The sequence below is a fragment of the Primulina huaijiensis genome, chromosome 8 (genome assembly GCF_012295235.1).
Source record: "Primulina huaijiensis isolate GDHJ02 chromosome 8, ASM1229523v2, whole genome shotgun sequence".
NCBI classification, from domain to species: Eukaryota; Viridiplantae; Streptophyta; class Magnoliopsida; order Lamiales; family Gesneriaceae; genus Primulina; species Primulina huaijiensis.
Window position 1 is genome coordinate 4,549,616 of NC_133313.1, and position 72,089 is coordinate 4,621,704.

Sequence of the window (72,089 nt, forward strand, 5' to 3'; positions counted from 1 at the left end):
AAAAATTTCCAACCTGGTGGTACACATGGTGGGAATATTTTGGTTCCACCTATGAGATCCTCAAGCACCCTGTCCAAAATTCCTTTAATATTTTTAGAACCCAATATGCCCCAACAACAGAAGAAAAACGATTACATCCTCTTGCCCTTTTTTGCATGAAATTTTATCTTCCTTGGGTCTTTTCCTGGACTGTTGAATTTTCAGACGAAATTTTTTTACAAATTAAGAGAAGATTTAAGGTCAAATGGTGGGATAAATTTAAAATATCTCCCAGCCTTACAGCCACCAATGTCCAAGCTTGGATTACCAATGATAAAATACAAGAGTTCCAACTCAAAAACCGCTTTACAGGATTCCACCACGACAACAGACAGAATTTCTGGCACAAAAATCACAAATGACGGCAATGCTTGCAGCTGCCAAAACTCATGAAGAAATGCAAGCTATACTAATGAAATTCTCACCAGGACCTTCAAGAAAGTCAGAATCTTCTGATGATTTGCTTAACCTGGAAGAAGATGACCTCCTTGGACCAGACGACCAAGGACCAATATTTGGAAATAGTGGTGTATAAATGTTTGTATTAGATTAATATTTGATTTTATGGCATTGTATTTGTATTTGTATTGATATGTACATTTTCATATGTTAAAAAAGAAAAAATCTGAAAATATCCCCAAAAAAAGTATATAAAAAGGGTATAATACCTCAGTATAAAGGTAACGAAACATTTTACCACTCTTTATCCATTCTTCTCTCTCTTCTCTCTCTTCTTTCTCTCTCTCTCTCTGTAATCACTCATTCTCATATCTAAATCCCAGAAACCTTTAACCATTACCCAAAAATCCGAAACCCTTTTTAATTGTATCTTCCATTTATGTAAAGTTATTTGATTCCAAAAGTTAGTAATGAAATCTTGTTTTAAATTCTAAAATTCTTATATATATATACATATATATATATATTTATATTTATATTTATATTTATATTTATGTATGTTTAATATCTATGGCTGGTTAAACCGCCTACTTCTTTAAGATTTGTGGAGTTCTTTGCAAAAGTATGCTTTGTATATAGATCCCTTAAAGGTTTATATGCATCAGAAACTGGAGGAACCTCGACCTTAAAGAATTTTTCATTTCTGCTATTTACTTTCTGCAATTTGTGGATCTCCTCAATAGAAGAACCATCTTAATTTATTTCTTGCATATTTAAATTCTTATATTTGTGGTTTTCCTTCTCTAGGGAACCATCGTTATTTTAAGTTATTTTACTTTCGAAATAATTTTTCTGGTGTTAATATCCAATATCCAACATTCTGCTGCTATGTGTGTGTGTGTTTATATATCTATTTATCTCTGTGTTTATATATATCTATCTTTCTATATGTGTGTGTATATCTATCTATCTATCTGTGTGTGTGTTTATATATCTATNTGATACACACAATAACTTACAAATTATAACAAAATAAATTATAAATTTTTTCAATATAAATATTTTATAATCTCAATATTAACTTAATTCCAAAAATAATTATTTATAAAAAAAAACCAATTGTAAGTACGCACAACGTATCCATTCGGAATCAGTGTAATATTGGAAAACAATGGATTGGATTAACGGCCCATTAACATCATCTGAAAATATTATTGGGCCTTTAAGACATCACTCGGAGCCATCCATTTTAGCCCAATAGTTTATCTCTTTCCACGACGTATTGTTTGTTAGTTTACTCCACCGTAGTGAACAACAAGGCTTTGTTTGGTTGTGTTTTTCGGGGTTTAGTTGCCTGTTTTGAAAAATGAGCGTTTTTTTAAAATAAAATGTATATATCGTTACGTTATTAGAAGAACATAAAATATTACATTCGTCAGATATTTGTCAGCTTAAAATATATATTATTTGGAATGAACAAAAAGTCAAAAAAATTCGGTGAAATCACAAGAAGGTGTTAAGCTCAAAAACAAAATTCAGAAACAATTTGAATGTCTAATTAGATCTCTGCTATCAATTGGCATGTTTGAGTGGCTTGTAATGTCATTTGTGCTGAAAAATGCGGGAGCCCAGTAACAGAAAGCCATGAATTTTATTTTCCATGATATGATATGACATCATGTTAAGGTGTACATAGATGATGTGTTGGCGAAATCTAAGCAGGCTGTTGAGCGCATTAAACATTTGAGAAAAATTTATCAGAAGATGAGGCAATATGTAACGTCCCGAAAATTTGAAGTTCTACGTGAACCACATGTATGCAAGTTATCAATTTTTTTATGTATTTTAATTAAATTGTTTTAATTGCATGAAATAATTATGGTGTGTATGTTTACAAGTTTAAAAATAGGGTTTTATATTAGAATGCATAAAACTGTGTTTTAAAGTTTATTCGAGACGCGATCGAGGAACGGAGACCGATGGCGGAAAAAGGAAAATATTTTTATTAAGTAATTATTTTTAATTGTTTAATATATGGTATATTTTAATGGATATTTTTGAAAATGAAGTATTTTGAGATGTTTTCATGCGCTGAGTCATATTTTAAACTGGTGCACTTCGTATATTTTCGTTTTTATGGCATAAACATGATAAAACTAGAGTTTTCATCTTTTAAAACACTTGCTTATGATGCAGAAAGGGGCTGCCATAGTAGGGTTACTTGAAGGGATGTTTTTCCAACATGTTAAGGGTCCATAGATGCAAAGACACAGGCTGCACGCGTAGGGTAGAAGGATGGAACGAAAATTTGTGTTTTAAAGGCTAGGGTTTTCGGTTTTGTCTTCCTAGGAGTGCACGACTCTTAACTTCTGCACAGACATGTTCAAGGGTCCTAAGAGAGGCTAGTCGAGGTCCTAGGGTGGTTGCATGAGGGCTGGTTCGAGGGCTAATGGCCGAGACGTGAGGCTTGTGCGCGTATGCATGTAGCGAATGGGTTTGGGGGCCTGCGGCTTCTAGGCTTGTTATGTTCTGTCCAGCAGCTTGTTATGGGTTTAGTTTAGGTCCTAGGATGGCTGGTTAGGGGCTGGTCACGATGGTTAGGGTCTAGGATCGAAGGGAACCATGGTCTATGGGACTAGGGTTTTCGAACTATGTGGGAAAAATTCAGTGGTGTCCTAGGCTGGTCAAGATTCTTAAATGGCTTGAATTGGGTCATATAAGATATGGTTAGGTGTTAATGAGCTATGGTTCAAGTTTGGTTAAGTTTCGAATTGATTCTGGTTAAAACCGAGACGTACGTTTAAGTTGTAAAACGAATTGAGAAATTAGTCAAGGAGCGTAAGTTTACGTCTAAGAAATATTTATGGGTGTATTTTAAGGTTTTATGTTAAGTTTGGATGAATTTGGGTTGTCTTTTTAAGGTCTAAGGATAAATTAGGAAAGTTAGGGTTTAAGGAGCAAAATGGACATTTTACACCTGAAAAATGTTAGACGTCTTGGCAGTGTCCTGAATATTGTAATGAATGTTAAAATGTTTATAGCCATGTTCTGGAGGTTGGGTTAGAGTCCTAGGAAAGGCCATGATGGGTTTGGTTGGGGCTAGGAGGGGCTGGGTGAGCGCTGTAGTTGAAACACCACAAACATGCACATGTGGTGCTGTTTTGGTGCGTGGGGATTCCTAGGGCTGAGGGATCGGTTTAAGGGCTGGGCCAAGGGCTAGGGTCATGACTTAGAGTTCTGGTGAGGGTCTAGTGTAAACCAAGAGTCGAGCCAAGGGCTCTCACAGCCGCTGGAACGCGAGAACCCTTGTTGCACGCAAGGAAGACGTTTGGGGCGCTGCTGGTGCGTGGAGTTTAGAGCATGGTGCGTCTGGTCTGTGTCCAAAATGGCTTGATCATGGTCTTATTTAGTGTCTAAGGGAGGGTCTAGGCCTGGTTCGGGGTCGTTTCGAGCCGTTGTCCGTTCGGAGTCGTAAATTGCTCGAACGTGTCAAAAAAGAGGCGAATTGACCCTAGGTTAAAAATTTAATCCATGTTTCGGTTTTGGCTTGGGCTTTGGAACTTCCAACAACTTATATTGAGTCTTGGGATGATAGTAAAGGTATGGTCTCGGGTTGATTCGAGTCGGAAGGGTAGTTTGGTAATTTGTTTTACCAAAAACACGAAAACGGTGGTAAACGAATCATCCAGTAAGTAGGGCTGGCAAAAATCAGAAAATTCCCGACCCTTCCCGACTTCCGACCCGGGCCCGACCCGAAATTTTCCCGACCCGAGTGGTCGGGATTTTTCCCGACCCGCTCAGAATCGGGAGAGGGATCGGGAATATAGGATATACCCGACGGCATTCCCGACCCGACCCGACCCGAATATATTAATAAATTTAAATATTTAATTTTATTTGAAAAGAGACTAAAATACTAATTTTATTTATTAAATTAAAATATATTTTTTATATTTAATCTAACAACTTTAAAAATCTAATATATAGACATATAGGTCCAAAACCCACCCCACAACCCTAAATCCTAATCTACGGTTCTCCTCTCTCGCTGCTACAGTTCCTTCCAATTACTTCCTAGTTCCTTCACTTTCAGCCTCGATTTTCCTTGGTATCTGGTTGGTTTTGTTGAGATTTCAAACAACCCAGGTTTTATTTGAAGCGTGTATTAACTATTCGATATATGGTTATATTTAATTGCTCGATTTTGTATATGTGGTCATTTAGTGTTTTTATTTAGATGTAATTTTCTCTTATATTCGATTCTATTTTGGCTAAACTTGTTGGATATTGTTTAGTGTTGAAATTTCATATTTATGATAGCAGATTAATTGTACTTGTTTTATATGAAGTGAGTGTTGAGTTACTAGGGCTCTCTGAGGGATATCAGATATGTGCAGATTGAAAGTTGATTAAATGAAGATTTCTATAACTTAATAAACTAGTATAAAAACTATGCTCTATGTTAACCTTGTTAGCATTCGATATATTAAAATCAATTCAATCTCCAAGGATTATTCTGTACTTGCAAAATGTGCCTTTGACTCTTTAAATGAATTTTTGGAAAAAAAATCTTATTTCTTTGTTAATTAAGAATATTATGAGATATATTATTCAGTTTTCCTGTTCTTCGCTATTCTCAAGCAGGAATAACACTAAAGAACAAACTATGATGCAAAAAAGTCTATTGTAAATGTTATTTTCTAAAGATATTGGTAAATTTTTTTTTTTGAGAGATGATTTCAGTAACACTTCTCGATTCTGGAAGAGTATAAGTTTTGTGTTCTTACTCGTGGGTGGAAGAATAATGGATTAATGGTAAGAATCTAATTTTTTTTTTTGCTTGGATACATTTTTATATTTAGATTGGCATTATATGTTATGAAGTCATCTTGACTTTAAAAATCTGATGCTGATGACTCAAAGTGTGTATGTTGTTTGCTCATATGTTATTTAATTGAATTCTGATTTTGTCATTTTCTTTCATCAACTTTTAGATGAATGATTGTTCGGAACACACTCTTGCTGAAGACATGTGGGACTAAAAGTTTCATCCTCGTGAAAGTTTGGATGAATGATTTTGTTAGGAGACGAAAGTTGCATATGGATACATTTCTTTCTTGCTTGGATACATTTATTTCTTGCTTTAGTATTTGAATGTCAGTTTGGACAGATGTTTGATGTTTCTCAATCTGTGATTGCTTTCTCAGAATGGAAATAGTAGTTTGATAGATGGTAGATAATTTTCAGATTGAACATTCCTGTTACATTTTAATTTGAACATACAATTTCGGCACTTGGTTGCAAAAATGTTCTGGTTTTCGTTGCACGTTTTCATGAGTGAATCCATTGGACCCATAACATTTTTAAAGGGTTAGAAGTGTAATCCAAGAATTGGGAAAGGAAGCCACATCTCTACTCAATCTCTTATGCTAGTTTCACATCATAAGGCATGTGGTTTCATTGTTTCTGGTTCCGAATTTTTTAAAAAATATTTATCGGGATTTTGTCTCCCTTCCCGATCCGATCCAGAACATTCGGGATCCCGAACATTCGGGTCCCGATATTTGTCAGGTACGGGATCGGGAATCTTTTTTTATTCCCAATTCTTATCGGGACGAGGATCGGGTTTGGGGGTTACGGGACGGGTCCCTACCCGATCCCAGCCCTACCAGTAAGCGAGTTGAGTCGTTTTTGAAACGTGTGTCCTAAGATTGAATTTCCAGCAAGCCACTGGATATTTTTGGTGTTTTCAAAGTTTTGAAATTGAGCCGTTTTTGTGAAGTCAAGGTCCGGGGTCGTCCGGGTACGTATAGCGTGGAATCGTGTGCGGTCGATACGAGGAAAGTCGAGGACGGTTTGCAACTTCCTAAAACAATTTCATATCATGTAAAAATGTGAATTTTTAAAGTATATGCATGATATATGCTATTTTTATAAGTTTTAACGTATTTGCACATATATGCTATTTTTAGCAATCTCAACGTATACGAATGGTATGAGCCATTTTTGGAAATTTTAAAAAATATGGAAAGTTATGAATGTTTTATGAAATATTAAAGTAAAGGAAAATATTTTTGAGGAACGTGAATTGATCGTGACGTAAAAGTAGTTAGGGATCTGTTGAAAACAGGAACGGTGAACTTGCAATGACAAAGGGAGTGAACACTCGAAAACAGGGGTGAGAATCTCAATGATAATGGATCCGTTGAAAAAGTGAATGGTGAAGTTATTTTTATGATAGTCGATGGGATCGTCGAAGAAGTGGACGTTGAACCCGGCGACCTAGTACTATGATTTATAGATTGATGACTGGAATCAATGTTGTCGCTTTCGATGATCAGACTTCACTTAAAATATTATTTTAAATGGAAAAGTTCATACTCAAGCATGGTTTCAAAAGTGGCATATTTTTAAAGGTTTCATGTTTGCATGAAAAAGACTATTTTTAGTAAAAGTAATTTTGATGCATGTAATTGTATATTTACGTACTTTCTATATTAGGTTTGAGCATGTTGATCATTAGACTCACTAGGTTGAATGGTTGCAGGTAATAATGATGTTGAGTCGTGAGGTGCGGACTATCGAGTCATCCAGGAAGTGCAGTGCATACCCGATGACCTAGAAATTCCGCATATGTTAAAGACTTTTGATGATTTTATGAATTATCGCTTTTATTTATAAACTGTTAAGATGCTAGAATTTATTGAGTTGAATTTTAGACTTTTATTGCTTTATTTACCTATTCTGTATGAATGATTTTTGATATTATGAAATCCATTTATTTGATTATTTATGCTAGTTTATTTCTGATGAAATAATTATGCATGATTTAGAAAAAAAATAGTGTAAATTAAATGAATTTAGACATAAGTTCGTTTCAACATGATCTTGACTCAATCTGATATGGCTATCATCATCATGAGACGCTCAACAATGAAGGCATCAAATGATCTGGCTATGGCAGTAAGTGATTTTGCTACGATATAATTCACCAGCCAGTACCCAATCTTCATTTCCTTATTCTTTCCAAACGATTTAAGAGGGGAATCAAATAGTGAAAACTTAACATTTGTAAGGTCCAAAATACTATAACATAATCCAACTGCATGCAAATCTAGGAAAAATGAAAAATACCTATTTAAATTATTTTAATTGGATTAATTAAATGTGGTAGGCATGTTTACATATTTAAAATATGGCTTTCTACTAGAATGCATAAAAATGTGTTTTAAAGGTTATTCGAGACGCGGTCGAGGAACGGAGACCTGAGACTATAAAGGGAAAATATTTTTATTAAATAATTAAAAATATTAAATAGTTATTTTTAATTATTTAATATATGGTATATTTAATATTTTTATTTTCGAAAATGATGTGTTTTGAGGTATTTTTACACGTCGAGTCGTATTTTAAACCGATAACAGATTTTTGAAGAAAATAAAGACTTTTTGAGAACTCAGCTAATATTTCGAAAATTTTCCTAAACAAAATATTTTAACTACTATCTAATGTGCCTATTATACTAAAGTTTTTGGGCCTAAACTTGTACCAAATATTTTATTAAAAACAAGGCTCCTAAACCCTAAGCTTCAACACCTCATAACTCACGCCCACTTCACCTAGGACTCCTAGGGTTTTTCTCTCAAACTCACCCAACAGACCACGCGTTTGGGAAGTTTCACGCTAATTTTGAGGGTTACAAACACAGCAAGTTCCCGTCCCTCTCCGCCAACGTTCTTCGTATCTCAAATTGTTTTTCGTGTGTGAAATACGCAAAGGAATGCCTTAATCTTCCTTAACTCATTTTTCATACTATATTATGTGTGTTTATACATGATTTCATGAAAAACATAATCTCCTATTATATATTTTTTGTTTTTATGGCTTATACATGATAAAACATGAGTTTTCATACTTTTAAATTCATGTTAATGATTCACAAAAGGGCTTTCATGGTACGGACATCAAAAGGGATGAATTTCAGTGTGTTTAAGAGTCCTTAGGGGCCATGGTTCAGGGCTGGTTGAAGCAAGGCTAGGGTTGCACGATTTTTGGGTTGAGGAGAACTAGGGTTTTGTTTTTTAGGTCCTTGAATGGTGCGGCTACTAGCTGCTGTTGGTTCATGTCTAGGGGTCCTAAGGGGTTCGAATCATGGTCCTATATGGGTCGAGGGAAGGCTGGTGCAAGGAGGAAGGCCGAAGGTTGAAGCTTTGGTCGCACGGGTCTTGTGGTTGACAGGTTGAGAGCGGTGGGAAAGTTAGGGTTTCAGGGGCAAAACGATCATTTTACACCTGAAAAATGTTAGACGTCTTGACAGTGCCCTGAATGCTGTAGTGAATGTTAAAATTTTTATTTTGAAAGACTATGGAATTTTATGATGCGAAACGACAATGCTAAAAGACGTGTTGCATGCTTGATTAAAAAAAATGATATTATGCATGAATTTTTTTAAGTGATGGATATGATGAAAGGATTGAAGCAGGTGACTTGATTGTGACTAATACAAATACGAAAGGATATGATGATATGTAAGGTCAAGGCTCAGTTGACGAGTGAGAGTGTCGCTGATGTCCCCGTCGCCTGGTACCATGGTTATACGTAGATGGATCCATCGACCTACAGCTGATACGAAAATCACAATTAATGATTTGAATTCAATAAAATGAAAATATATACGTGTATGATGAAAGAAAAAGGTTATGATGAAAGGAAAAATGTTTTAAGTTATGTATGCTCATGAAAAACTATTTTATTAAAAGTATCTTGCACTGTTGCTTGCGAATGTATAAGTAGTACTTGTTATCACGGTTAAGGTTTGGTGAGTCAATAGACTCACTATGTGTGAATGATGCAGGTGAGCATGATTTTGATGATGATGGAGGACTTGATGGTTGAACTAGATGAACTGATGGTGCACATAACCCGAGGACCTTTGCTAGTTTTTCCACATTAGCATGATTTTAAAGATTTTATGACCTTTTATGCTTTTGAATGGTTTTTGAGAGGATTTAAGATATTTATGCTACTTTTGACAATTGCTAGTTTTAGGTTTGGTTTTGACGGTTTACGATTTTGTGGTTTGCACTGCGTTGGGATTTTGAGAAAAATATTTAGTTTGTGAGTTTATTTTAAATGGTGCAAAGCATATTCATATATGTATAGTGGTTCGGCCGAAAGTATTTTAAGAAAAAAAGTTTTTAATATATTTTAAAGAAAAACGAGTAGTAGACGTTTAAACATTAATTTCTTTAATGGTTGCAGAAGGTAGTCTGATGAACTCAATGATTCTTTTTGTTGGTAGAGCGAAGGTTTCAGTGACATTTTTTTATTGACGGAGAAGGTGTGATCACCAAGTTTTCAGATTTTTGCCTCATCTTCTATCTTGGCAGAGGAAAAGTATTGAGATAATCCATCTTCTAAAAGGTAACTGGCACATCCTAGAAAGTCTTTCAGCCTAGTTGCTTCTAAAGTTTTGAACATGGCCACGATGCTATCATCTAATAGCAGATAAACAATATCAATTGTTATTGGTGAAATAAGACATTTTCAAGGAATAGTAAGAATGATTTGTGAATAATATTTCTCTTAGTGCTAAGGCTTGAGGAAGAAGATAATAAGAAAATAGTGAGTTGAGTCAGTGAAATTTATGAATATATATGGTCGCATAAGGGACAACCATGTTAGTACACGTGCCATCATGTTTGTGGGAATTTTTGAAATTTTGAAAAAAAAAATGAAAAAACAGAAACCGTACAATTAAGACGGTAGATAAATGGGTTTGACAAAATAAAATACAATAATAAACTAGATAATTGACTGTTCTTATCAGATTGCTATTATATAAATTTCAACAGATAAGAGATGTCATGCCCCGGGGGCCGAGGCGTAAATGACATCCGGTATTGTTATACAACAATAAGCCTCGTAGCCAAAATCAGTATTTTTCATAAAGAAATATTGTCTTTTACAATGACAATGGAATAAAAAAATTACATCAGTAGTTTGCGGAGGCGTAAGTGACATCCGGTATTGTTATACGACAATAAGTCTCGTAGCCAAAATCAGTATTTTTCATAAAAAAAATATTGTCTTTTACAATGACAATGGAATAAAAAAATTACATCAGTAGTTTGCGAAGCGAAATGCAATAGAAAATAATAATAAGAATAAACAAAGTCTTGATCTTCAATCTTTTGATACTATTACCATTATTACCAGCCCCAGAACATTTCTTGCTCTTCTTTATTCAGTTGTTCCTCAGTCTTATCTGGGGATAGATGTAAGGGGATGAGCGTTTTTTGTAAACATTCAGCAAGTGAGTGTCAATCGATTAACACAAATACATATAGAGATAGATAAACAGATTTTCAAAACTTAGTATATAGACTTATCATATCATAACATTAATAGAATCAGAATCGAAATGTGAAACAAAGCTTAGCAGAACAAATCAGAAAAGATCAAATCAAAACAAACGAAACACTATTATTCATATTGTTATCCATGGTCAAATTGCTCCCCATATGTTAGTCCTCTAAGGAGTGAGACCAGAATACAGTTTTATACCCACTGATGGGGGTCAGACAGAATTTACATTCTTCTTTCCTTATCCAACTCGAATCATAATAGTGTATTACAGAATCAGATTCATCAAACAGAACTTATCAGAATTTTGAGTGGAATTAGTATAATCAAATGAAATCGAGAACAGAATAAACATATAGTATGTCGATCGAGATTTAAAATATATCGTAGCATTTTTTAAAAAATAAGTAGATATACTTACAATAAACAAGATGTCATATAATATTTATGCAAAAACCCATGTACAAATAAATATATTTAGCAAAAGCCCACTTACAAAAATATATATATAGCAAAAGCCCACTTACAAACAAAATAAGTGTGCAAAACTTTATCAAATATACATTTATAAGCTCATTTACAAAAAAATATATATAGCAAAAGCCCATTTACGAACAAAATAGGTGTGCAAAACTTTATCAATATACATATATAAGGCCGTTTACTATTTAATATGTGGTACAAAACGTAATTGAACTTAGATGAATCATGACCGAACTCGGACAAGACTTGGGTACTATTTTGGACAACACTTTGAATAAGTTCTGGACGCGATCCTCGGACAGGGAAATGCCTTACACTGCTGGTTAGAAACTGCACAATCTTGACTGGAAACACAAGATTTTTGTTGCTCGAGGTAGACTTGATTTTAACTAGATTGGTGCTCGACTGCTTCCCGGACTCTTGGTGCTCGGTTGGGCGCTGCTTAGCTCGAAGTAAGGTAGATAAATGGAGAGAAAGACACCTTAAAATTGTTGGCTAGATGTTGTACGAACTCGACTACTTACTCACAAACACGACAACTTCTTGCTCGAGGAGGCCCGACTAGTGTGCTTTGAATGGCTCGGTTGTAATTCGATTGTCATCCGACTTCTTTGGGAACTTTTTGTATTGAATTAAAAGTGAACATATGGACAGAAGTTTGCCTTGAAACGTTACTTCGCTGCTGCACGAACTCAGTTTTGAAGGAACGATTTTGGTAGCCTTGTGTTGCTCGAATTGTTGAGAGGCTTTGGGAGGATTTTGTGTAGAATTTCTTCAGCATATGATAGGGTATTTATAGGCTGAATTGTGGCACTCCAAGGGGTGGTCTTGGCTGAAAACTTAGAGTGAGCTAGGGGTTTGCATCCTCGAGATACTCGACTTTGGTCTTGTGGTTTTTACGACGTCCCGAGCTCTACTATGCTGAATTTTGCACACTTTGAAATGTTTCGTTCTTTGAAATTTCAGGTCCTAACAAGAGATACATGATAAACATAACAGGGAAATGAATCAATTAATCTCGATGACATAAACATTATTCATCAATTATGTCCAATTCACAGAACAAAGTTTTCGGTATTCGAACACATCAGATGGCTTCATCATTGGACTTAGAGCTGTTCAAGACTAATTTCAATGCTCAAATATCTTAAGTGCTCTGAGTGGTGAACATGCATTCATGCCAACTATCTGAGCTCAAGAGCTAATATCACAAATCAAATGATGATGTTATTTGGGAATTGAAAACCAAGAATCTCTGCTAACAGGATATATTGAGACTTTGGGCTAGCAAATTTCTGAAGTTGTCAACCATCTTTAGGAAGGGAAGAGTAATGTCAAAAAAGGAGAAACGTCAAAGATTCAGAAAAACCTAAATCAACTCCTCGTCTCAGGACAAGAAACCACCTTGTGGCGGTCATGGAAGTTCTGGTGGTGGTCATAGTAGCAGCTCAGGGGATACGTATGAAGTCACACTCAATATTTCAGCATGAGATAGAACTTTATTTATTTTTTATTTTAATTTAAAATCATTTTTGCAAATATCAGTTGAATCTATTAACAGTTCAGTTTCTGCTAATATTTAGTTTTTACTATTTGTATAGTAGCTTAGTTTTGACACCACCAACAATGGAGAAATTATAAAAATAAAATTTAATTATAAGTTTTTGTGAATAAAAACTAAACGAATCTGACTTAGTCAAAATTAATGAATGTGGATAATCTAAACTGAAATTACTGGCTGAAAGATATACTATATATGTGGATACAAGATGAAACAGACAAAACAACTAAACTGATATGAAGAGCATCTACAACAGCTTAGATGAAACCAAGATGTTCACATATATTATGTAGCAGAACATATCGGCTTGCAGACTGATCTGACAAGTTTCTCTGAAGAAAACAAATAGTTATCTCTAAGTATATTCCAAACATTGTCAGCAAAGACATAATAAAATACATGTTGGTTACTATTTCTAGCTAGTGTCCAAGAAATTTGAATTGATGTTATTATTTTCGGAAGCACGACAAGGATGCGTGACATCTTTTGCACAATTGTCAACTACCCAGTACATCTGTGAGTATCGTCTCTATTTATTGACGTTGGGGACCAACATCTACAAAATGGGATGCATTAGAATTGAAGAAGACTACTTTTACATCAAACATTCCCAAAATAATCAGCATATCTCAAGAAGATTTATCATAAGCTGATTTGCTATATCATATCGATTAAGGATCATCTTGTGCATATTCTATTCTCACTTATCATTTTTTATAGACGAACTTTATCGTACTGTGATAATATTTGTAACTGTTTAAAGCATGTTTCTGAACAGATTAAGTTTAGATCAAATCTTCTAGTAAAATCATTCGGAAAATATAAGGAGAGACATAAAATATTAGTATTCGAACTTCTATAAACAAATTATTATCTCTTTTCATTTTCATTAATCTTATTGTCCTATCATTCATCACTTATGATGTTCATTCATTTACTTGAACTGATATGTTAAACTCACGCATATCTTATTCACTTAATACTTTGAGTTGTTTCCGCACTTGATATTATAATGACCAATTTTATTCAGTCTGTTTGAAATATTAACTTGAACTCTTGACACAATTTAAGTTTTTCATTATTTATCATATTTGTATAAAAGTTCATTCACCCATCTGAATTGTTATTTTCGATCCTAAGCAAAAATCTCAACCATTTTACATTCGTGAAGCAACTAACCTTGGACAATCAAGAAATACAGAATGTAGGGGCATTCTCGCATAGAAAATGTCAACAAAACTGATAAAGTTAGTCCAACAAACTAAAAATATTATTCATTCCGGTATATGATCATCAAAAGCTGCAGAAAATATACTGAAACCTCGATTTATATGTATACAAAGTTTGGCCCCAAGAAACCAAAAACAAAAAATACAACTCATTCCGGTAAATGATCATCAAAAGCTGCAGAAAAAATACTGAAACCTCGATTTATATGTATAAAATGTTTGTCCTCGAGAACAGAGGGGTACTGTACCGATTATATATGCACACTTCACAATTTGAAAACAAGTGTTCTTTCCCATTTATGGGGTTGATAAGTGATAGGACTAACAATTTTCACAGCCTGAGGGGAAGGCAGTTCACTGTGATGAGGAACTTTCTCGTGCCACACAAACTCGTTCTCGTGCTGATATTTTTGAAGCAACTGAGTCATGTCATCAAATACTAGCTTGTAAACTAGTTTCCAAGAATCTTCAATTGGTTGGTTTTTCTGTGAATTCGACAAGGCCCTGTGAAGAACTCCTATCGCGGTGCCAATCTTACCTTCGTTTTTAAGGCTTTCCGCTAGGTAATTGTAACTCTTTAACTCATGCAAAGTTTTGCAACTGAAGACAAAATCCTGCACAGAACAGAAACACCACACAAATCACGCATAACTCTTCATATTTATTAGTCATTGCCCCTCCATGTCACAATTCACATGAATGACTATCGGCGCGTATCCAATCTCATATGTCTATGTAAATTGTAGATCCACAGATTATACTACTCGTTCCTATCACAAGTTATTCTCTCGAACTCACTCACGATATAAACTCGTTGTTAAAATTAGCTCTGCTCTAACAACACGAAGAAAAACAATAGTATAATCAAGAATAAACCCGAAATCGAAATTGAATTAAATTAAATCAAAGTTTTTGGGGTAGGATCCCCTCAAATCCCAACAAATACTAAAGCTAGCTACTAGAATTCATGATTGAAATCAGCAAAACAAAGTTTCGAAGATAAAAACTAAGTTAGAAATACTAGAATTGACGAAAACGTGAAGAACGGTGCCCGGAAAGTGTCGAATCTTCAATCCAAGCGCCCAATTCTCTCCCAAGCTTGTGGCGGCTCTCAAAATATGTCTCAATGAATCTCAAATCTCGTCCTTCCCCTTCCCATATCAGCCACACTTCCAAAATAAGGTAAAGAATCGGCTGTCAAATCTTGCCAAACTTAGGTGGCGCTCGGGCGGTTAAGAATTACCGCTCGAGCGCCACACTCTCTGTAAAACACTTGGGGAGTGCGGCTTCCGGCGCTCGGGCGGTGGCCAATTACCGCTCGAGCGCCACATATTCTGTAACTTTTCTTTGTGAATTACTTCTCGCGCCCGGGCGGTAGAATTTTACCGCCCGAGCACTGTCTCTTCTGTCTATAGTCTTCTTGCTGGTACACTTTGCTCCGATTTCCTTTTTTCGGCCAGTTTACCTGCCAATTCGTTACGCCCAGGAGAGACATGACTAAATGCAAATGTTTACTCTAAAATGAACAAAATGTAAACAAAATGTACGCATGCACAATGCAAACACACACCAACTAATGCAATAAAACACGTAAAAATTACTTCTATCAGACCACAAGTTAAAAAGATATTTGGGAATTTAAGTTGCATCCTATACTTGAAGAAAAGTGCATACATACCATAAAGCGAGGCGAAATATCCTTGCATTCTTTAGTGGCAATTTGCAGTATAACCATAGCTTTAGCTAAGAGATCTGTCACGCCATAATGCAACTTTGCTAAAAGGCCACCAGTATTGCCGTTTTCTTCGGCCTTCCTCGCTGTTACAGCCTACATATTTTCAAACGAGCATTGTATTTAGCCACCACAAGAGAAAGACTAAAGCTTTACAAGCATAAGTGATCAAATAAACACAAGTATAAGATTATATTTAGGCAAACCTGCGCTTCAGCCAAGCAAATAAGACTCATCACAGAAGAAACCAGAGACGTAGCTTCAGGAGGCTTTTCTTGTGTACCAACTATGTGGTGAAGAACTTCTTCAGATAAATATGTGTAAACTCCTGCAGCTTTTCGGAAAAGGGTAGTAGAATGCACAAGGTCTACAACAACAAATAAGAAAATAAGAAAAGCAACACCACCAGGGTGTGTATACATGAGTTTAGGAGATAGCTGCGAGATGCGACAGGTAGGGGAAGTTAAGTGATGGATTTTGCGGTCCGTAACTTGCAGTTTTTATTTTTCTAAAAAATTATTATTAGTTAAAATAAATTATTTTAAAATGGCGATTTCCGCCAGCAGTTTCCACCCCAGATCAACAAGTATCTTTTTAAAATCCCAGAATAACGGAAGAGTTAACCTTGCCTGATGGTAGAACTTCCAAAGCTTGTTCACGTAGCTGTCACGCCCCGAGACCGGGGTTAGTCGACACCGGCGTTATTCAACAATCACATAATTGCTAAACAACAAGCCTCGTAGTACAGTATAAACCAAAACTAGTTTATATCATAAATATACCATAAAAATGGAATCGTCTTTACAATAGTAACTCTGAAAACGGTAAAAATCTGCGGAAGCGTTCACAACTAGAATTAAAAACTCACAAGAACATATTCTTAATTAAAATTCTTCATGCGTCCACTATCAGCCCAAAAACTGATGTCTGATTTTTTTTTCTCTATTTCTTCTTCTGATTTATCTGGGAGGGTAGAGTAAGGGGTGAGTATTTTGGAAAATACTCAGCAAGTGGGGGTCGTTCGAGCACAATATAACAATATGCATAGTTTCAAAAATCACATGACTTGCATAACATCATTCATAGCACATGCATAACATTGACCAGACACTGAGATTCCTCAACTTTCTATGGTTTACTGATATCAGTCCCTAATTTTTACTCCTCTAAGGGGGCGAGGCCGAATCGGTTATATCCCCACCGTATGAGGGTCATATCATGGTTGGGATTCCCTCCCATATACAGTCGAATCCTCACAGTGTCCAAAATCACATGACAACCAACACAAGAATGGAGTAGAAGAAGAAGGTGTACTCAACCGTATTTTCAAAAACACGAAGAAACATGCATAACGAATTTTAATCTTTAAAACAAGCCCACTTACCTTAATCCTTGAAGAAAAACACGAAGAATTCTAAAATCATAGAAGAATCATGCAACCGACACTTCGAAAACGCAACAGCACATCGTCCGGAAAATCAGCTGTCTTTAAAAATTCTTTGCGCCTTATTGAACCGTTGGATCGGTCTCAAAATTTCACAGTACGTTCAAATATTAGTCAAATACATTATGAACGGTGGAGATCGGGTTTGGAAGTCGTTTAACCTGCTTATGAATGAAAAACCGTAGGTATGCTGTTTTTCGCCTGGAATTTGAGCAGTTTTCTTGCGAATGCTATAAACGAAAAACGAACCGTTGGATTTGGCCGAAATTTGGATATGTTATTCAAAACATATGGAAGCACATTCTGAACGGTGTAGATCGGATTCAGAGTACCCGAGCGAGAGAAACGAATTTCTGAACTTGGACAGAATTTTGATGACTCGTGCAGAATTTTGGAGAGGAATTTCGAAAATTGGAGAGCAAAACTCGAAAATTTGAGGTGTAAATTCTGAATGAGAGCTTCTCCTATTTATAGGGAGGTGACTGCTATCCTGATAGTGTATTATCCTCGCGTTTTGAATTTCGAATCAAACTTGAATATAAGATAATTATCATATCTTATCTATCACATTATCCTTATCCAAATATCCATATCATCTCAAATCTTATAACTCTATCTTTTATAATCTTTATCCAGGTATATCAAATCTTAGATCTTTATCTGGTAAAAATCTATATCATCTCAAATCTTAGATCTCTATCTGTTATAACCTTTCCAACTTTGAATTTATATCAAAAAATTTACCTGCTTATATTTTTAAAAAAATTCTTATTTAATTTCTTAGATCATGGTCTATTTATTTATCTCAAGTTCAAAATATATGCACAATATTATCTTAAATATTGAGCTCAAAAATATTGTGCATGATATAATTATCCACACAACTTTAGATAATCTTGCAATCTTACATCTTAAATAATGAGATAGATACCCAAATATTGAATAATCCTAGCACATTTAAATTACAAAAATACTATCACGATTGAAAAATCTTGGGTTTTAACGTAGCATTGCACCGTAAACAAATAATGTCATTCCAAGCTCAAAGTAGACATTATCAAACTGATAAAATTTTGGACTTAAAAGGTTGAAGATGGATGATGAAGTGAAAACACGGCTCCATCTAATTTTAAGATCTGAAATCCAAGAAATCATTCGGGGATTCTGGTCTATCAAATTGACGTGGTGAACGAGGTTCTCCAATAGAGGCAAATAATATTCCAGCTTCTGAATGTCCTGAAACAATAAACTTCGCAAACATTAGAGTGATATACTACTATGGAAAGTCACAACTAGACAATGATAGTTTTTGCACACGTCGCAACTATAACTACTCGATGGTCTTAGGATCAAGCGTATGCCCCAGTATCAATCAAAAGTTAAAATAGGTGATAAGGGTCTAATTCAAAATTTTCATTTTATTAGGCAGCCTAAGTACCATGTTCTTACATAAAATTACAATAATATACGATACCAAAAGTAGTTTACCTGTTGACAACGGGAGGTAAGACCTCCAGACATTTCCCTCGCAATAGCGGCGGTAACAAGGCTTTTCTCATTGATGGACTCCTCCATTGCTCTACGCTTGGAGTTCATCTCCTTAAGTTGTTCGAGTGTGCCAGAATCACTTGCTAAAAAGACATTTTCATACTCAATCTGGTAATCATCAACACGATAGATCTAAACATCAAATACGTCCAGTTCGAATATACAAGCGGTAGTGTATTAAAAAAAATCTTAAGTACCTTTCTTTAACAAAATAGAAACAGTTTTCATGTTTAAAGCCAAAGAGGGAAAAAACTAGTATTTTCTTAAAAAATGTTCTAAAGGAGAAACTAACTTACAAGTCTCTATGACATATTTTCAACCTTTTAGAACATTGTTTCGTAAGCACTGTATTCAGATATCACTATTAAAAAATAAAAAAGAAACTTAAAAAGTACTTTTTTGTAGGAAAAAAAATTGTTTTTGGTATGATAGCATCTCAATACAGCCTCACTCACCTACCACATGCAACTTTAGAAACAATACTTTCTCTTAATTCCCAAAGGTTAAAAGTGAATAAAAAGTTACAAACATTTTAGAAATCAAATCAAAATCGCACAGCAATTATTACACTGCACTAATTGCTTCACATATGTTTTGGCTGATATAGCAAATCCCAAGACTTCTCACTATATAACACATCACATTAGCAAGAATTCGATTTTTGTGAAAATATATGAACAAAAACTAATCCCCCCACGCACACATCACCACCACCACCACCGAAAACGACGGATGCCCACATTCAAATTTCCAAGTACATCAAAGCCCATCTATTCTAAACATTGGAAAGAAACGTAAAATTCAGCGGAAAAGCCATACCAACTTGGTCCTCAACTTTGAGAGGCCTGGATAACTTATCAGCATCTTCACGTCCCAAAAGACCCACTAAGAAAATTTCTTGCTTTCGATCAATTCCGATCTTTCACCAAAGAGCGTGGCAATACCCTTCCGATTCGGAGTCTCCCAAAACCCCACCTCGGACACAATACTTTCTTGCAAACTACTTCATTAATTCAACGCCGCCTCACCTATCGACACACGCGCTTACGAAGTGTAAAAATGTATAAAAAGAAGTAGATTACGTTCAACTCTACCGTATTTACAATAAAAAATAATACTCTAAGCATAAACAGTAAAAGTTTTTATGAATGAGTTTTTATGAATGACTCAAATAAAACATTTGTCTCACAAAATACGACCCAAAAGAATTTCTCGCACAAATTTTTTCCAAAGAAGTATTATATGTTAATATTAACAGATCCGAGCCATCATCCAAATGGTTTTGGCGGCCGTGTTTCTTTTGAGTAAGTCTCATGTGAGACGATCTCACGAATTTTTATCAGTGAGATGGATAAATCTTTTCGATATTCACAATAAAAAGTAATATTCTTAGTATAAAAAATAATATTTTTTCATGGATGACTTAAATAAGATATTTGACCCACGAAATTGATTAATGAGATCGTCTCACAAGAACTTTTTGGTTCTCTTTTTGGTTAATTATTGTGATTATAAATTATATTAAACCTTCAAAACAAAATCAATGATTGAATCAGTTAGTAAAGCCAGAGTTGACCCGACCAGCCGACTCCCCCGGGTCCACGCCTCTCTTGGGCTTCTGAATTTTTGGCCCATTTACTTCTTTATTTATATTTATTTATTATTTATATTTATTATTATTATTAATTATTTATTTATTTATTTAGAGTCAACGTTAATTCATTTTTTTTTGGAGAGGAATCAATGGTAAATTAATATTTAATTTAATTTCAATTTTATAATAAATACTTGGACAAATCTGTTATTTCCTATTGCTTTTCCCTTTTCTTTTTTTTTTCTTTTTTTTTTATAATAACTAAAAACAACATTTCTTTTCTATAATTTCCTCACTCTCTTTCTTCGAAGAATTTTCGAAATTTCATGGAAATTATTTGAGTTTAAAACATAAGAGATCAATATCTTTCCATGATTATAAAATACTGAATTTTTAGGCAATACACACACACACACACACACTTTGTCAAGGTTATATGATATAAATGAATTGAATTTTTTAATTCTTTAAAATTGATGAAATATTTGAAGGTCAAATTGAATGAATTGAATTTTTTAATTCTTTAAAATTGATGAAATATTTGAAGGTCAAATTGCTCGTGTATATAATATTATTAGTAGATTCGATCTAAAATTAAATAACTTGAAAATTGCCAATATTTTTCTATGAAGAAGAACTAAATTAATGTTTTTTACATAACAATAGTAACAGTAAATATAGATTTTATACTATGTCGTAACGATTATCATTCATCTTTATTGATCAAATTTTCTCCAAATAATCATTTTCTATATTATTATATTTTAAAAAAATAGAATACACAAAATATAGACTGAAACTTTAGTTTTCGATGAAATAATTACTCTGAAACCATTGCATTTCGTACAAAAATTAATTGCATTTGATATAATCATACCAAATCTGTTTTTCCAAAATAATCCTTTATTAGACTCCCTAGTTAAAATAGAACTCTGGTAAAATTAGGCATTAATTAATCACTATAAATATTTGGCTAGGTAGGTCAAGTAATTGTGCTGAGAACAAGAACAAGAAATAAATAATTTCATAGTTCTAAGTCTATTTTCACCCAAAAATTTTCTTTCAAACCCAAATTATGTTCTCAGTCTTCATCAGAATCTTCTCAGTATAGGACAGTTGTCCGAACGATGCTATGCCATCAATATCAATGAAGAGAACTGCCCTATTTTTGGGAATTTTTTGTTTCTACTTGCTTACTGCTCTATTTGCTCGTCTCTTAATCCATTTGTCCTCAGGTTTAGATACAATTTTATTTTGTCATCATTTACTTTTTTTATATATATAAATAAGTTTTCTTTGCAATATTCATACTTTTCTGCAGATTTGTGATGTTTCTCGGATTTTTTCATTGTCGTTGTTGTTTGAACACGGTCTCGATTTTTTGGTGGTTTTTATTGTCATGATTATCGATTTGCCATTCGTTTTAGTGTGTCATTTTGAAATTTATTGTCGATTTTTCGATGGTTTTTAGTGTGTATCATTGTTTTAAGTGTAAATTATTTTGTTTGAATTTATAATTGTCTCATTGCTGCCTTCTTTCAATTTACTACATGTTGAAGTTTTAGTTTTTCTTTGTATTATACTGTCATAATCCATTTGTAATCGATCATACTTATTTTGGAGATTTTTTGTTGTGGATTTGAAGCTGGTTTTGGGAATTTAGAGAGTTAAAACTTGAATTGATTCATGCAACGTGCCAAATCTCCATATAGTCTACAATTTTGTTTCTTTTCTTATTCGTTTAGCTTAACTATTTTTAATGGCTCGAAAAATTTGAGTGACTTAATTAATTCTCGCGGCTAGAAATACTTGAGAAAAACTGTTGGGATCGAGAAAGAGTTTAGAGGGGAAGGTGAATAGGCTCTTTGAAAATATTTGCTTTTAAAGTTTGTTTTCAACTGTTTTTAGGCGGTTGAAAGTTTTTCTCAAACGATTAGAAATATGAACCACGTGAAAAGTGCGGAAGACGATTCAATATTTCTATGATAATTTCAACCGGTTGACAAACTAAACAACATGATATAATTTGAAATGTAAAGGCTTGTGAAAAGTAAAGACACGAGAATTTTATGGATGTTCGGAGAAAAGCACTCCTACGTCACCCCTTCTTCCTCTGTAGGAAGGATTATTCTAAAAGACTTTGTCTTTACAAAACTCTTTGCAATAGCCTACTCCAATCAGGACTTATCACACTGTCTCTTTTGGAACTCTTAGTGATCACCTTACACTTCTGGATTTTAAGAACCCTCGATTCACCAGACACTACTTTTAATCAGATAACCAAAAGGTTATTGATGTAAATAAACAATATGTTTTAGTAGCATGAATTTGATCCTTGAATGATCAGATAACTTTCAATTGAGTGCGTGCTTGAATGAGCGATGAGATATATGATCTTTGATTGCGTTCAGATTCTTTAAGTATGCAGGCTTGTAATAATCACATTGTTGAAAGATTGACGATATGTATTGTGTCGCATCTATGTGCCTTGCATAATTCCAGCTTTTCTTATATATGCAGTCATTCCAACGGTCGGAATCAGATGAGTAACGTCAACCTGTAACCTTGGAATGATGTCTCACTATCAGCTGCAAATTCATTAAATGTTCTTCAGCGAGGCATTTAATGTTCTCTTTGCTTAGCATGGCTTTAAATCACGTTCCTTGAAGAGTTACTTTTGAGTGTTCTTTTATGGCAACTGTTTTTACCATCAGAACTTGTAGGATATAAGCAATCTTTCTTTTCTGGATAGCGACATAAATGCAGATCAATATTGGGACTAGTGCAGAACATGGTTGACTTATAGCGGTGCAAAACCATTTGAATGTTCTGAACCGGTCAGAGAATGTTTTTCATTAAGTGAGCAATAAATAGCTCTTTAATGACTCGACATAAGGTTCGTTGAACAGCCGGTTGAGAAGATTGAACTTCTTCTGCTTTAAACGGTTGAATTGATAAGCGGTCTGAACTTCAAGCGGTTGAACAGTCGGTTGATAAGATTGAACTTCTTCTGCCTCAAATGTTTGAATTAATAAGCGGTCTGAACTTCAAGCGTTTGAACAGTAAGCGGTTGAAATGGTTCCTGTTGTACAAAAGATTTGCAGCTATTTCCTGAAACAGTTAAGTGCTGTTTTGATTTTATCAATCATCGAAACTCTTAAGTATTTTTCTTAACAATTTTTCCCTTTTTGGTGATGAAAAAACCCAGCTGTAGAGCTATACAACAATTTATAGATAATTGCAAAAGCTTAATAAAGAAAAGTTGTATTTCATTGAGTGAATGAAATTACAAACTTCAGCTGAAAAATAATAGAAATCAAAACATCTAAACAAATGCATTACATTAACCTTTCTTCTGTTCTTTGATCTGTTTAGCTTGATCTGCAACCCTTATTCTAAGTGATTTTTCTGCTCTCAAAAGTTCCCTTTACCGCTCTTTCCCCCTTTTTGACATCACCATGGACAAAAAATTGCATGATTTCGGTGATTTGTGCTCCTTGGACATCCATACGTTGATCAACATGTGCTTTAAGACGAGATATTTGACCTGAAAGCTTAGTGCACATGTTGAGATGTGAAGAGTTATGCCTGTCTTGTCGGAGGGTAACAATTGTATTCATGGCAGAAAATTCCTTGGAGAGGTCAGACTTTATTGATTGAAAAGCTTCTTTCAGATCAAAATGCTTTCTGTTAAGAGCAAGAATCGATTGATCCATGGTTGTAAGTTTGTCCAAAATCTCCTTCTGGCAGTTTTCTTCCATTAATTCTTCTTCTTCGAGTTCAACTAGATCAGATGAAGAAATTAATCTGGCCTTGAATGAGACCAGTTGAGAAGATGATGCTTTTCTAGTGGACTTTGAGGGATGAGGATCATCGAGTTCAGAGGCTAAATCATCTATCTCTGTGTCAAGTTCTTCAGTTGAGACAGGGAGTGCTATGCATGTGGCTTCATGTGCTCCCAAACCATTTGATGGAGCTTCAGATGCTAGAGAGATTGGAGGCAGAGAGGCAATAGTTACCTCGTGTTTCTTTGAATCTGCATGGGAGGACACCAACTGTGCTTGGAGAGTGCCTTGAGTAGGATCATCAACAGAAGTAGACTTGGGAGAAGAAGATTTTTTCTTGTGAGTTGTGTCCTAATCAAAGTCAGACAAAGATTGCACTTCTTCGACAGAAACGGGTTGGAATTCGGAAAGACCGATGTGTGCTGAGAAAGGAAGCACAATGGATTCAGTCTGTGGAGCAGATGCATCTTCCTCATGAACCTTGTGAGAGGCTGACAAGAAGTCCGGTTCATCTTGGTGGCAGAATTGCTCAGTAATGGGAACATCCTTTGGCATAATGATTTCATCAGGTGGCAGGATGTTGACCACATTACAAATAAGAGAAGCTTTCGAGTGGAAGTATTTCATATTACGATCCCCATCTTTGAGCCAAGAAATTCTGCTCCTCTGTCTCCAATACATCTCCTCCTGAGTGGCTAGTTTCTCGATCTCACTTTCGAGACTTTTTATCTGGGTTACATTATCGGACCGTTGTGTACATGTCTTTAGCTTATTTAAGTGGGCACGTTTGGATTTGAGCTTATTTGGTATCCAACGAAGCCTTTTTGCATCCCAGCTAATCAGTGAGCTCTTGCATTAAGCAATACGCTCCAGGATAGGCACATAGTGCTCTCGAGTGCCTCACCCTCGCTCAATCACCTCCTTACACTCATCTTCCATCAACCATCCTTTTTTCAAACTGAAACTTCAACTCTCGATTTCTCTTCTTTGTTCGATTTTGCAATATGTTACCATGTAGTATCAGGCAAATTGGTCTGTGATCCGAATGGTAGAAATCCAATGATATCACGCGAGTTGCTGGAAAAAGCATATGTCACTTCATATTACCCACAAATCTATCCAGCCTTTCAAAGATAATGTGGTTAGAATCTCTTCTGTTAACCCACGTAAATAGCTCCCCAGTACTGTGCAAGTCTTGGAGTTCGAGCGCTTCCCGAAAATCCTGCATTTGTCTCGACGCTCGTCTATTGCCACCCAACTTTTCACTATCGAAACAAAATTTCATTGAAATCGCCACCTACAATCCAAGGCAAGTCCTTGAGCTCTGCTACACCTTTAAGACGGTGAAACAGTTCCTATGAGAAATGGCGCATGGTCACTTCGGGATGACCATAAAATCCAGTGAATCGCCACTCCTTTTCTAATTCATGGACTAGACAATCGATGTGTCCCTTAGAATAGGATTTAATCATAATTCCAACTGATTCCTGCCATTTTAGTGCAAGTACTCCACTCCGTCCTCGACAGTTAACTAGAAAGCACCCCGAGAATCCCATCTTGTTTTTCCACCATCTGCAATTAACCTCTCTCATTTTGGTTTCACTTAAAAATAAGAGAGAGGGTTTCTTTTCAGCGACGAGGCGCTGCAGTTCCCGGAATGCCCCGGGGTTCCCAAGCCCCCGAGTATTCCAAGTTATGATATTCATGGAGATTTGCAACCCCGCCGCAATATCTCTCCAATTCGAAGCCGTATCCATACTTCTTGATCGTTTCTTGACAGGGCTAGTATGTTCCTCAGATACCATATCATCAACATGCATCACACTCCGCTTCGTTACCAGAAAACGAATCTGAAGCACCAAACACCACCGTTCTCGATTCCCTTGCTCTTCTCTTCCACTGTTTTGGACCAGCGGGAGGAAAAGTACTTAGTTTCAATCCATCGCTTGCCAACTCTGATATGATGGAATTCGTAATCTTCTTAACATTCAGAGACTGAGCTGAAGGTTGCTGAGACGGAGGTGCAGACATAGCCGTAAGCTCAACCCCTGCCTTGAACCATCCCGAGCCATACTCTCTTCCACATGCGTTACTGTGATAAATCTGTCGTTTTGCTGGTGTTCAATGGATTCAGGCACTTTTACTTCTGAGTCTAGATTAATCAAAGCTTGCGATTCATGTTGGTCCGAGTCTTCATGAGATCTCTCATCGTTGCATGGTCCATCTATTTTAACCCCTCCACTTCGATTTCCCCGAGTGCCCCCTACATGAGAAGAGGGCCGCATACACACTCCAAATGCAAGATGCACTTTACCAGCAGATTCTTCATCACAATCTCGATGAGAGTGACCTATCCTTCTACATGCATAACAAAAGTCCGGGAGTCTTTCATATACGAGTAGGATAATCGATTCCCCCTTCTCTCTCATGGCACTAATACGCAAACACTTTCTCAATGGTTTTGTTATGTTAATACAGACCTTAATTCTAGCGAAGCGACCCAGGAATGACCCATTCTCGCCTCGGTCCACCTCAACAACCTACCCTATCTGGCGGCCTGGCTTTGTTTACAGTTCCTCATTCATGAACGCTAGTGGAGTATTATGGAATTGAACCCATATATTGGTCTCCTCAAAAGTCATGGACCACGGGTTGTTCAATCCAGTCGGTTCTTTAAAAAATATCAAATTACGTTCAAAATTCCAAGGGCCTTCATTCAATACCTTTTTCCGATCACGAAGAGAATAAAAACTCAAAAACAAATGTATTCTCACCTGTAGCTTCGATGGTCATGCGCCTCTCAGTCTGCAGAATGCAAGACCTATGCTGTTGAAATGCTTCCCGATTAATGGCCTTTGGTGAGAAGACTTTGGCCACTAAACACCGAGATAATCGTTCCTCCCCGATTCAGACGTTTGCTTCCTCCAGGTCAACGACTTCATTCGAATATGTGCGGGAGAATTGCATCTCGTTCACCAATCGAACAATATCATCTAGATCCATTGTATTGTGATGCAACGAGCCACCGCATGAATCAAATCTCTAACAAAACCATTGAATTATGGAATAAAAGACCAACGTATGAATCCAAAGATCACACGAATCAAGCCTGCACAAGCAGGAGACCAGCTCTCATAGTTGTCGCAACCCTAGCCGTCAACCTAGAGAGAAAACATCATAGTAAATAATTTAGTGAGTGAGGAGTTAAAAAAAATAATTTGGCAGTCAGAGAGTGCAAATAATAAAATTCTGACATAAGAAATGGACATCAAAAATTGTTTCTGAAAATGGATTTATCCCCAAATTTCCCAGGTAGTAATTTTGAATAAAACATTATTTTATAGAATAGATAAAACAAATATCGAGGCAATTCATGATATGTTATTATTGAGGAGACTTCGTAGACTCGTACTCGTCGAAAGAAAAGCGGCTAAAGAGAAGAACGAGCAAGATAAAGATTGGATTTTGGCGTAATTCCTCAAATATATGGTGCCGAAACAGCTGATCGTGGTGGTCGAAGGCACGGCTGCCACCGGATCTTTCTGGCAAACCATTGTCTCCGATTACCTTGAGAAGATCGTCCGGTAATGTCACTCCCTGAACTGCGTTTGTGCGCGTGTAGAATTGAATGGTTTATTTTTCCTCTGGGGATTATTTTTATTGGAGAGGTTGTTTACCCGAATGTAATTGCTTGGTGTGGTGGGGGGGGGAGTGGATTTGTTGAATTAACAGTTCAATTGGGTTTCTATTGAAGTAACTTGACTGCAGTTTTGAAATTGTTTTCTGATATTTACCAATGTTTGTGTTTCGAATTTATTTGTCTTGTGATGGAGGTTATAAATGAATATTGCCTTCCCTTGGGTGGGTGCGGTGTTTTGGTGGGGAGCGGGAGCGACCTCGATTACGCTGTGATTTAGCTTACGCACTTAGTTGACGTGTATAGATTAATGAGTGAAACCTCTTTAGAGCGTCTAAATATCATGACTGGTGGCGTTCATGTTTCTCACTTATCAATTATTATTTTATATACTTTTTTAGTTTGCAATAAAATCATGACTGTTGTTACTTTCAAAATTGTTGTTGTATAATGCTAAAAGAGAAATTACAAGATGATGTGTTTCAAATTCTACCTTGTACTGGAGAAGAAAAAGTGATTGCCTCTAAAATGTAGGTGTAGCATAATATGGACGTGTAACACACTATAAGGGATAGCCATTTACGTATTAACGTACCCACCCCCATTAGAAATCTTGTGATGTGTTTCACTGTCATTGTCTTACTGTAATTACTTAATCCTGTCAACCTTTGATTATATATTCAGTATTTCAGTTATTAATAAGTTTTAAGTTTATGATAATTAATGCAGATCTTTTTGTGGAAACGAGACAACGAATCAGGTAGATAAAACTGACATGGCTTATACCTTAGCTATCTAAATTTTCATATTTTAATTATCAAGGATGNGATTCGAAAAATATTCGAACATGTTCGAGTTCGGCTCGAATTCGAATCGAATTCGAACCAAATATTATTCGAACTGGCTCGAAAAGTTCGTGAACGTGTTCGGTTCGTTTACACCCCTGACCTGAACCTTTTGATATTGATTTTTTTATTCCATCTTTTTTTTTCAGAAGCAATCTACTCTCCATGTTGAGCTCTCCCTAGTTATGTTCAACGCTCATGGATCTAATAGCGGTGTGTGCTTTTATTCTCGCTCTCTCTCTTTCTCTCTGTTTTTGGAGCCTGCGGTGTTTCTATTTTCTCACTTTCCGATCAAATGGTACCATTGGAAAAAATCCTACATTTCCAAGTAATTTACTGTGGAAAACATCGTAGAGGAGAGTTTGAATAGAGTAATGGTCTTTGGCTCTTTGCTCAGTCAGCCAGCCTCTAGTCTTTCAACTCTTAAATTTGGTGGTTAAAATTTAAAACGACGTAGTATACCAGTTAAGTTGCATACCTCTTTTTTCGCCTAGTACTAATGGAAGTTTTGTATGTTCTTGAGATTTCCCATGCAACTGGTTTAATCTATTGATAAGAGCCTAGAGAAGATTTATGAATAATTTGCTTGAACCCACCTATTATTTTGTGGTGTTACTATAGTATTCTATCAACGCATGATCTGGAGTTGTGTATTTGGGTATAAGGTAGTGCAAGACACTAAATCTTGTTTTCTTTAGTTAAAGTTTTATTAAAAAATCGACTTAAGTTAAGAATCTGCATAATGACTTAATTATTTTGGCTCGCCCTATGTATTATCTATTCTTTTTCTGATATTTCAATCACATATTTTATCTTTTCAGCTTTCCTCGTGCAAAGGAGTGGCTGGACGAGAGACATGGATATTTTCTTTCAATGGCTCTCAGCTATACCGTTTGGAGGTGGCGGATTCAATGATGCTGCTATTGCAGAAGGACTTGCAGAAGCTCTAATGGTGTGTGGTGATGTCAATTCTTTTAGTGCACACTTGTATTTACTTCATTTTTATGCAGTATTTTATTACAACTGTATAATTATAGTTGCTACACCAGTGATATTGTTACTTTGGCAATTTATTCTTTTCTTGTTTTATCTGAGCTTTGTTAGAGTTTAGAACTTTAGATTAGATTCATTAGACTTTAAATAGAGTTTTAATTTGTGAAGATGCACTGATAGTGAACAAATGTTTCTTGAAAAATGAACCTATGAAAGACAAGCATCAAACTTTTTTCATCAACAGAATCGTGGATTGTGAAGATATAATATGTTGTGTTGTTGGTATCAGATTTATGTCAATTGTTATTTTTGAAATAGAAGTATATAAACTTATAGAAGTTGATAGGAGTATGATAATATGAGAAGCATAGTTGGTTAAAACGCATGCAATTCACTTTTGGGAGTCTTAAAGGCTGAAGGAGCACTTTTAAACCATCTCTTACACTAATAAACGTATGGGTTATGGATTTAAGGTGAAATGCAATGTCGTTATGATCTTTATTTGCTTGTAAATTGATAAATATTTGTTATCCATGGTTGCTCATTGGTTTCAAGGTTATATTGGATAGCAGACGTCATAGATCTCATCTAACATTAAGTATGTTTGACCTTGGCAACTAAATCATTTGTATAATGCATTTGATAAGGATAGAAGCTAGTGTGTCAAGCGTCCTTTGTTGAAATGGCCACTAAACTTGTTTATCAATTTATTTTAATCAAATGAATCCATATCACGCCGGTAACTTGAAATTGTTACAAAAGTTTTTTTTTTTCTATTTGAATGATTGACAAAACTTTCAATGTTTCATAAACTTGTTTGGTAAGCATTGTTTTGCTTTTTAAGTAGATGTTCTCTTCCCCAAGTGGAAGCCAAAATCAAAATATGGATGGACAAAGACATTGTATTCTCGTTGCTGCAAGCAATCGTTGCCCATTGCCCACACCAGTACATCGACCACAGCTGCAGAATGTTGAGCAGAACGATGCATCTGGAAAGCAACCAGATAGTCATCTATCTGATGCAGAGACATTGGCAAAATCATTTGCTCAGGTACTGGTAAAAGTACCTTCTGCCAATGCCATCTGATCTCGAAATCCATTCTACATCACCAAGTAGCTTAAAAATATGTTTGTTTGACAGGGTTCCATTTCTTTGTCCGTCGTTTGTCCGAAACAGCTCCCCGAACTTAGGGCCATTTATAATGCGGTAATGATGTGTGCTTACATGTAACTCATTCTTTAATTCTTGTTGAAATTATTGATATTTATTGCTACATGCTAGTCTTGCCTATGATTTTCTCATTTGAAGTCTTACTGTAAGTTGGTATCTGTTTGAGCATTTATGAGTTCTCATCTGGCCTTGTTAACGAGTTTTTAATCCCTTGATTCTACTGGCTAACAGATTTTCTCATTTGATTGACGACTGCTAGGATTTATAGTGATGCATTACTATATCATTTCCTATAATGCCATTCCTATGTTATAGCTAAGATTACTTTCAACTGGTTGCTCGGGATTAGATATTCCTGTTAGAGTAGATGTCCTGTAAGTCAACTGTTGGCTAGGGAATTTATTGACTCGGTTGTAATAAACAATCTTTATTTTTATATAATACATTATTTCATGGTTTGTTATTTCTTTATCTATATACTCATGTGATCAACATAGATAAAGACCTACTTTAATACAAATGAATCGTGATTCGATGTTGAAACTCATTTGTAAACACTGTATAATCTAAATTCGTTCTTAATCGATTCAGCTGCCTAAAACATGGATAAAGTCGCTTGAGCTCGAGACTAGCATCTGTGATGTTGTGTACCGCGTTTCTTCACGCAGATGGGTAGATTATACCGAACTGCCCTCCCTAGGACTTTCCAAGTGGTTATCATTCATCGAGAAGATAAGTCCGTGGTTATGATTGTACACCATTAGTCCTTACGACCCGGGACAACACTGAGACTCTATATAGTAGGGATGTGCTTTGACTCGTATACCGACTCATGAGGGTCATCAGGTGGCGAGATTGGGTACAGTTGCAACGCTTGTAGGAGCCAATGCATTGTAGTCGGGAATTCACCGCTCACCTACGGGTGTGGATATCCTGTGTGATCTGATGAAATAATAGTGCATGGAATCTCTTGCCAGAGTTTGAAATGTACGTTAGAGAATGAGTTCTCCAATTGTACATGCGATGCCACTATTTATTCTCAAATATGTGTCACATAGTTATCGAATTCTTATGAAATCTTCGATGAACCAATAGTTGTAGATTCGATCGGGATATATGAGATGAAGAGACCTTACTGTACGTTAATCATAACCGACTGGTTCTTGCAGGCACTATCAATGATACCTAGGGAATCATGGGGCGATGCTACTAGACGCTCTTACCATAATTCGATGGGTTTAATTAGAAATATAATTTCTGGCATTCTCATGATCAATTGTTGATACATAGAACGAGGCAAATTAGGGTAAGCCCGAATAAAAGATCATGTCCTGAATCACAAAGAGTTGTGAACTCACGGCTAGCTGTATCCTTGAACCATTGAGGATCACACAAGTAATAGATTATTTTGTCCCCGTTGAGATAATAAATTCAAGGAGTTGAATTTATAGAAAACATTGAGAAATAAATTCAAGGAGCTGAATTTATAACTATTAAATTTTGCAAGTGATAAATTCAAGGAGTTGAATTTATAATTTAAATATTAAATTCAAATGTTGAATTTATAAAAGATTTAAATTAAATATAATGAGTGTATGTATAATGGGCTTGTAGGAGTACAAGAACAAAATACATATTATTAAGTTTTTTAATTGGACTTTAAAAGATTAATTAATTAATTAAATTAGTTGAACTAGAATAATTAATTGATTAAGCCCATTAAGTATTTAATTTAATTAATGGGCACTAAGCTTATTTTTATGGGTGTTAGGTTTGGGGTTAAACACAATTTTTTCTTGACTAAAAATTTTTCTAAATCCTAGCCTCCACCACTTGAAAATTTCGAAAATCCTCCTCCAAAAGGTCATCTCAATTTCGGCCACCTTGAATAAATTTCAAGGTCTTGAGCCGCCTCTCAATTTCTTCTCCAACGTTAAAATCCTTCTATAGTTTCTAGTGCAAGTTGGAAGAGGAACTAGTAATCCAGTCGTGGACCGGATTCGAAGATTGAAGAAAGTAGATTTGAAGAACGTACGTAGGATTTACAACAAGAGCTACGTTCGCTTACACCGACGTAGTTGGAGCCAAGTGAAAATCCACTAAGATAAAAGTTTTAAACATCCTATGTACGTTTGCTTATTCACTAAGATAAAAGTTTTAAACGTCCTATGTACGTTTGCTTACACCGGCGTAGTTGGAGTCAAGTGAAAAAAATTTTAAAACTTCCGCTGCGTTTGGGCACGAGAAAACACGAATCACAACAATTCCTTCACCAAAACCATTTAGCTATGCCAGAATCCCAGATACATCAGAACCAACTGGACTTAGGTAGTTTATTAATTGACCTACTTCCATATAACATTCAAATTACTGTCAAGAGTTTGCTTGTGTACCAAAGACTGCACTTTGGATGATTTGACATCTACATGGATGGAAAATAATTTAAAGACCTTCAGTCCATTTGACTCATTAGGATATGATTCATATATACACTTCAAGTTAATACATAACTTCTGATGGTCTCTCAAAAATAAATAGAAAATAAGATAAGATGTTTAAGTTTAATCAAAACTCTAACATGAAAGCAAACTAATGTTGCACAATTGAAATGTGGGTCTTGCAGTTTCAGAAGCATGATTAGTAATGGTAGTTTCCCCACATTTTATATATTTTTAACTAGGGTTTCCGTATTCTACTCTTCAAATCCCACAATTCTTAATCTTCTACCGAAGAGATGGAAAATATGGTCGTGCAATTGAAAACTCTTTTGAGTTTCTGTGACAGATGGGCATTTTGCATACAAATTTTTTTTGGAATTTTTTCCTTTAAATCTGGACCTCTCATTAGGTGAATATATAACTCGGTATTTCCTTTCTATACAAGCCATTAAGGAAACCCAAGAAAGTTTCTTGTAGCTTCTGTCCTGGAAAATCCTTCTTGAAACCTCTTGAATACAATCCAATTTATTATTTGCTTTTAGTTGGTTCAGAAAATCAATTTCAGATAAGTGGCAAATGTTTGTTTCCCTTAAGTGGGTCAGCGTAATGAAAACCATGCCTGACGTTGAACGTAGATTCTTTTGTTTACATCTTATATCTGGTATTAGGCTCGACTGTCAAATTTCACCAGCATGAATTTATCTGCATTTTCTTTTCTATCTATATTGGCCGTTATCACTATTTCTGTGGTCCTAATAAATTTTGATCTAAGATGGAATTTCGCAGACAAGATCAAATATGTCTGAAAAACTATTCTCTTCTCTTAATCTATTTATCTTTCTTTTGAAAAGGTAGATCTTCACAACACTGATATTATCAATAATGTATTGATTAGGGAAAACGTAATCCACGAGCTGCAGATCCTCTGATAGACAATGTCAAGAATCCTCATTTCCTTGTCCTCATCTCAGAAAATTTTGTGGAGGCCCGTTCTGCTTTAAGTCGGCCAGGAATGACCAATTTGCCATCCAATCAAATTCAAAGCCCTGTAAAGATGGATGCAGCTCCTGTTCCATCCATTTCTGCTACACCACCTGTTTCTGTTCCATCAGGTGATTTTTGAAACCTGAATTCTATTCCAGTTTTATCTTCCTCATTGCAGTGGTCTGTCTATATTTGAATGTACTGAACGAACATGTGAGTTGCTATGTTATTTGCTTTTATATCTTTACTTGAAAAACGAAACTAAACTATTTTTACGTCAACTGATTTAGTTTGTTAGCTGTAGTGCAAATATTGTTGTGTGCCTTCAGGAATTATCATTTTCCCAAGGCTATGGATAATAATCTTTATTCGTAGTTTTTTGAGTGGTGAGTGCTACAGCTTGTGTCCTTAAATATGATTGGAAGTTGATCAAATGTCAGATAGATCTGTAATGTGCTGCATGAATATGATATCGATTGTGAATGATGCAAGATTAAGTTTCTAGAAAATTATTTTTTTAAACTGACCATTGATATTCATGTGGAATCTGGGTGTGCTCCTCCTTTTCATTTGCAAATAACAGTAACATCCACGGGAGTGTGTGTGTTGGGTTTTTTGTGTGTGTGTGTGGGAGGGTGGTTGGGGGGGTGCTGAGGGAGTCCCTTGTAATTGCGTTGATTCATCACTCTTTGTCTTGTACAATTGTGTTGATTTAATGCTGCTAGAATTGAGATGTAAGATCAATGCTGATTGTGTGCCTTTTTCACTTCAGCAAATGGATCTGTAATGGGTCGACAACCAGTGGCTGTTGGAAGTATGCTCATGCCCCCTGCAACAATAAAAGTGGTAAAGTTCATATAAAGTTTATGAACTCCTCTGTTGGGAAAATATGTTGGTTCCTTTCTGTTCAATATTTCTGCTTGTCTTTGGTACTCTAATCCTGTCAACTTTGTTCAGGAGCCCATCACTGCGACTGTAGCGTACTTACCCAAGCCACTACTAAACAGACTAATAAGCATGCAACATTAAAACTTAATAACAACAATTAAACAGCGGAAACCAAATAACTTAATAATCTTACAACCCAAACAAAAACAGAACAATAATAGCAGTCTTAAACATTAATACAACCATAACGAAAACATAATTCTGAACGAGAAAATGGTAAACCACATAAAACCTCCACTGGATCACCACTGAAAACCCAACTGCTCTAGCCACTGCCTTGGTCGTCCGAACCGTCCAACCTAAGACCTGCCTCGTGGAATGGGGTGCCCAAGATGAAAACAAGGACGTGAGCGACAAAGCGCCCAATACGAGAATGTACGAGTATACAAACTAATATGATGCATGCGAAATGCAATATGTTCGGATATCAAGGATCAAGTTAAGAATCTCATGCTCAATCTAAAGACGCCTGAGTGGGTAGTCTCTGATCTGCCCTAGGCATGTTTTGGCTCCCACACTCATCATCAAGACGTGGACCTACAATGTCCAAGTCATCAGAGCCCGCGTGTGCCGTCGGACACTGTAGCTCTCGATGCCCCATCGTCCACAATACAGAATAGGGCTGAGCGGCCCCAACAAACGAGGTATATCTCAAAAGATATCAGGCTCAACATGATATGTCATGCATAATATGCCAACGCAGTAAAACATGTATCATGCAACAGATAAATATGGAACATATAAGTGTGTATACTACGCTTGGATATCTCATTCAGTACATCACGTACCTCACTAAAACAATCTAACAGAAAGCTCTAAACCTAGACAATACGAACATAATGAAATCACTATCAAACCAGATCCTGAATTACCAAACATGCTACAAAGTTCTCCCTAATGATCCTTAAATCACTATTTAAGGCTTTAGTATTATACCTACGTCCGTCGTCAGCTCGCTGTTGATGTCTCGATCTCAGTACACCGACACTTCCTCGAGTCGACACTACCTCCGAAACTTCCCGACACCAAAGTGCCCTAGAAACTGACTAGAAAACTAAGGTAAGGCTAGAACTCTCTCTGAAGAATGCGGTGTAGGAAACAAAAGAAATCAGCTTCCATTTATAAGCTGCATCCGGACTAGTTCAGAAAATCCGAATCAATCTTATCAGCCATGTGTCAGAATCTCATTTGTATATTTGGATTTCTCGGGATAATGTAGTTTGAAGTAGATAGGGTTATCCATTTTAAATTTGGTGGATCCCAACAGCTTGATCCCGAAATATCAATTTCTTAATAATACTTAATTAACAACTCTTTAATCATCTCTTAATTAATATTTCATTCAAAATAAGGATTTGGGTCATTACATCCTCCAATCCTTACAAAGATTTCGTTCTCAAAATCAGAACTGAAGTAAAATACAACTGAATAAAATACAAATCATGATTACAAATATACAACTCAAAATAAATGTGGATACTCTGAGCGCGTACGACTCTCTAACTCCCAAGTCGCCTCTGCAGTACCTCCGCGTTGCCATTGCACTAGAACAATAGGAATGATATTGTTTCTGAGCTTTTTCTCTTTCCTACCTAGGATTAAAAGCGGCTGCTCGACATAAGTCAAGTCTTCTTCGAGTTGAACATCTGTCGGACCAAGAACATGTGATTCATCTACTACATACCGTCGTAGCAACGATACATGAAAGACATTATGAATGCTGGACAGATACGGCGGCAAAGCCAATCGATATGCCAAATTTCCAACACATTCCAAGATCTCAAAAGGTCCGATGAATCTTGGAGCTAATTTTTCATTGAGTCCAAATCTCATCACTCTGCGGAATGGTGAAACAGTAAGGAAAATTTTTTCCCCTGACTGAAACTGTGGAGGTCTACGCTTGTTATTCGCGTAACTTGATTGACGATCTTGTGCAGTTTTAATTCTCTTCTTAATCAATTCCACTTGGTCAATCTCTTGTTGCACTAATTCAGGTCCTTGCACTTGTTGTTTTCCTACTTAGTCCCAAAACATTGGAGTACGACAACGTCTACCATATATGCTTCGAACGGAGCCATACCAATGCTGCTGTGGTAGCTATTGTTATATGCAAACTTCACAAGCGGCAGATGATCATGCCACGCTGGTCAAAAATCCAAAGCACAAGCATGCAACCTGTTCTCGAGTGTCTGAATAGTCCTCTCAGACTGACAGACTCAATGTCGTTCCCAATGTTTTTTGGAAACTTCCCCAGAACCTTGAGGTAAAGCGTGGATCTCGGTCACTGACTATACTTGTTGGCACACCATGATATTTAAGAATCTCTTGAACGTATAGTGTTGCCATGCGATCAAAACTATACTCCCAACTATACGGAATGAAATGTGCCGACTTAGTCAGTCGGTCCACAACAACCCAAACGGCATCACAATTCTTAGAAGACAACGGCAAGCGGGTGACAAAATCCATCGTCACATGCTCCCACTTCCACTCAGGGATAGGAAGATTCTGAAGTAATTCTACTGGTTGTCGATGTTCAGCTTTCACTTGCTGACAAACCAAACACTTGGCTACAAACTGGTAAGCACTTTTCTTCATACCTTTCCACCAAAACCTGGTCTTCAAATCCTTATACATTTTCATGCTTCCAGGGTGGATACTCAACTTACTCCAATGGGCTTGAGATAAAATCTCGTCTCTTCTGTCAAGGTTCCATCTGTTTGGAACGCAAAGCCAGATGTGTTGTCTCCGTTAGCTAACCTTGCTAACTTTTTCACTTTCGGGTCAGAAAACTGAGCTTCTCTGATTTTGGCATATAACGTCGGTTCAAATAAAATGCTCGTTACTCGAATGTGTTCCATCCTTTCTTATGACGGAAGTGAAATCCCAGAGAACAACAATCTTGGATTACACTTGATATGAAACTTGTCTGAAGTGCAGATAATCCCACCATGATACTAAGAGCATCTGCTGTAAGATTTGCTAATCCTGGATGATACTTGATTTCGCAATCATAATCCTTTAACAAATCCATCCATCTTCTTTTGCGCATATTCAACTCTGCTTGACTGAAGATATACTTCAAACTCTTATGATCTGTAAAATCTCAAATCTCTCTCCATAGAGATAATGTCGCCATATCTTCAAAGCAAACACAATTGCTTCCAATTCCAGATCATGAACTGGATAATTCTCTTCATGCTTCTTCAACTGTCTGGATGCATATGCAATCACATGACTATTCTGAGTTAAAACACACCCAAGTCCTTGAAGTGATGCATTAGTGTACACAATGTACCCTCCTGATCCAGATGACAGATCTAAAACTGGTGCAGTTGTCAAATGTGGACGCAGTTCATTGAAATTATTTTCACAATCATGTGTCCATTCGAACTGCACATTCTTACACGTCAGATGTGTCAATGGTTTGACAATCTGAGAAAATCTTGAGATGAATCTCCGGTAATAGCCTGCCAAACCTAGAAAACTTATTTCTTGAGCTGATTTCGGTCATGCCCAACTCAACACTGCTTGATCTTGCTAGGATCCAGTGATATCCCATCCGTGGTTATAACATGTCCCAAGAAGACAACTCTGTCGAGCCAAAACTCGCACTTGTTCAACTCAACATACAGTTGGTGATTCCTTAAGATTAGCAACACAATCCTTAAATGTTGTGCATGCTCTTTAAGGCTACGAGAGTATACCAGTATGTCGTCAATAAAGACAATGACAAACTTGTCAAGATACTCCTGGAATACTCGGTTCGTCAAATCCATAAATACTGCTGGAGCATTCGTCAAACCAAACGGCATCACTAGAAACTCGTAATGCCCATACCTTGTTTGAAATGCAGTTTTAGGGATATCACGTTGATGAAATGGAAGTTGATGATACCTAGACCGTAAATCGATCTTCGAGTACACTGAAGTCCCTTGCAGTTGATCAAACAAATCATCAATCCGTGGTAACGGATATTTATTCTTGACTGTTACTCGGTTCAACTATCGATAATCTATGCAAAGCCGCATAGACCCATCCTTCTTTTTAACAAACAACACTGGTGCTCCCCAAGGAGACACACACTCGGTCTAATGTACCCCTTGTCAAGAAGATCTTGTAACTGTTGTTTCAATTCTTTCATCTCCGTTGGTGCCAATCTATAAGGTCCTCTGGAGATAGGTGCGGTTCCTGGTACCAACTCTATCTCCGCTTCCACTTCCCTCTCCGGAGGAAATCCAAGAATTTCATCTGGGAAAACATCAGGAAATTCATCGACAACTGGAATACCGATACGCCAACAACATAAATGAGGTATCCTTCTTTTCCTTTCACTAAAACTTGTTGTGTCTTTACAGCAGACACTACTGGCATTGGAGGTCGAGCTTACTCACCGAAGAAGAACCAATTCTCGTCTCCTTTTAGACGAAAGTGTACGAGACATTGATAACAATCTATCGTCGCTCTATACTTAGTCAAGAGGTCGATTCTCATAATAAAATCGAAATCTTCCATAGCCAATATCATCAAATTGGCAGACAAGTATTTTCTCTCAAAATCTAACAAATAGTCTACTACAAGTCGCTTAGCTAAAACCTCTTGTCCCATCGGTGTAGACACCGACAACAAAACATCTAATGACACGTAGGGTAGTTTATGCTTCTTAACAAACGAATGAATGCGATGCCTCAGTGTCAATTAATACATATGCAGGAATACTACATAAAAGGAAATTACCTGCAATGACTCTCTCGTTTTGCTCCTCGGCTTGCTCTTGGTTTAGGGCAAACACTTGCCCCTGGGCTCGTGTACGCTACTGAGATCCTTGTGATATTCCACCACGACGAGAACCTTGAGCAGCTCAAGGAAAACCTTTCTGTTGCACAGTAACCTCAGACTGTTTTGCACTGTAAGACCCTGCCATATAACCTCCGCCTTCACTCTGATTCTCCAAATTAGGGCAATCTCACTTCATGTGACCAAAACCACCACAATTGAAACAAGCACATGTTACTCTTCGACAATTCTCCGTCTGGTGATTGCCTCCGCATTGGCCACATTGTAGCTTTTTTCTACCAAATCTGTGCACCCCTCCAGAACCGGAAAAAGAAGATACAGACTTCTTGAAAGACTGACCCCTCGGCCCCAACGAACTAGAACTTTTGCTAGCTTGCATAGCCTTCCTCCTAGCAATTCTGATCTTAGCTTGACGACAACAAATCACTAATCCTTCGTACGAAGTAGGATCGTCACTGACAGAAACCCGATCAAAAATCTCCTGGTTCGAACCATTCAAAAAGATAGAATATTTTGCTACAGAATTCTCACTGATGTGAGGAGCGTACGACAACAGATCCGTAAAACATTTTTGGTAATCCTCAATGCTCGAATCTCCTTGCTTAATGGTTAACAGTTCCATCTCCTTTGCCTGACGAAGAGCTGGCGGAAAGTGATGATTGATGAAAGCCTGACGGAAATGTTCTCAACGAATCCGCCCATGCTGCTGAACTAGAATGGCAGAAACAGGTTTCCACCATTTCCGAGCTTTTCCTTGGATCATGAAATCGGCTACCTCCATCTTCTCATCCTCGTCACAGTGCAGTACTCGAAAACAGTGCTCCATGATATCGACCCAAGCTTCAGCAACATCAGCATTCTCATCTCCGGTCAACGGTGGAGGTCCAATCTCCATGAAATCCATAATGTTGACACGGTTCCTACGTCTCCTTTTATCATGATCTCGGTGACGCTTTCCATCACGATCTCTACGACGATGTTCTCGGCCAGCTTCATCGTTGCCATAACGGCCATGTCCCACACTTCCGTGACTGCTTCCATCTCCTGAAATCTGAAAGGAAACCAAAATCAACCTCTAATTCCTCAAAACAGAATTACTAATGTCCCAAAAATCTTTGCATGCTCTGATACCACCAGATGTCGCGCCCTTACCCGAGCCACTACTAAACAGACTGATAAGCATGCAACGTTAAAACTTAATAACAACAATTAAACAGTGGAAACCAAATAACTTAATAATCTTACAACCCAAACGAAAACAGAACAATAACACCAGTCTTAAACATTAATACAACCATAACGAAAACATAATTCTGAACGAGAAAACGATAAACCACATAAAACCTCCACTAGATCACCATTGAACACCCAACTGCTCTAGCCACTGCCCTGGTCATCCGAACCGTCCAACCTAAGACCTGCCTCATGGAATGGGGTGCCCAAGATGAAAACAAGGACGTGAGCGACAAATCGCCCAATACGAGAATGTACGAGTGTACAAACTGATATGATGCATGCGAAATGCAATATGCTCGGATATCAAGGATCAACTTAAGAATCTCATGCTCAGTCTAGAGGCGCCTGAGTGTGTAGTCTCTGATTTGCCTTAGGCATGTTTTGGCTCCCACACTCATCATCAAGACGTGGACCTACAATGTCCAGGTCATCAGAGCCCGCGTGTCCCGTCGGACACTGTAGCTCTCGATGCCCCGTCGTCCACAATACAGAATAGGGCTGAGCGGCCCCAACAAACGAGGTATATCTCAAAAGATATCAGGCTCAACATGATATGTCATGCATAATATGCCAACGCAGTAAAACATGTATCATGCAACAGATAAATATGCAACATACAAGTGTGTATACTACGCTTGGATATCTCATTCAGTACATCACGTACCTCACTAAAACAATCTGACAGAAAGCTCTGAACCTGGACAATACCAACATAATGAAATCACTATCAAACTAGATCCCGAATTACCAAACATGCTACAAAGTTCTCCCTAATGATCCTTAAATCACTATTTAAGGCTTTAGGATTATACCTGCGTCCGTCGTCAGCCCGCTGATGATGTCTCGATCTCATTACACCGACCCCTCCTCGAGTTGACACTAGCTCCGAAACTTCCCGACTCCAAAGTGCTCTAGAAACTGACTAGAAAACTAAGGTATAAAGTTAGAACTCTCTCTGAAGAATGCGGTGTAGGAAACAAAAGAAATCAACTTCCATTTATAGGCTGCATCCGGACTAGTTCAGAAAATCCGAATCAATCTTATCTGTCACGTGTCAGAATCTCATTTGTTTAGTTGGATTTCTCGGGATAATGTAATCTGAAGTAGATAGGGTTATCCATTTTAAATTCGATGGATCCCAACAGCTTGATCCCGAATTATCAATTCCTTAATAATATTTAATTAACAACTCTTTAATCATTTTTTAATTAATACTTCATTCAAAATAAAGATTCGGATCATTACAGCGACTTCTGTAGCTTCTGTGCCTTTTGTGACGACACCTCCATTTCCACATATGTCATATGTTCCTCGAGCTGCTTCTCAAGCTGTTCCTTCCTTGCAGACATCTTCACCTCCGTCGACATCTCAGGAATTGATTCCAAATAATGAAATTGTACCAGATATGAAGCCTCTGGTAAATAACATGACACCCTCATTACGTCCAGTTGGCGGTGCGGCAGCAAATGTGAGAATTTTGAATCATGTCGCTCAAGCACGTCAGGCCCTTGCTGGAGGTACTTCTATTGGACTTCCTTCTATTGGGGGTACACCTATGATCTCGAACACGGTGTCCAGTGGAATGAATTCAATCCCTCCTGCCCAAAATGTGATATCCACTGGCACTTCAAGTGTCACATCAATATCCGTGTCAGTACCAATGGCAGGGACTGTCCAAGTTGCACAAAATTCTGCTTCAGCGTTATTTACTTCCACTGCTTCTAATATGCCTGTAAATTCGAGTATTGGGATGTCTCAACCGTTGAGTAATCTTCAAAGTCTTAGCATGGGGCAAACAATCCCTAGCATGAGCCAAGGAAATCTTCCTGTTACTCAAATGGTACAAACAGGGATGAGTATGAGTCAGAACGTTATGAACAGCAATGGTGCATCTGGTATGCCTTCTGGAACTGGTGCCATGATTCCTACCCTCGGAATAGGTCAACAAATGCAGCCAGGAATGCAGCCTGTTGGTGTAAATGGAAACAGCACTGTGACAAATATGCCATCGAATCAGCAGACAGCAAGTGCAATGCAGTCAGCTCAATCAAAATATGTCAAAGTCTGGGAGGTAATTATGGTTATAAGTATGAGAATGGAAACTTTTATGATGTTCCCGGTATTTTTATTACGACCTGAATTAACATAACTGTGCTCAACTTGCTCTTCTAACATCTGGTTCTATGGTAGACCTGTCTGAAAAAGTTCTCTCAAAATTGTTGTGACTTAACTACTGTCTTAATTTATTGGATGAAATGTACTGCACCCCCCAAATCGAGTACCTCTGCACAAGAAAAAAAAATCTTCATCTGGGTATAGTTGGAGATTTTTTATGGACCTATAAAGTTTGTCTGCTGTATACTGCATTGTCATAACTATCTATCAGCTCATTACCGAGTAACAGAAATGGGAAAGAAGTGAATTGGTGATTAGGTAAATTTGGTTTTAGTGTCACCATTTATTGTCATCGTGATTATTTGAAACGAGAAGTGCTTCACAAAATTTGGTTTCTTCCTCATGTAGCAATTTTAATCAAGTTGGAGGCACATAATTGTTTGGCCATACAATTTATTACACAAAAATGGCAGTTTTGGGTCCACTGCCGCTACTTTGGTGTATGCATCAAACTTGAATAGGTGGACACTAATGATTGTATATGATTCTATGTGAGCAAAAACAAAGAGCACGGTGAAACAGATGTTAGGTTGAGGAACTCATATTGAACGGCACCAGGTCAAAAGATCTTGCTTAGAATTTTTTCACGAACAAACGGAGGATGCACAAATAACAAAACTATTGTAAATGCTAAGATGCGAATAGCTGCGAGCAACTAGCATTTTTGAACAGATTAGCAGATTCTTAAGTGTTTATGATGATGGATCCAGGGAAACTTATCGGGACAGAGGCAAGGTCAACGTTTTTTCATCACCAAATTGGAGGTATACTTTTCTCAAGTGTAAAATAGCAGTCCTATTATGAATGATGTCATGCTATATTTTAGAAGATAAATTTTTAGGAGGGTAAATCTTGATTCAGAATGCCCCTCCAGTATCCATATTGTCGAATCATATGGGATATTGTGTATGCTATTCTCTGGTATTTAGCTTCTTCTGTTTTAGAATCGTCGACTTAGTTCCATTACTAACATCCTGGTTACTTGTGCCAGGGATACAGGAAGGCCTCAGCTTCTGAGACGTAAGACTACTTTTCTCTGATGTTTTTATTTGTTGACATTTTTCACACATTTTCATTGTGGTTCTGAAGGTTTACTGGATTGTGACAATCTATTGTGATGGTGATTAAATTGATAAAAGCTGCACATTTGATATATTCTTTTATGAATTTGGTTTTAGAAGGTGGATTTTTAATCAGATATACCACCTAAGTAACGAGTCCTTGAAATAATTAGTGAGAGGAATCTTTCAAGAACCGACTTTGTTACATTCCATCGAAATTTATTTGGCAGTCTTTCAAGATCAAATTATAGTGTTCCAACACATTTACCCGTTTATGATTGGCTGTTCATTTATCTGTCAACACAATCACCGTTTATGCAGAAATAAGTAAAAAAAAATNAAAAAAAAAAAAAAAAAAAAAAAAAAAAAAAAAAAAGAAGAGAAACAAGTAATCCCGTCCTGTGGCGTTTAAAAACCTTACTTGTAGGGCATGATTGGAAAATATGTCCCCAGTTAGGCTTTCAATTTTGAGAACCCCCTTAAAATATTTCCACCGTGTGACATTTTGGCGTATTACCTATACGCTAGACGTGGCTCGATTTGAATTCTGTTGACATTTTGGGCCATTCTTTCAGGCTTGCTGCGAATTGGCCTGTAACAATGCAGATAGTTTGCCTGATATCGCAGGATCACTTGAATACCAAGTAATTTCCTTAGTGGACTAGTACCTAATGTGCACATTATGAATAAATTGACAATCCGTGGTTGTGTTGATTTCTTTCAACATTATGCCAGGCAATATGTTGGAAAGGCTGATTTTCTAGTTTTCCGGGCAATGAATCAGCATGGGTTTCTAGGACAGCTTCAAGAGAAGAAGCTTGTAAGTGTTGTCCCATACCAACCACATCTTCCATTCAGCACCGTCTATAATACTCATGAAGATAATTTCACTTTGCTATTGCAAAATTATGCAGTGTGCACTAATACAGCTACCGTCCCAGACATTGCTGCTATCAGTATCTGACAAAGCTTACCGCCTGATTGGAATGGTTTTCCCTGGGGTAACATAGCCTTATCGTAACATCAGTATTCCAACATATGATACCAATCTTTTAGACTTTGTACCTTTTAATCATGTTTTTTTTACCAGGATATGGTTGTATTTAAGCCACAACCGCCGAATCAACAGCAACTACAGGCACAACAGCTGCAGCAGCCACAGCCACAGCCACAGCCGCTCTCACAGTTGCCGCAGCAGCCCCAACCGCAGCAGCTTACACAGATGCAGCAGCAACCACATGGGCAGCTTCAGCAACCGCCACCCCTTATGCAGCTGCAGCCACAACAGCAGCAAATCCCGCAACTACAACAGCAGCCTCAACAGATGGTGGGGGCGGGAATGAATCAAGGTTATATTCAAGGGGCTGGACGGCCGCAGTTATTGTCTCAGGGACAAGTTTCATCTCAAGGAGCAACAAATCTGCCGGGGGGGGGGGAGCTTTTATGAGCTAATATAATTGGTCCAGTTCATCTTTTGTAAATTTGTATAAGCTAATGTTCTCCGGGGGGTGGGACGATGTTGGATTTATTGTGCTGCTGTCACTCAGTTATTTATTGTATATTGTATTAATAATCTTTTCTTGATATTTTTTGCTTATTTTTAGGAGTTGAATTTCAAGAAAGGTTTGTTTGTTTTTTAATTTGGGTCTGCGAAATGAGATGATGATTGCGTAATTTATATTTTTGAAAATTTTACGAGTACTTTGATCTCTACCAAAAGGTAAAAACTTGTGTGAGACGATCTCACGGGTCGTATTTTGTGAGACTGATTTCTTATTTGGGTCATTCATTGAAAATTATTACTTTTTATGCTAAGAGTATTACTTTTTATTGTAAACCATGAAAAAGTATTATTTTTTATGTTAAGAATTGAATATCGGTCGGATTGATCCGTCTCACAGATAAAGATTCGTGAGACCGTCTCACAAGAAGTCTACTCCTACCCAAAATGTGAAATTATTATAATGTCTCTCGCCCTTCCTTTTAATGCCAATTTATAACGGTATGTGATCAAATCTAGTAATTATATAATTTAATTAATTTATTGAAAATTTAATTTTTTTATAAACCACAGCATGATTTACTGTAGAGACGGTGATTTTTCAGCTGATAAGATGAAGATAAATAAAATTTATTTTTTCTAAAAAGTAGGGCATTCGAACACTTGGAACATACATCGAATACTATTTTAAATGGATTTGTTTTATTTATTCATTTTGCTTCCAAAAATAATATGTTTCTGTTTAAAATTTAGAATGAATAAGGTATGGGATCTTTTCTCTATTAACAATGGATAATTTTTATTAAAGAAAATATTAGTCATAATTTGTTGTGGCTACTTCCACGCCCAACAAAACTTGAATAATACGTCTAATTTTTCAAATGTTTGGCCAACAACCTAAGCTCACAAGCAACTTCAACTCCTCAGAGCAATTACAAGAACAAAACACAATTCCACAGACACAAAAGCAAACTAATCAAAACAATTAGTACAACTCTTTGCAAAAATTAATCATCCTCACTTGTAACTTGAAATGTCCCTTACTTTTAACTTTAAAATACTACAATTTTTTCTATAAACATTTTCCTCCAACATCAAAACCATCTAATATAAAAACTAATATTTAAAAATCTCAAATGCATAAAGATCAAATAAATCGTCAACCACAAAATCGTATGTCAATTTTAAAATAATCCAAAAACTAAACTTCAAAATAAAACTAAAATATCATTTAGCATGTATTATGATTCTTTGGGATACTGTCATATCTTTCGAACTACCCGATACATAAAATGACCATTTTACCCTTGGACTCCGACCTTCCCAATTTTGAATTTTTCTTATTTTTACTGACTCGAACCTATCCCAAACCATCATATAAGCTTAAATTTGACTTCTAATATTTTTCTTAGACGTAAACTCGAGCCTTTCGATTTAAGCTAAACCGTGAAGCGTTTCGAACCCGAATTAATTCAAAACTTAATATTTTCTTATCAAATTTTAAACTTAGACTTTTCATCCCTAAATTACCCCTGTGAACCACAATTCGAGACCCGTAGACCACGGTTCGAGTCTCTTACTTTTCCCTAGCCATGTTTGAACCCTAAACCCTAAATCGAGCCGCCGTGCCAAATCTCTCGAACCACCCTCGAGCCACCTAAGACCAGACCACCAGCCTACCCTCCTGGACCACCCTGGACTCGCCCTGACCAGCATAACCCGAACACAGCCGTCCACTGTCCCCAAGCCGCACCTCTCTTCATGTTTCCTCCCTAAAGCCTCGTGGTTTTCCCTTATCTCGAACCACTGGACCACCAGCACCTAGCCATCCCTGAGCTGATCCTCTAGGCCCTGTCTAGGACCCTACCGAGCCCCCTGTATCAAGCTTACAACTTGCACACCCCTTCTTTTTATCATCAAGTTGTGTGCACCACATGGTTCCTAGGGTTCGTGGTTGTTGCCCTCCTGCATCTAGCCTCCGTAGCCAGCCTTGAGCCTTCCTAACCCTCCAGCCGCAACCAAACAAGGCCCGGTCCAAGCCCCGACGTGCCTCCCCTTAGCCGAGACCATCATGTGCCCAAAACTCCATGGAAGGCTCTAGAAAACCCTAGGTTTGACTCTCCCTTTGCCATGCAATTTCTAGCCTACGTTCCTCCGTTAAACGACTCTTTTACGACCCATATACATATCCTATTATCATCATGTTCCTTAGAACGTCTAACACAATTTGTATTCACATAAAAACATCGAAACTTTGAAAAATATACGTCTAAACGTAAAATAATTTGAACTTAAACGTTTTTCATGCTAGAAAACATAAATCATGCATAATATGATTTGAATGGTGCAAAAAGAAAGTTTAGAAGTGTGCCTCTGCGTTTAGAACGCTCGAATATTCGATCGTTGGCGCGTGTTGCGAAAAAGAACGAACATGCGACGAACAACCTTAGATTTTTCCTTGAGGCTTTCGAAAATTTAGTGTGTGTGTGTTTTGTGTGTGATTTTCGGCAATTGAAATTTTAGAACCCTAGGATTTTGATTTTATAGTTCAGTTTTTGTTAAAATCGTTGGCACATTAATCCTTGGTACATTAGGGCTCTGTTTTTGAACCCTAGGGTTTTGATTTTATAATTTAGGGTTCTTTTTTTGAAAGCAATTAGGCCCATTAATATTTGGTACATTAGGCCCATTAAGGCCTAATAAAATATAAAATAAAATTTTACAAAAATCGTTTGAAAAAATAATAACTTTCGGGTTCATGAAAGTTCTTTGACTAAAACCAACAGCTTCCCGGATAAAATAAGGTTCGACTCGTCAAATAATTTGGATTTCATCATTTTAAAAAATTTTAATCATATTATCGAGCCTTAAAAACATTTATCAAAAAATATTTTCATCTTGGTCGTCTCCAGTCTCCTTTCCCCGGCCTAATATCGAATGTCCGGACAAAATCCTTATTTTCATGAAATCATGCAATTTAAACATTTAATCATATAAAATATATCATTTCAAATCAATTAAATAAAATAAATAAGTAATTTAAATAATTTGCATGCATACGGTTTTTATGGACTGATTTTTGGACGTCACAAATCCTCCTCCCTTAAATAAAATTTCATCCTCGAAATTAAGACTTACCGAATAACTCTAGATAGCGACTTCTCATCTCTGTCTCGGTCTCCCAAGTAGCTTCTTTCTCCGAGTGATTCAGCCACTTGACTTTGACCATCTTGATTACCTTGTTCCGCAGCCTTCTCTCCTGTCTACCCAAAATAGGCCTCTCCTCATAAGACAGGTTTGGAGTAAGCTGCAATGGTTTAAAATTTAGTGCATGTGAAGGATTCGACAAGTACTTGCGAAGCATCGATATGTGGAGAACATTGTGAACTCCTGCGATTTTAGGTGGTAACGCCAACGCTCCCACTCGGTCGAGTATCTCGAATGGTTCAATGAATATTGGACTGTGTTTGCTTCTCTTGCCAAATCTCATAACACCCTTCATAGGTGCTATTTTTACAAATACGTGATCACCGACTGTAACCTCAAGTTCTCGTCTTCTTTTATCAGCGTAGCTTTTCTGTCGACTCTGAGCAGTCTTCATCTTTTCTTGGATCTTGGCGATTGAATCTGCGGTGTGCTGAACTATCTCGAGTCCTAATGTAGCTCTTTCTCCTACCTCGTCCCAATGTATGGGTGATCTACATTCTTCCGTAGAATGCCTTGTATGGAGTCGTTCCTATGGATGACTGATAGCTGTTGTTTTATGTAAACTCCACTAGAGGTAGCTTCGGTTCCCAACTCCTTTGGAAATCGATCACGCATGCTCGGAGTAGATCCTCTAAAATCTGTATGACTCTCTCAGACTGTTCATCTTTCTGGGATGCAACATTGTGCTGAATAGTAGCTTGTTCCCCAAGGCTACATGCAAACTCTTCCAGAATGATGAAGTGAATTGTGTCTCTGTCCAACACTATGAAAACTGGAATTCCATGCAGTCTGACTATCTCTCGAATATATAGTTCCACACACTGCGTCATGGAGAAAATCATCTTTACTGGTAGGAAATGTGATGACTTAGTAAGATGGTCTACTATCACCCAAATGACATTAAATACTTTTACCGTCTTTGGCAAACCTACCACGAAGTCCATTATTATATTCTCCCACTTCCACTCGAGAATGGGAAGTGGTCGAATCATTTCTGCTAGTCTTTGATGCTCTGTCTTCACTTATTGACACGTCGAGCATTCGGATACGAAGCGCATAATATCTCATTTCATACCCGACCACCAATATAAAAGTTGCAAGTCCTTGTACATTTTTGTACTTCCGAGGTGTATAGAATAAGGAGTACTATGGGCTTCTATAATAATTTCAACTCTAAGTGAATCCCCACTAGGAACCCAAAGTCGTCCTCGGTAATTGACAATGCCGTCTTCGACTGAAAATAACATCCCACCCTTTGATTTGTCCTACTGTCTCCATTTCTGCAGTTGCTCATCATTAATCTAATCGGCTTGAATTCTATCACGCAGAGTAGACTGTACTGTTAAAGTAGCGAGATTAGGAGCCTTTCCCTTAGTATAGACTTCAAGGTTGAACCTCTGAATTTTCGTCTGTAGAGGTTTCTGTACTGATAATTGAGGCAATACTGTTGTTTTTCTGCTCAAAGCGTCCGCAACTACATTAGCTTTCGCATGATGATAGCTAATGTCACAGTCATAGTTCTTTAATAGTTCTAGCCATCTTCATCTTCGTTGTCTCATGTTCATCTCATTTTGGGTGAAGAAATATTTGAGACTTTTGTGATCCATATAAATCTTGAAATTTTCACCATATACGTATTGTTTCAAAATTTTAAGCACAAATACGACTGCTGCAAGTTCAAGATCATATGTCGGATAATTTTTCTCGTGCACCTTCAGCTGTCTAGATGGATATGCTATGACTCGATCGTGTTGCATGAGAACTGCGCCCAATCCTAGCTTCGAAGCGTCGGTATACAACACATACACTCTTTGTTCGGTCGGCATGGCTAGAACTGATGTGGTGGTGAGAGCTTGCTTCAATTGATCAAAACTGCTTTGACACTCCGGTCCTCATACAAATTTCGTAGAATTGGTGTGGTTGTGAGAACTTGCTTCAACTTATCAAAACTACTTTAACATTACGGTCCTCATATAAATTTCGCATTCTTCTTCGTCAAGGATGTCAAGGGTACTGCAATGAACGAAAAACCCTTGATGAACTTGCGGTAGTAGCCAGCTAAACCCAAGAAACTGCGGATTTCTGTTACACTTTTGGGCACTGGCCACTCTTTAACACTCTCAACCTTACATGGGTAGACTTCTATTCCTTCCCTCGAAACGATGTGCCTAAGAATGCTACCTTCTCTAGCCAAAACCGCACTTGCTGAACTTCGCATATAATTTTCGATCTCGTAATACCTGCAAGGTCGTCCTCAAGTCCTGATCATGCTCCTCTCGGCTCTTGGAATATATCAAAATATCATCGATTAAGAAAATAATAAACTGATTGAGGTACGACTGAAAAATGCGATTCATAAGATTCATGAAGATCGCTGGGGCATTAGTCAGTCCAAAAAAGATCGCCAAAAATTCGTAATTCCCTTAGCGCGTTCTAAAAATCGTCTTATGCACATCTGTCTCTTTTACTCTCAGCTGATGATATCCTGATCGAAGATCTATCTTTGAAAATATCGAAGCTCCTTGCAATTGATCAAATAAATCCTCGATTCTGGGCAAAAGATATTTGTTCTTCACTGTCACTCTATTCAGTTCTCAATAATCGATGCAGAGTCTCATACTCCCATATTTTTTCTTCACAAATAACATCGGCGCGTCCCATGGAGAGAAACTAGGGCGAATAAATCTTTTGTCTAGCAGCTCTTGAATTTGATCTTTCAACTCTTTCATCTCAGCAGGTGCTAGACGATATGTGCCTTAGAGATCGGCACAGTACCCAGCATCAATTCAATAGAAAACTCCACCTCTCACTCGGGTGGAATGCCAAAAACGTCATCAGGAACACATCCGGAAAGTCCTTGAAAACTTCCACGTCTTCTATCGATCGACTGAAAGTGTTGGGTATGGATATAATACTAGCAAGAAAACCTTGGCAGCCTCTCAGGATAAGCCTCTTCGCACGAATACATGAAATAATGTGGGGAATCTGTTTGTTCTGCATAGCCTCGAAGATGAATGATTTCCCGTTGGGCGGTCTAATAGATACTGACATTTGCTGGAAATCGATAGTAACTCCATTCATTGTAAGCCAATCCATGCCCAAAATGATGTCGAACTCGTGCATTGGCAATACAATAAGGTCGGCTCGAACAACATTCTTCTTCAATTTGAGCTCCGCATCCTTCACCATGCTTGTAGAAATCATATGCTCGCCCGAAGGCACTGTGACTCTGAATCCCAACTCCACTTCCTCCGGTAAGATCTCCAATCGTTTAACAAAAGATTCAGACATGAAAGAATGTGTAGCTCCAGAATCTAGCAAAGCGTAGGTGGCTACACCCATTAACAATATTCTGCCTATGATGATAGTTGCATTATACTCAAACTAGGCCATAAATTTCACAAATTTTCTATCATATAGACCCTTCTAGTTTTTCATATTAGCATATTAGTCCCTAATGTCTAGAACATATTGCAAAATGTCCCTCAAAATTTTTGAATTACTGAAATAAAGTCCCAACATTTCCAATTATGGCAATTTACCCCCCCTCTCCCCCCCCCCCCCCCCCCAAAAATTCGAATTATGTCAAATTTTCCCTCAATAATCTCAAAAAATTGTAAGTTAGTCCCTTGAATTTCTAAATTGCCATAATTCAGTCCCTCAATTCTCAATTCTCCACATTTCGATCCCCATAGCTAATAATTTTGAAATTAAATTATCTAAGCCTTAGAATTTGAAACATGCTATTCTAAATCATCAAATTCAATGCACCTCAAATTAATCCTAGCATTCAAGCTTATTAATTCAAGCAGTGAAGCAATACAAAATCCTTAGATAGCCGGAATACCTGTAATAAGTGTAGTGTCAAGCTCTGCTTGCTCAGCATGCATCACATAAGCCCTTCCGGTCACGGGCTGCCTCTGCTTCAGGCAATCAGTAGCCTTATGCCTGTCTCCTCCGCACCTGAAGCACTTGTAGGCATGGTTCGCCGTGGCCGGAACGCCTGTTCCAGAACAGGAACGGTCACGACGTTCCAAAGTTCTAGGGAAAATCGATGATTGCTTTGTAGCGCTGTTCTTTGCCATTATAGCTGTGTTTTAACGGTGGAACGGAACGGTAGCGGTCGAAACGGAACGTGAAAGTGCTAACCGAATGTACCATCTTCAGCAAGCCTCGTCTGAATCCACCGATTAGAAGGTTGTCTTTGTGTTTTTAATCATAAACTGCTTTTGATGAAACTTTCCATTATTATTCTCGAATATTTATGTTTTGGGTAGAATTCAGGTGGTTGTTGCATCAGGGAATTGAGTTTGGGATCGGAATGAGTTTAGAATAAGATTAGGTTGTTTTTTTTCTGCTTTGATTTTGAAGACTTTCTTGAATACCTAAATGAGATTTGTCCTTCAGTTACTCCGTCCAGCGTGGGCTGTGGAACACTTCAAGTTCTTCATGTTCACAAGAACGGAAAATATGAAGTTTCAACTTTCACATGGACATGGGTTTTGTTTTTGTTGATGGAGGAAGAAGATGATTGAAGTGGTGAGTTGGAAAGAAGAAGTGGGACATGATGCTGATTACTCTGCATAAAAAAGACAAAAAATATCATCCGATTCAGAAGCAAATTTGCGATGTAAATAATAAACAAATGAAGCCAAAAATATAATATAAAATAAAGAAAGTTTTCAATTTATAAAACAAATAATCTATGTAATCGTACAATAATTGTGTTGTGTGAGCTGTATGAAAAAGGTGGTGTTTTTTTTTTCCATTCTTCTATCTTCTTCAAGTTTCTTTCGGTATCACATAAAAATTTTAAAAATCTTCTCATTGATTACCTCTTGCCGAGTTGTCTCTGCATCATTTTATTTGTGCATAGTTTTTTCATTTGGATTTGAAAGCTAATCATCGACAAATTTTAACCAAGGTGATGTTTTTTTTTATTCTTCTCTGCATCATTTTATTTGTGCCTGTTTTTTCTCTACTTGTTTGTCAATTTCGAGGCGGATACGCGTAATCGATACGGTCAAGGTAAAGGTCTTCAAAAAGCATTCAGTCAAGCACAATTTATTTTATAAGTCTGATGGTAAATTTTTAATTGTAGGATTACCGTTTCTAGTTCATCGTTTGGTTTGAATCATGGTTTGAAAAGAGAGATGCATTGTAGCTTGAGTGTAAAAGGAAAATCTAAATTGTCATCAAAGGAGATTGAATTTTTAATGTTTCCTTCAAAGCATAAGAGTATAAAAAGTTGGTTTGGTGCGGAAAAGTCAAGGAAGTTGGAAAGGATATTTCAAATTGATTTATATATAATGCTATTCCATTCAACGCAGCAGATAGTGGACCATATTATCACTATATGATTAATACCATTGCAGAGGCTGGACCTGGAATAAAAGGTTCATCGGATGCCAAATTGGCGGGGTTTTTTTTGCAAGAAGAGGTCGATGAGATAAATGGTTATCTAAATGCTTTGAAATCTAAATGGCATAAGTATGCATGTACGATTATGTGCGATGGTTGTAGCACAAGCAACAAGCATCCTATCATTAGTTTTATGTTTTATTGTTATCGTAATATGGTATTTCATAGTTCAGTTGATTGCACCAACAAATCAAAGAATCCACACCTTAAAAAAAATTTGCAACAAAAGTTTTAAGCCAAACATGCTCGTCTTCTGGGTGTGAGAGAAATAGGAGTACATGGTCTCTCATACACACAAAGCTTCGTAATCGTTTGGCTATAGAGAAGCTGTACAAATTAGTTTATGTTCATTATAACATGTGGCTCAAGGTACGAAACTTGATGTGTGGAAAAGAAGATGACGATTATTACATCCCTATAGACCTCAACCACATTTTCCATGATGATGATATCTTAAGCGAATGGATAAGTGATAATGTACAATCTGTTTTACAAGATGACGGTTTGGCATGGCTAGATGAAGGAATTCAAAATATAGATGCTAAAGAAACCAACACAACCACTAGTGTTCAGAGTCATGGAAAAAGAAGAAACATGCCCAAACGTCATCAAAATAGAAAGGAAAAAATGTTATATCGAGAGATGACAGTGAAGATGGTGATAAGAGTGATGATAGTGATGATACAGATGATGGAAATAATCAACAAGGACGTGGAAAATATCACAAATTATAAGATACAACATGATGCGAATCTTCAATCAAAAAAAGCAAACACACTCAAAGCAGAGTCAAGCCTCGATTCGATGTAACAAAGAACTTCGTGTTGTCCCGATCTTTTTGAAACAAGTAATTATATAATATTCACCTCTAAATTACGAAAAACTTAGCAACAAATATTAACGAAGATAACAGTCGATCTCAAACGAACCTTCAAAGAACTCGTCTTTGACAACCCGAGTAAAGAACAATCGACAAATGCCAGAAAGTGTTAAACGTTCATAAGTTTGATTTGAGAAACACACAAAGGTGTATACAGAGCCAAGCTTTGAATTTGAGAGAAAAACTCAATCAATTGTATTAAACTCAATGTTCATTGTTTACAATGATAAAATTCGTGTATATATTGTTACAAAACTGAAAGATATCAAAATCTAGTAATCTAAATAATTTGGACTCTAAACTAGGTAAAGATCAAATCTTCTGCAGGTAGGCGTGCTCGGGCACGAGATTCTACCGCTCGGGCGCCGAGTGTTCTGGACTGGGTGCTCTCAGGTGGTAAGATTTTACTGCTCAGGCCCAGAGTGTTCCGGAACTCGACAGTGACTGTAAGGTCCAAAATATTATAACGTAATCCAACTGCATGCAAATCTAAGAAAAATGAAAAATGACAAATTAAATTATTTAATTGCATTTATTGAATGTGGTAGGCATGTTTACATGTTTAAAATATTATTTTCTATTAGAATGCATAAAACTGGGTTTTAAAGGTCATTCGAGACGCGATCGAGGAACATAGACCAAGGACCATAAAGGGAAAATATTTTTATTAAATGATTATTTTTAATTATTTAATATATGGTATATTTTAAATGAGAATTTCAAAAATGGTAACTTTTGAGGTGTTTTTACGTGTCGAGTCGTATTTTAAACCGCTAATCGATTTTTTACGGAAATAGAGATTTTTTGGAGGCTCGACTAATATTTTTGAAAACTATTCTAAATAAAATATTTTACCTACATTATAATGGGCCTATTATACTAAGGTTGTTAGGCTTAAACTTGTACCAAATATTTTTTTTAAAACAAGGCATCTAAACCCTAGTTTTCTACAATCAAAACACACGCACACAACCTAGGAGTTTCCTCCATCATCACACGCACTCACATCACATTTTTTCAAGGCTTTCACGTGAATTTTGAAGGTACAAAATGCAACAAGCTTCCTCTCCTATCTCTCCGCCACGTCCCACGCGTCAAGGATTATTTTTCGTGCGTGAAACACGCAAAGGCACGCCTAATCTTCCTTCACTCATCGTTCATACTATATTATGTGTGTTAATACATGTATGAAAAATATGATAAACTTCCATTTATTTTCGTTTTTGAGACATATACATGATAAAACTTGAATTTTCATGTCTTTAAATTCATGCTTTTGTTGCACAAAAAGGCTATCGTGATAGGGCTATGGGAAGGGACGTTTTTCAGCATGATTAAGGGTCCATAGAGGCTTGGCTAAGGGTTGTACAAGTAAGGAAATAAGCTGAACGAAAATTTGGTTTTTTACAAGTTAGGGTTTCGGCTTTGAGAGCTAGGAAGTAGCAGGCTGTGGGCTACTGTTGGGTCATGTCCAGGGGGTCCCAAAGAGGACTATTCATGGTCCTAGATGGGTCAAGGGGCACTGGTGCGAAGAGAAAGGCTATCGATGCTAGGTGGAGTCGCGCGAGACTTGTGACGATGGGTTGAGGGATGTGCTTGCGTGAGCTGTAGGGTTGGTACAACAGCTAGTCTAGGATTTGGCCTAGGTCCTAGGATGAGTGGTTAGGGTCTATACATGATGGTTAAGGGCTAGGCTCGATGGATTTGATGTTGGCTATGGCTAGGGTTCGAACAAGGGCAATGAAAATTCAGTAGGTTGTCTAGGATTTTCCGAGGGTTTTAAATGGCTTGATTTGGGTTGCATAGGGTGTGGTTAGGTGTTAATAAGCTATGATTCAAATTTGGTTAAGTTTCGAGTTGATTCGAGTTAAAACCGGGACGTAGGTTCAAGTTTTAAAACGAATTTGGAAATTAGTCGAGGAGCTTAAGTTTACTTCTAAAAAATGTTTATGGGTTTATTTTAAGGTGTCATGTTAAGTTTGGATGGATATGGGTCGTTGTTTTAAGGTCCAAGGGTAAATTGAGGAAGTTAGGGTTTCAGGGGCAAAACAGTTATTTTACACCTGAAAAATGTTAGACATCCCGACAGTGCCTTGAATGCTGTAATGAATGTTAAAATTTTAATTTTGAAATTTTATGTGATTTTTTGATGAGAAACGATAATGTTAAAAGACATGTTGCATGCTTGGTTTTAAGGAAAATGATATATATGCATGAATTTTTCTAAGTTGATGAATATAATGGAAGGTTGAAGGAGGTGACTTGATTGTTATTAATACGAAAGTATATAATGATATGTAAGGCCAAAGCTCAGTTGACGGGTGAGAGTGTCATTCATGTCCTCGTCACCTGGTACTATGGTTATACGTATATGGGTCCATCGACCAAAAACTGAAACGAAAGTCACAATTAATGATATGAATTCAATAAAAGATAAACGTATACGTATAAGATGAAAGGAAAATGATATGATGAAAGGAAAAAGGTTTAAATTTTATGCATGTTTATGAAAAGCTATTTTATTAAAAGTATCTTTCACTGTTGCATGTGAATGTGTATGAATTATTTGCTATCATGGTTAGGGTTTGCTGAGTCAATAGACTCACTAGGTGTGATCGATGCAGATGAGAATAATTTTGATGTTGATGGAAGACTTGATGATTGAACTAGCTGGAATGATGGTACACATAACCCGATGATCTTTTCTAGTTTTTTCGCATTATTATGATTTAAGATTACTTTAAATATTTTATGACTTTTATGCTTTTGAGAGGTTTTGAGATGATTTAAGAGTTTTTGCTATTTTGAAAAATGCTAGTTTTAGGTTTGGTTTGACGGTTTTTTTTTATTTTTAAATAATAGGTTTCTTGGTTTATTTTGATAGCAAAACTATTTATTTATATGTAAGTACATTCAGCCGAAATTGTTAAAGGAAGAAAAAAATTCTAGTATATTTTAAATAAAAACGAGTAGTAGACGTTTCAGTGACTATGGCGCTCAGGCGCGATATTTTACCGTCATAGCGTCAGGCACGCGCTCGGGCGCGAAGTTTTACTGCCATAGCACGGAGCTCTCGGGTCCAGGGTCTTGATCTGGCATCATCTTCATCATTTAGCACTTTCATAACATTGAAATGTCTCTCAACTTCATTGCTATGCATGCCGAATTCTTTCAAGCTTCGAATCTTGCTTGTACGAACTTGACAACGCAGCTGTCTGGATCTCCTCCCAAGATTCAGAACGTCACGCCCTACCAGATTCATATCACAACAAGATGGCCAACATATCGTATGTATGACATGGGCAAAATGAGATGAAAATTATTATGCGACACAAGATACTGATCATGGTTACTGTCATGGAATTGAGGAACAATGTCGTTTCTTGGAAAAATTATCAGAATTCTCTAGTGCCAGTGATAAAGAACATTCAGCTTATTCTTCTCAACCATTTATGGGTGTAGAATAACATATAAGATGTCTTGGATTGGGGAGAAATCGAAAAATTGAAGTGAGAGATAATTATGGATCGATGAGTTACAATTGGGACTCTCAACATGTTGGTATGATCCGACTAGATATCAATCCGATGGGTATGGATATCAGGGTAATTATAATTCTAGACACGATTCTTTTGATAGACCATTTGATTTTTCAACATCTAGTACACATGGAATTAGGCATCGTGGATTTGATTATGGGTCGTCTCAATATATTGGTGATAGATACAATGAATCTTCATCATCTATATGGCATCGTGTTGAACGTTATGGTTCCGAGTATAGATCTTCAAGTACCGCTGATAGTTCTAGTGGGTATCATGAATTCAGATACTATAATCGTCGTGACGAAACACTATTACAAAATCAATCATCCCATTCTAATGATCTTTCGTCATCTCAATCTAATCAATATCCCTATGGAAAATTACGTCAATATACAAATGTTCGAAATTAATTTAATCAACGAGATACTCATGGAGAATACAACAATGATTTCGCTCATCCGCGTCACTTCTCATGGTATTAGCTTTGGTAAGTTATAATTTTTAGTGTATTTCTTATAGTGCTATTATAGTAAAATAGTTTTGTATTGATATATTAATTTGTAATTATATTTTATGGTTTAGTATAATGTAATTTATATTTAAATTTTTTTAATAATTTTTTGAATTTATTAAATTTTTTTATACAACCGTTCCACAACATAACACTGAAACTGGAACGGCAGTTTCCGTTCCAAGCACTGCAACTGTTCCAGTGAACCATGCTTGTAGGTGATCCACATACACTTGGCAAAGTGATAAAGATTGCATTCCTTGTAGAACGGCTTCTCATCAGTCTTCGGGATAGCTGTTCTCTGTGGCTGCCCCCGTGGTTTCTGCTGTCCGGGCAGTTTTGGTGGTCTCGTAAATGGCTTCTTGCTCTGCTGCGACTGCTGCTGTGGAGGCGGCCTCTTTCTTTCCATCTCCCACTCAATATCTTTCAGTGACTGCTCTACTCTAAAGGCCCTCGTAACAAAATCATTATAACTCGTCGGGTCTCCCAACATCACATCACGACGCACGGTAGTCCTCAGACCATCCAGAAAGTGTCTCAGCTTCTTAGCAACATCATTTGCGATTAGGGGCACAAAGTGACAACCCCTATCAAAATTTTTGACAAACTCCGCAACAAGCATGTTCCTCTGCCAGAGACTCATGAACTCTCGCTTCAGCCTGGACCTTATGTAAGGATCATGTATCGTATTATCGTAATTCATATCTTGATTATTGATAATTAATGAGATTGTTATGTTATTAGAGAACATATGTTTTGATAATGAATGATTGTAGTATTAATTGAATTGTGTTTGAAGAATATGCTAAACCGCAATGAAAAAGTGACACATGTTACGGTTTTTAGCATAATGATATGAGTATTAGTCCAAATGAAATGAAACCAATTTCATTAAAAATCTAATACATAGTACTAGACACATGTTACGATTTTTAGCATAATGATATGAGTATTAGTCCAAATGAAATGAAACCAATTTCATTAAAAATCTAATACATAGTACTAGAACTTTCATGTTTTGAGTTTTGTCCAAATCCATCTGAAAATAGGGGCAAAATCATCCCGAAGTGTATTGTGTGCATTGAAGTTCCTATACTGACACATTTTGTGAGAATAAGCGTAACTTTCGCGTCCGATATGAACATGGCGCGCTAGGGCGCCACTTTATTTACGTCCCAGCGCGGCGTTGCCAAAGGTTTTGGACAGAACCCGGTGCGCTAGGGCGCAACTTCATTACCGCCCCAGCGCGGCATTGTCAAAAGATGTGGACAGAGCGTGGCATGCTAGGGCGCTATTTCATTACCGCACCAGCGCGGCACGATAAAACAGCTTCGGGCAAAGCTCGGCACGCTAGGGCGCCATTACTTGACTGTCCCAGCGCGCACACCAATATATAATGGCGATGAGAATGAAATCAGCGATAAGTTTTCTTCATTCCTCTAAAGTTTGAAAAAAGAGTTTGGATATGGATTTCTAACGACCGAATCGAATGTGAAAGTGTTGTCAGAGCACGAAACAAAATATATATTCGGAATCCTCGTGTCGAGAGTGTCCTTTAGAGGTAATTTTTATTTCTTGAATCGCTGAAATAGCATGTATTTGAAGCGGATTTCAATATATACGATAGAATAATTGACAAGAAACTAATTTTCAAAGTCGGAATTGAATTATGCAATGATTTCGATTTTATATGAATTTTCAAAGTTTCAATATATTTTTGGAACTTGAATTGTTGATTTTAAATGAATTCATTGACTGAAATGAGTATGTTGATGATGTAGATAGATTTTCTATACTGAAATCTTAAAGTTACATTGATTGGAGACGAAACATTGAGGTATGTTGCGACCGAGTAACATACGACATGTATATGTGTCATATTATATATGTTGCATTGATTTGGCTGAAATTGTGTTTATATGCCTTATTTGTTGAGTTGATGTGACATACATGACATTTATGATTAGATATCGATGTATAACATGAATATTTTGTTAACACACATCATTTTATTCATATATCAATACATGACATGCTGATCTTTGGATACCTTTATATCATTAGATTTGATTCTGAGATTTGTGAGCACGATGCTATGTTTGGCATTATGTGGTCCTTAAAACATAGTCATTTATGGACTCGATGATTGATTGATTGAGATTTGATATTTGATAGCGCTTTGCCGACATTATCATACGATTATCCCTTATACTTGATTAAGGTCGATGTTCCAGGTCGAGCATTGATTTGATAGCGATTTGATTGGTTTTGATACATGCTCAGTGGATGGGCATTTTACCTGATATCCTCACGACATACATGCATTGCATATCATATATCATTGTGTAGATAAATGTTATATATATTATGGTTGTTCTATACTGAGCTTTTGCTCACGCCAAAGGAAGCTGTTGTTGTCTTTGTGTGTGGACAATGGCAGGTACTCTAGGTTATCAGGAGACCCGAGAGGGTACTTCTGGATGGAATCACATCTGAGTTGAGGTTTAGTGGTCTATCCAGTGTATATATGCATCTATATACCGGGGCATGTCCCGAGGATATGAGTCGTTGTATGTAGTTGATTTTGATTATGTGTGGGCATATTTTATGATATAACATGTTTAGATGAGACGTCATTATGAAATATTTTGAGTATTATAATTAAAGTTGACACGTTTTGGGCTTATTATAAAAAAAAAAATTTACCCGTTTTCTGCTGTAATTAATTAACTCTGATCAAATTGTATTATAATCACAATTAGGAGTTAAGGGCCACACATTTTATGTCAGCAGTAAAACATTTTTCATAAAAGATCCACTTGAAGTCCTCCCATGTGAGGGTATTCAGATTCACCCCCCGCTCAGCTCCTTCCCACCACAGAGATGCGTCATCCTTCAGCAAATAAATGGCGCATCGGACCCTGTCAGCATCCGCCATGTTTATATAAAAGAAGATCAACTCCAACGACCTAATCCACCCCTCAGCCATGAATAGATCAGTAGTACCAAAAAAATCCTTCGGATCAATCCTCCGAAACTGCATGTAAATATCGTCAGGTCGTCCCCTAGTAGCATTTCCAGCATGCTACTCCAATAAACGAGCCATCTCCTCGTGCATCCGTGTAGCAGCATCCGGGGGTGGTCGAGGTATCTCCTCACGCCTCTCTTCCTCAGTATTCATGGGAATAATACGTCTGGGAGGTATCACTGTATACGCCGTTTAAACCACGTAACCAACATGCATTTAAATTTTAAAAAAATTACATTTAACCTCCTAATTCGTATACCATAAAAGCATTTAAAAATTCATCATAAAAAATTTAAAGCAGTAAAACTCACAAACTTAAGGAGTGACTTCTCGAGCTTCTCGGAGTGGTAGTGACACAATTTTTTCGGGATTCTTGGCTCTGATACCAACTGAAACGTCCCTTACATTTAATTTTAAAATACACAATTTTTTTTATAAACATTTTCCTCCAACATCAAAACCATCCAATATAAAAACTAATATTTAAATACCTCAAATGCAAAAGATCGATAAATCGTCAACCACAAAATCGTACGTCAATTTTAAAATAATTCAAAAACTAAACTTCAAAATAAAGTATAAAATCTTTAATAAAATAATTCTCAAAATCTTTACTTTATAAATTTAAATACTAAGCTAATGCGGAAAATAAATGTTCCTCGGGTGCGTACTGCCAGACCTTCCGAACTACCTGAGACGTAAAATGACTATTTTATCCTTGAACCCCGATTTTCTAAATTTTGAATTTTTCTTACTTTTAATGACTCGAATGTACCCAAACCATCATATAAGCTTAATTTGACTTCTAATAATTTTCTTAGACGTAAACCTGAACCTTTCGATTTAATCACTTAATAGCTAAACCGTGAACCGTTTGGAACCCGAATTAATTCAAAAATTAATATTTTTTCTCCAAATTTTAAAATTAAACTTTTCATCCCTAAATTACCCCCGTGAACTATGATTTGACACTTGTCGACCACGGTTTGATTTCCTTACTTTTCCCTAGCCATGTTCGAACCCTAGACCCCAAATCGAGCCGTCGCGCCAAATCTCTCGAACACCCTCGAGCCACCTAGGACCAGACCACCAGCCTACCCTCCTGGACCACCTTCAAATCGCCCTAACCAGCCTAACCAGACCACAGTCGTCAGCTACCCCCAAGCCGCGCCACTCTTCTCGTTTCCTCCTTAAAGCCTGTCAGTTTTCCCTTTTCTAGAACCACTGGACCACCAGCGCCTAGTCATCCCTGAGCTGACCCTCTACCCCTTGCTTAGGACCCTACCGAGCCCCCTGGTTCAAGCTTATAGCCTACACACCTCTTCTTTTTATCATCAAGCCGCACGCACCACATGGCTCCTAGGGCTCGCGGTTGTTGCCCTCCTTCATCTAGCCTCCGTCCAGCCAGCCTTGAGCCTTCCTAACCTCCAGCTGCACAAGGCCTGGTCCAAACCCTGGCGCTGCCTTCCCTTAGTCAAGACCATCATGTGCCCAAAACTCCATGGAAGGCTCTAGAAAACCCTAGGTTCAACTCTCCCTTTTCCATGCACGTTTCAGCCTACATTCCTCCATTAAACGACTCTTTTACGACCCATATGCATATCGTACTGGCAGTATGTCCCTTAGAACGTCTAACACAATTCGTATTCGCATAGAAACGTCGAAACTTTGAAAAATATACGTCTAAACGTAAAATAATTTGAACTTAAACGTTTTTCATTCTAGAAAACATAAATCATACATAATATGATTTGAATGGTGCAAAAAGAAAGTTTAGAAGCTTGTCCTTGTGTTTAGAACGCTCGAATATTCGATCGTTGGAGCATGTTGCGAAGAAGAACGAATGGGCGAAGAACAACCTTGGATTTTTGCCTTGAGGTTGTTGAAAATTTAGTGTGTGTGTGTGTGTTGTGTGTAATTTTCGGCCAATTGAAATTTTAGAACCCTAGGATTTTGATTTTATAATTTAGTATTTTATGTGATTTAGGAGTTTAGAGTTTTTAGGACTCTTTTTTTTTAAGTAATTAGGCCCATTAATCCTAGATACATTAAGTTTATTAAGACCCAATTAAATATAAAATAAAAGTTTACAAAAATCGTTTTAAAAAATAATAACTTTCGGGGCCATAAAAGTCCTTTGTTTGAATAAAAACTGCTTCTCGGATAAAATAAAGTTCGACTCGTCAAATAATTTGGACTCTAACGTTTTTAGAAAATTTTAATCCTATTTAATCATATTATCGAGCCTTAAAAACAATTATCGAAAAATATTTTTATCTTGGTTGTCCCTGGTCTCCTTTTCCTGGTTTAATATCGAATATCCGGACAAAATATTTATTTTTATGAAATCATTCAATTTAAACATTTAATCATATAAGATATATCATTTATGCATTTCAAATCAATTAAATAAAATAAATAAGCAATTTAAATAATTTGCAAGTGGTTTTCGTGAACTCATTTTAGGACGTTACATAACCAATCTTTTTGTCTCCGTCACCCTTTGTACAAAATCAAGAACTCATTCAAAGATACTTAAACTTATAATTGATAATTCCATTCCGGAACAGACTACAAGCATTAATTTAACATCAACAAAAACATATAAGAGGTAATAAATATTTAAACGACCGTGTAACAATTCTTAGTGATGTGTTCTAAAATAGTGAGACTCGTGTATCAGAACATACAAAAACCATATATCCAGATCATCTACAAATTCTAAAAAATATTCCAAAATCGAATTGCTTAACATCCTATCGTTAGACACTTAGGATTAAAACTTCGGACAAAAAGGCACACTTCCAACACCCCATATCTCATTCATCTCGTGATAGCCATCTTCAATTTTTGCCACCCAAGTACCGCTCTCCACAATCAACGGTCAAAAGCTTTCGTATTAACACTATAATAATAAAACTAACTACACTGACTCTTTTCATGACGTGACAGAACTAATCGCAGAATCTAACCTAACTATTTAACCTTTGGAATAGTGTTATTAAAAAACAATATTAATGTCGAATAAACCATACATTCAAAGCTTGTGTCTCTTCTCTGTCCTCTGCAACTCCTTTTGATCGATATAAAATCCACGCTACTGGACTGTAAGTCTGCAATGGAGAAAATGGGACTTCTTCTTGCCGTTTTCTTTTCATTTCTCTCCATTTTCTCCTCTCCGGCGCTGTCAAGAAAACTCGCATCCAGCTCAAAAACCATGCTTCTTGATGTATCTTCTACTCTGAGAAAAACCCAAGATTTATTGTCGCTCAACTCCCAAAATTTGGTGCACTCGAGGCCCGACTTAGAACACCAGAAACCCATTGTTTCTTCCGGTTCATCTCTGAGTTTTCAGCTGCATTCTCGCTTGGGAATCCGTCGAAGTTCTGATAAAGACTACAGAGAACTCACGTTGGCCCGAATCAACCGTGACTCGGCCCGTGTCAAAGCGCTTCAGACCCGGCTAGATCTGTTGAGTTTAGGTACAAAGAAAGTAGATCTAACGCCACTGGAGGAAGAATTGGAGGATGAGAAGATTGAAGTCCCGGTGATTTCGGGAACAAGTCAAGGCAGCGGCGAGTACTTCTGCCGTGTCGGAGTTGGCAATCCGCCGACCCAATCTTACATGGTGCTCGACACCGGAAGCGACGTCAATTGGGTGCAATGCGCCCCCTGCGCAGACTGTTATCACCAAGCCGACCCGATTTTCGACCCGGTCCACTCCACTTCCTTCTCCCCCCTCACATGCGACACCCAGCAATGCAGGTCGCTCGATGTCTCCGAGTGCCGTAACGACACGTGTCTCTACGAGGTTTCCTACGGCGACGGCTCTTACACCGTCGGAGATTTCGTGACGGAGACCTTCACTTTCGGCAATTCCGCTGCGGTAAACAAATTAGGCATCGGTTGCGGTCATAACAACGAAGGTTTATTCGTCGGAGCCGCCGGATTAATCGGCTTAGGCGGCGGCTCTTTGTCTTTCCCTTCGCAAATTAACGCTTCCTCCTTCTCTTACTGCCTCGTGGATCGCGATTCGGATTCCGCTTCAACTCTCGATTTCAACTCATCACCCCCGCCAGACGCCGTCACAGCTCCATTACTTCGGAACTCCAAGCTGGACACCTTTTACTACGTAGATTTGACGGGAATCGGCGTCTCCGGTGAGCTGTTATCAATCCCGCCGGCGACTTTTCAGGTGAACGAGAACGGAGACGGCGGGGTCATGGTTGATTCAGGAACGGCCGTCACTAGATTGCAAACGGCGGCATATAATTCCCTGCGACATGCATTTAAGGCGGGGACGCGAGATTTGCCGTTAACTAACGGCGTTGCTCTATTCGACACGTGCTATGATTTGAGCTCGAGGCAAAGTGTGGAGGTCCCAACGGTGTCGTTTCATTTTTCGAACGGGAAAGAGTTGAGTTTACCGGCTAAGAATTACCTGATACCGGTTGATTCATCGGGGACTTTCTATTTGGCCTTTTCTCCGACGTCGTCTTCTCTTGGGATTATCGGTAATGTCCAGCAACAGGGAACACGTGTCAGTTACGACTTAGCTAATTCTTTAATAGCGTTTTCACCCAAAAAATGCTAAAATTACATTGGAGTCCTCCCTTTTAATTTTATTCTTTGGATTTTAGATTTTAATTAATTAGATTTGTGAGCCCACTAGCATGTGTGTTACTGCAACTTTTGTGCCTCTGATTTGTACTGCAAGTTGTAATGTAAAAATTAGTTGTAAGTTATATTCTCAATTTTTTTTTAAAAATCGAGAATATTAATAAATACAAATTATATGAAATGGTTAATTAGCAAATTTGTTCTCACGTTAACTTCTCATAAATATATAAATATGTGCGTGGGGCTCCCGTGCGCCACAGTCTATCCGGGCAGGCGCAAGAGCACGGTGGAACCCATTCTGGGTGCGCGACGCGGCTTGCCGGGCAGAGTCCAGTGCACGGGTGCGCCCCCTCCATGCGCGGGTGAGCATGATTTAGAGGGCGTCCCGTGCGTGCCGTACGAAATTTCTCAAGTAAAATAATTTAACGGTTTCGGTTTCTTCGGTTTAAAGATAAATTTTAATTACTCAAATAATGATAATATTATTTAAAATAGATTTATTGAAATAAAATATCGCTAAAGTGACCATTTTTATGGAGATTAGTTTTATTTTGAAATACAAAAAGATTTTGATATATATAATATATATGAATATTGTTCAACCCAAAGTAATTTCAATATTTAATATATTTACATATGCGCTTGTGGTGGTAAACACATGATAGTTGTTTGGTTTTTCATGTAAATAATAAATCGGTCAACAAGAAGGTTGTTATTTGACATGATAGTTAGGACATCACTTACAAGTTAATCATTCGTACAAAGGTAAAACATAAATGGAGTGCTCAATATCCTATTTATGAAGTTTACATTATTTGAATTTATTGATTATTTTATTTAGATATATGGTTGATCATGTATATTTGTTTTTTTGTTCTCTGTTCAGATTTGACTCCCGCAAATATTCATTTCGACATAAATTCTATTCCTATGTCAAATGGCTCGAACTTTAAATATTGGCAAGATAATTTACTGATAGTTCTCAGAGTCATGGATTTAAACATTGTGATAAGGGTTGACTCTCCTCATGGCATTACTGATAAGAGTATCTCTGATAAAAAGAGGGAGTTTGAAAGATAGGAGAGATTGAATCGCATATGTATGATAGTCAAGAAGAGGGCAATTCCATAAACATTCAGGGGTACAATGTATAGTGACATTGTTACGGTTAAGCTTTCCTTCAGGACCTCGAAAAGAATTTTTCTTAAGGTGAAAATTCTGGAATTGGTACACTTTTAGAAAGCCTCATTTCAATGAAGTACATGAGTAAAGAAAATATAAGGGAGTACATCATTGAGATGTCTTACTTTGATTTAAGGTTGAAAGTACTGAAACTTGACCTCTTTGAGGACTTGCTGGTGTATTTAGTTTTGAAATATCGTCCTCCACAGTTTAATTGGTTTAAGGTGAGCTATAATTTTCAGAAAGAGACTTGGTCTCTGAATGAGCTCATCTCGCACTATGAGGATATTTCTAAAACGGAATTCAAAAAAAGGTATACACACTATGAGTTCACGATAATGTTTTTTGGTCTGAGCAATGTTCCAGCATCATTCATAGGACTCATGAATAGCGTGTTCAAGACATTTCTCGACAAGTTTGTGGCTGTTTTTATTGATGACAATCTTGCGTATTCACCAAGTAAGGAAGACCAACATCTTCATCTCACTCTATAGACGCTCAGAGAACAATAATTATATGCTAAATTCAAGAAGTGAAAATTTTGACTAAAAAAGCGCACATTCTTGGGTCATATAATCTTAGAAATGGGCATATCAGCGGATCACAAGAAGGTGAAGGTAATCATTGACTAGTTTTGATCGAAAACGGGAATAGAAATTCGAAGCTTTCTCGAGTTAGTCGGCTATTATAGAAAATGTGTTGAATTATTTTCTTCAATAGCTATTTCACTCACCAAGCTCACTCAGAAGAACTCTAAATTCAATTAAAGTATAGAATGTGAGAATAATTTTTAAATCTTGAAAAAGAAACTCGCTTCTACTCCAATATTAGTACTTCCCGAAGAAGGCATAAATTTCACAATTTACGATGATGCATCAAAAGGATGATTGTAATGTGTTTTCATTCAAAAGGGGCAAGTAATTGCCTACACATCGAGGCAATTAAAATCATGTGAGAAAAATTACCCAACGCATGATCTTGAATTAGATGCAATTGTATTTGTGCCAAAGATCAGGAGGCACTACCTCTTTGGTGTCAAATGTGAGATATTTACCGATCACCAAAGAATCAAATACCATTAACATAAAAAGAATTAAACATGAGACATAGACCGTGGATCGAACTATTGAAAGAATATAACATAACAATAAACTACCATCCGCGTAAGGCTAACAAGGTAGCTGACGCGATAAGCCAAAAGTACATGGGGAATGTAATCCTAGCCTCACTGTCAGCGCAAGCGAGCTTGCAAGAATCAGTGAAATTGAATCAAGACCAAGATCCCTCCTTGACAAAAATTAAGGAAAAACCCAAAGAAGGGAAAGCTCAAGAATTCCAGACTGATGAGAAGAGAAATCCGTGGATGAAACGAAATTTGTGAAATCGAAACTCTTCAACATTATGTGATGTCTGAAGCAATTTAAATTATACAAGAGTAAGAAGTGCACTAATTTTATCATTGAAGAATGTCAATTAAATTATATTGAAAAATGTGTGCAAAAAATATGAAAGATTATGTGAAAAATTGTGTGAAAAAATTTCAAAATTGTGTGTAAAATGAATAGAAAATAAAGTTTATTTTTAAAAAAAATGGAATTTTGTAATATAGCCTTTAGAATTTTTTTATAATTTTCTATATTTTTCCTAGCTTATTATTAATTTTTTGGATTTTATTTAATTTAAAATGGTTGGTTTAATTTATTAAAAGTTAATAAAAGCTAGATTTTTTGGCCGTTGATTTTCACATGCTAGAAAAGATCTACAGCTTTTGGCCGTCCAAATATTTTTAAAAATAAACAATAAAAATTAGATGGACACTTCACCGTGCGGGACCAGCCTAAACCCATCGGTTATTGGAGGTCAAAGATTACAGCAGGCGAAGAGGCCGTGTGCCCTTTGTACATACCCTTTAAAGCCATTACAAACACAGTATTCCTTGTTTGTTATGATTGGAGTTGGTTACAACTCCGTATTGGTATTATATGTAATATAAAATGAAGCTAAAAAACATAAACAGCATATGATAATGCAATTATTGTGTAAATATATCCTCATTTGACATAAAAAGTCAAGAACTTGCTCAAGAAACCTTAAAATACTTGAACAACCAAAAAAAATCCTTTCAAGAATTGGCAGCTTCCTCCTCAGAGCAAATGCTGAAATCATCGAGCATACTAAATTCTCCCACCAAGAAACCATTTTTATCAAGTACTTGAACCCCATTAAAATACCCAAATTCAGCTTCTTGATCCACGGCAGATAAAGCGACACCAGTTTCGTTCGACAGATCCGAGGTCTCAATTTCAAGAACCGAAGAAACATAATATGGGGCCAATGATTTCTCGGTTCCAAAACCTTGTTTGGCACTCAGCTCGTTCTCAAACTCAGCCTCGTTGGCAAGATAAGCCCTGGATGCCTCTTCTTTGGTGGCAAAACTACCAATCCAAACACGTCTTTTGGTGATTGGGTTTGTTATTTCCGCACAAAATTTACCCGAGTGTCTCCTACGAACCCCGGAGATTCTCGTTCTTGCACCTTCATGAAACGAGGACACAGAATTTTGTATCGTCGACTTATCAGAAGCAAACCGATCAATTCTCCGTTTGACTCTCAACTGCTCGGCCGCAAACTGAGCTTTCTCGGAAAGATAAGCCCTGGATGCCTGCTCGGTGGTCCCAAAAGTGCCAAGCCAGACACGTCTTTTGGTAATTGGATTTCTTATTTCCTCACAAAAGTTACCCAAGTTTCTCCTCCGAAACCCAGAGATTCTTGCTCTTGCCCCTTCCTGAAACGAGGTCAAGTCCGAGGTATCGTTGTCGACGACCGAAGACGCATAATCTTGAAACGTTGACTTATCAGAAGCAGCCCCATCTATTCTCCGATTGGGTTTCGACTTCTTGGCCGTAAACTGAGCTTTCTTGGCAAGATAAGCCCTGGATGCCTCCTCGGCTGTGGTAAATGTGCCAAGCCAAACTTTTTTCTTCTTGAATGGATCTTTTATTGATGCGCCAAAGTTACCCCTTTTTGTCATCCGAACCCCTACCATTTCCTTCCCTGCACCAGTCGGATTGGGGTCATCATTATTAAGAACGGATGGCACTGAATCTTGGAATGGTGAATTCTCAGAAGCCCACTCAAGTCGCTGTTTGGCTCTCAATTTCTGCGCAACAAACTTAGATTCCTTGGCAAGATAAGCCCTGGATGCGGCTTCAGCGGTGCCAAAAGTGCCAAGCCAAACCAATCTCTCGTGGTTGAATGGGTCTTGTATTTCTGCACCAAATTTACCCGTTTTCATCATCCGAACCCCAATGATTTTCTCTCCATCACTAGTATGGTTTGGTTTCTTGAAACCCCTTTCCTCTTCAAAATTCCCGGAATCTGAACGAGGACTCTGATTCTTTGGGACAAATTCGACCTCGATTTCATGGAATTTTCTCTTGGAATTCTCGTGGGACTTGTCTGATTCTTCATCTGATGATGAATCGGTAGCATCTGGATCACAGTACGAAACTCTGATCGTTTTTTTCCTGGGAACGAGGTTTTCCATATCCATACCACAATTTTTTTTTAATAGAAGTGGAATGAATTGGGGAAAGCGGAGACAACTAGATTCCCGAATGGCTCACCTCACATTTTCTATTCTAGGAATAAGATGAAAAGTGTGAGCGTCAAAAAATATCAATGTAAAGTAAATTACAAATATAAATAATAATGTTGTTCATGTTTTTCT

General features: G+C 37.1%; 4 protein-coding genes and 2 long non-coding RNA genes across 8 annotated transcripts; 3 read left to right on the forward strand and 3 right to left on the reverse strand.

Moving 5' to 3' along the window:
- Nucleotides 1-14,214: 14,214 nt before the first annotated feature.
- Nucleotides 14,215-19,851, reverse strand: LOC140982414 (vacuolar-sorting protein BRO1-like). Its single transcript, XM_073448908.1, has 7 exons — nt 19,620-19,851; nt 18,741-18,908; nt 18,262-18,488; nt 16,438-16,472; nt 16,015-16,175; nt 15,755-15,904; nt 14,215-14,690 (listed from the first exon to the last, which is right to left on the reverse strand). Exons 1-7 carry the CDS (start codon nt 19,662-19,664, stop codon nt 14,343-14,345), a joined length of 1,134 nt encoding a protein of 377 aa, XP_073305009.1. The 5' UTR covers nt 19,665-19,851; the 3' UTR covers nt 14,215-14,342.
- A 7,681-nt stretch (nt 19,852-27,532) lies between these two features.
- Nucleotides 27,533-46,061, forward strand: LOC140982328 (mediator of RNA polymerase II transcription subunit 25-like). 3 transcript variants are annotated; one of them, XM_073448805.1, is made up of 16 exons: nt 27,533-27,763; nt 28,546-28,576; nt 28,811-28,874; nt 29,483-29,613; nt 30,502-30,705; nt 30,796-30,861; nt 34,159-34,375; nt 35,020-35,093; nt 35,205-35,216; nt 42,475-43,299; nt 44,114-44,167; nt 44,395-44,423; nt 45,040-45,108; nt 45,200-45,284; nt 45,379-45,465; nt 45,555-46,061. In XM_073448805.1, exons 1-16 carry the CDS (start codon nt 27,666-27,668, stop codon nt 45,909-45,911), a joined length of 2,403 nt encoding a protein of 800 aa, XP_073304906.1. In that variant the 5' UTR covers nt 27,533-27,665; the 3' UTR covers nt 45,912-46,061. The 3 variants fall into 3 exon arrangements, with proteins under 3 accessions (XP_073304906.1, XP_073304908.1, XP_073304907.1); XM_073448807.1 differs by lacking the exon at nt 35,205-35,216 and having other exon boundaries at nt 42,574-43,299; XM_073448806.1 differs by lacking the exon at nt 35,205-35,216 and having other exon boundaries at nt 27,534-27,763; nt 35,020-35,090; nt 42,460-43,299.
- LOC140982329 (uncharacterized) lies at nt 35,223-42,040 on the reverse strand. The gene is made up of 3 exons (XR_012176242.1): nt 41,893-42,040; nt 39,933-41,410; nt 35,223-35,501 (listed from the first exon to the last, which is right to left on the reverse strand). It is a non-coding gene; the product is annotated as an uncharacterized lncRNA (long non-coding RNA).
- Nucleotides 41,854-42,158, forward strand: LOC140982330 (uncharacterized). Its single transcript, XR_012176243.1, has 2 exons — nt 41,854-41,991; nt 42,033-42,158. It is a non-coding gene; the product is annotated as an uncharacterized lncRNA (long non-coding RNA).
- Nucleotides 46,062-51,953: 5,892 nt separating the features above from the next.
- LOC140982007 (uncharacterized) lies at nt 51,954-53,257 on the reverse strand. Its single transcript, XM_073448422.1, has 2 exons — nt 53,020-53,257; nt 51,954-52,528 (listed from the first exon to the last, which is right to left on the reverse strand). The coding sequence occupies exons 1-2, from the start codon at nt 53,255-53,257 to the stop codon at nt 51,954-51,956; spliced, it is 813 nt and encodes a 270-aa protein (XP_073304523.1).
- A 12,191-nt stretch (nt 53,258-65,448) lies between these two features.
- LOC140982215 (protein ASPARTIC PROTEASE IN GUARD CELL 1-like) lies at nt 65,449-67,347 on the forward strand. The gene has a single exon (XM_073448639.1). The coding sequence runs from the start codon at nt 65,676-65,678 to the stop codon at nt 67,149-67,151; it is 1,476 nt and encodes a 491-aa protein (XP_073304740.1). The 5' UTR covers nt 65,449-65,675; the 3' UTR covers nt 67,152-67,347.
- The last annotated feature ends 4,742 nt before the right edge of the window (nt 67,348-72,089 follow it).

Bases quoted from the DNA above. Each gene is read 5' to 3' on its own strand.
- LOC140982414 (XM_073448908.1), bottom strand. From the start codon at position 19,664: ATGCTGATAAGTTATCCAGGCCTCTCAAAGTTGAGGACCAAGTTG. The intron at 18,909-19,619 runs GTATGGCTTTTC...GATGATTACCAG, and splicing joins CAAAGTTGAGGACCAAGTTG to ATTGAGTATGAAAATGTCTT. The intron at 16,473-18,261 runs GCTACGTTAAAA...CGGGGCGTGACA, and splicing joins TTATTTGTTTACGGTGCAAT to GCTACGTGAACAAGCTTTGG.
- LOC140982215 (XM_073448639.1), top strand. From the start codon at position 65,676: ATGGAGAAAATGGGACTTCTTCTTGCCGTTTTCTTTTCATTTCTCTCC.
- LOC140982007 (XM_073448422.1), bottom strand. From the start codon at position 53,257: ATGGCAAAGAACAGCGCTACAAAGCAATCATCGATTTTCCCTAGAACT. The intron at 52,529-53,019 runs GTATTCCGGCTA...CTATCATCATAG, and splicing joins TGACACTACACTTATTACAG to GCAGAATATTGTTAATGGGT.
- LOC140982328 (XM_073448805.1), top strand. From the start codon at position 27,666: ATGGTGCCGAAACAGCTGATCGTGGTGGTCGAAGGCACGGCTGCCACC. The intron at 27,764-28,545 runs GTAATGTCACTC...TAATTAATGCAG, and splicing joins TACCTTGAGAAGATCGTCCG to ATCTTTTTGTGGAAACGAGA. The intron at 44,424-45,039 runs GTAAGACTACTT...CCATTCTTTCAG, and splicing joins AAGGCCTCAGCTTCTGAGAC to GCTTGCTGCGAATTGGCCTG.